We start from the raw sequence: 72,089 nt of genomic DNA, 5'->3' as shown, positions 1-72,089 counted from the left end.
GAGGGCTGTACAAGCAATGATCACACGCACGGCACAGCGGACACACCAGGAACCGCGGTGTTGGCCGTCGAATGGCGCCAGCTGCGCAACAGTTGTGCACCGCCGCCGTCAGTGTCAGCCAGTTTGCCGTGGCATACGGAGCTCCATCGCAGTCTTTAACACTGGTAGCATGCCGCGACAGCGTGGACGTGAACCATATGTGCAGTTGACGGACTTTGAGCGAGGGCGTATAGTGGGCATGCGGGAGGCCGGGTGGACGTACCGCCGAATTGCTCAACACGTGGGGCGTGAGGTCTCCACAGTACATCGATGTTGTCGCCAGTGGTCGGCGGAAGGTGCACGTGCCCGTCGACCTGGGACCGGACCGCAGTGACGCACGGATGCACGCCAAGACCGTAGGATCCTACACAGTGCCGTAGGGGACCGCACCGCCACTTCCCAGCAAATTAGGGACACTGTTGCTCCTGGGGTATCGGCGAGGACCATTCGCAACCGTCTCCATGAAGCTGGGCTACGGTCCCGCACACCGTTAGGCCGTCTTCCGCTCACGCCCCAGCATCGTGCAGCCCGCCTCCAGTGGTGTCGCGACAGGCGTGAATGGAGGGACGAATGGAGACGTGTCGTCTTCAGCGATGAGAGTCGCTTCTGCCTTGGTGCCAATGATGGTCGTATGCGTGTTTGGCGCCGTGCAGGTGAGCGCCACAATCAGGACTGCATACGACCGAGGCACACAGGGCCAACACCCGGCATCATGGTGTGGGGAGCGATCTCCTACACTGGCCATACACCTCTGGTGATCGTCGAGGGGACACTGAATAGTGCACGGTACATCCAAACCGTCATCGAACCCATCGTTCTACCATTCCTAGACCGGCAAGGGAACTTGCTGTTCCAACAGGACAATGCACGTCCGCATGTATCCCGTGCCACCCAACGTGCTCTAGAAGGTGTAAGTAGACTACCCTGGCCAGCAAGATCTCTGGATCTGTCCCCCATTGAGCATGTTTGGGACTGGATGAAGCATAGTCTCACGCGGTCTGCACGTCCAGCACGAACGCTGGTCCTACTGAGGCGCCAGGTGGAAATGGCATGGGAAGCCGTTCCACAGGACTGCGTCCGGCATCTCTACGATCGTCTCCATGAGAGAATAGCAGCCTGCATTGCTGCGAAAGGTGGATATACACTGTACTAGTGCCGACATTGTGCATGCTCTGTTGCCTGTGTCTATGTGCCTGTGGTTCTGTCAGTGTGATCATGTGATGTATCTGACCCCAGGAATGTATCAATAAAGTTTCCCCTTCCTGGGACAATGAATTAACGGTGTTCTTATTTCAATTTCCAGGAGTGTATATTTCGTGCCATTTCAGCATTTCTACGTCAATTATTGATCCACTGATTACAATAGTATATTTAGTTTTGCATTAAATTGTATTCGTTAAAAGTAATGAGTAACTGAACACATGTAAGGATAGATTTTGACTGACGTGAGGTAAACAGTCCTGTTGTACGTGTTCATCTACTAGTAGAAAGCTTAAGTTCCTGACTTTAGATTAACGTGTTCTAATTTTCCTGAAACAATGTATTTTAAAAGGTAATTGGTACTGAAGCTAGGAAACACCTAAAACTACTGTTGCCCTGTATGCTATTGCACTGTTACTTTCCTAAATTTGACACTACACTTTTGTAGCTCTACATTTTCTAGATTGAATTACACCATTCGCTAATTAATTAAGCCACTAATTGTGAATTTGCATAAATTAGCGTAAATTATTGTACATCTAAATATGGCAGCCGTACTTCTAATTAGGGAAATCACCGCGTAGACACACTAAATAGTTCCGTCATTTCATTTATTTAGTTAACTAATCTTTTATTATGCAATTAAAATTATAAATAAAAATTATATAGATTTACATAATAGCCATCGGCCTTGCCGCAGTGGTAACACTGGTTCTCGTCGAATCACCGAAGTTATGCGCTGTCGGGCTTGCCTAGCACTTGGATGGGTGACCGCTCAGGTCTCTCGAGCGTAGTTGGCAAACGGGGTACACTCATCCCTTGTGAAACCAATTGAGGAACTACTTGACTGAGAAGTAGAGGTTCCGGTCACGAAAGCTGAGAACGATTGGAAGAGCGGTGTGCTGACCACATAGCACTCTATAATCGCATCCGCTGATACCCTCGGCTGAGGATGTTCAAATGTTCAAATGTGTGTAAAATATTATGGGACTTAACTGCTAAGGTCATCAGTCCCTAAGCTTACACACTATTTAAGTTAAATTATCCTAAGGACAAACACACACACACACCCATGCCCGAGGGTGGACTCAAACCTAAGCCGGGACCAACCGCACAGTCCATGACTGCAGCGCCTAAGACCGCTCGGATAACCCCGCGCGGCGGTCTGAGGATGACACGTCAGCTGGTCGGCGAGGCTGGGCCTCCCGAGGTCTGTTCGGACGGAGTTTATTTCAGTTCTGTATTTATATAAATACAAATTACATAAACCAAATTACAAATATTATGTAAATCAAATTACAACTTTGGAGAATTAGTAAAATCTAGCCTATCAGCTTTTCAAACAATCATGTAGCTTCAGAAATACTCATACGCTCATATATCCCAAAATCCTCTGTATTGCACAAGGGAGCAATGAGCAAGAACCAAGCAACAAGTTTTCCGGCAGTGTTAATACTCCGAGGTCAGTAGATAATGCGGTAACACCAAGTCATCTTCTTTGCCGTATCATTCCAAATCACCATGGATAAAATTCTGTTCGAGCCACAACACTGATCACTCTCTACTTGAATGTGATTGCTTACTTCTTCTGTATTACGATAGACCTGTATATCCCAGGTTAGAACCCCAGGTTAGAACCCCACCACTGCTTAATTCTGCGTATAGAAATCATTGCCAGTGGCGCCGAAGACTCCCGGCAGAAGAAGTCGCCCTTTTTCTGCCAACAGCCATGTCAAAGTGGGCGGAGGAGTAAACTGAAGTTCAGGGCATTGGAAAGAAGACGCTGGAAACCGCTGCCTCGAATACGTATAACGCATATCCACAGGACATGTTGCCTGTAATTGAAAAAGTGTAAAGATTATCCCTTCCCCTCCCCCCCCCCCCCCCCATGAACCATGTACCTTGAACCATCTACCTTACCGTTGATGGGGAGACTTGCGTGCCTCAGCGATACAGATGGCCATACCATAGGTGCAACCACAATGAAGAGGTATCTGTTGACAGGCCAGGCAAACGTGTGATCCTGAAGATGGGCAGCAGCCTCTTCAGTAGTTGCAGAGGCAACAGTCTGGATGATTGACTGATCTGGCCTTGTAACAATAACCAAAACGGCCTTGCTGTGCTCGTACTGCGAACGGCTGAAAGCAAGGGGAAACTAAAGTGGTAATTTTTCCCGAGGGCATGCAGCTTTACCGTATGGTTAAATGATGATGGCGTCCTCTTGGGTAAAATATTCCGGAGGTAAAATAGTCCCCCATTCGGATCTCCAGGCGGGGACTTCTCAAGAGGACGGCGTTATCAGGAGAAAGAAAACTGGCTTTCTGCGGATCGGAGCGCGGAATGTCAGATATAAATCGGACAGGTAGGTTAGAAAACTTAAAAAGGGAAATGGATAGGTTAAAGTTAGATATAGTGGGAATAAGTGAAGTTCGGTGGCTGGAGGAACAAGACTTTTGGTCAGGTGAATACAGGGTTATAAATACAAAATCAAATAGCGGTAATGCAGGAACAAGACTTTTGGTCAGGCGAATACAGAGTTATAAATACAAAATCAAATAGCGGTAATGCAGGAGTAGGTTTAATAATTAATTAAAAAAATTGGAGTGCGGGTAAGCTACTACAAACAGCATAGTGAACGCATTATTGTGGCCACGATAGACACGAAGCCCACACTTACTACAGTAGTACAAGTTTATATGCCAATTAGCTCTGCAGATAATGAAGAAATTGATGAAATGTATGATAAGATAAAAGAAATTATTCAGGTAGTGAAGGGAGACGAAAATTTAATAGTCATAGGTGATTGGAATTGGAGAATAGGAAAAGGGTGAGAAGCAAACATAGTAGGTGAATATGGATTGGGGGAAAGAAATGAAAGAGGAATCCGCCTGGTAGAATTTTGCACAGAGCACAACTTAAACATAGCTAACACTTGGTTCAAGAATCATGAAAGGAGGTTGTACACATGGAAGAATCGTGGAACTACTAGAAGGTATCAGATAGATTATATAATGGTAAGACAGAGATTTAGGAACCAAGTATTTAGATTAAAACTGAAGAAACTGCAAAGAGGTGGGAATTTAATGAGATGGGACCTGGACAAACTGATAAAACCAGAGGTGGTACAGAGTTTCAGGGCGAGCATAAGGGAATAATTGACAGGAATGGGGGGAAAAATACAGTAAAAAAGGAATGGATAGCTTTGAGGGATGAAGTAGTGAAGGCAGCAGATGATCAAGCAGGTAAAAAGACGAGGGCTAGTATAAATCCTTGGATAACAGAAGAAATATTGAATTTAACTGACGAAAGGAGAAAATAAATAAAATGTAGTGAATGAAGCCGGCAAAAAATAATACAAACGTCTCAAAAATGAGATCGACAGGAAGTGCAAAATGGCTAAGCAGGGATGGATAGAGGACAAATGTAAGGATGTAAAGGCTTATCTCACTAGGGGTAAGATAGATACTGCCTAAAATTAAAGAGACCTTTGGAGAAAAGAGAACCACTTGTATGAACATCAAGAGCTCAGATAGACACCCAGTTCTAAGCAAATAAGGGAAAGCAGAAAAGTGGAAGGAGTATATAGAGGGTCTATACAAGGGCGACGTACGTGAAGACAATATTCTGGAAATGGAAGAGAATGTAGATGAAGACGAAATGGGAGATACAATACTGCATGAAGAGTTTGACAGAGCACTGAAACAAGGCCCCGTGAGTAGCCAACGTTCCTTTAGAACTACTGACGGCCTTGGGAGAAACAGTCCTGACAAAACGCTACCGTCTGGTAAGCAAGATGTATAAGACAGGCGAAATACCCTCAGACTTCAAGAAGAATATAGTAATTCCAATTCCAAAGAAAGCCGGTGTTGACAAATGTGAAAATTACCGAACTATCAGTTTAATAAGCCACAGCTGCAAAATACTAACGCGAATTCTTTACAGACGAATGGAAAAACTAGTAGAAGCCAACCTTGGGAAAGACCAGTTTGGATTCCGTAGAAATATTGGAACACGTGGAACAAGTGAGGCAATACTGACCCTACGACTTATCTTCGAAGAAAGATTAAGGAAAGGCAAACCTACATTTCTAGCGTTTGCAGACTTAGAGAAAGCTTTTGACAATGTTGACTGGAAAACTCTCTTTCAAATTCTTAAGGTGGCAGGGATAAAATACAGGGAGTGAAAGACTATTTGCCATTTGTACAGAAAACAGTTATAAGAGTCGAGGGACATGAAAGGGAAGCAGTGGTTGGGAAGGGGGTGAGACAGTGCTGTAGCCTCTTCACGATGTTATTCAATCTGTATATTGAGCAAGCAGTAAGGGAAACAAAAGAAAAAATCGGAGTATGTATTAAAATCCATGGAGAAGAAATAAAAACTTTGAGGTTCGCCGAAGGCATTGTAATTCTGTCAGAGGCAGCAAAATGACTTGGAAAAGCAGTTGAACGGAATGGACAGTGTCTTTAGAGGAGGATATAAGATGAACATCAACAAAAGCAAAACGAGGATAATGGAATGCAGTTGAATTAAGTGAGGTGCTGCTGAGGGAATTAGATTAGAAAATGAGACACTTAAAGTAGTAAAAGAGTTTTGCTATTTGGGGAGTAAAATAACTGATGATGGTCGAAGTAGAGAGAATATAAAATGTCGACTGGAAAGCGTTTCTGAAGAAGAGAAATTTAACAACGAGTATAGATTTAAGTGTCAGGAAGTCGTTTCTGAAAGTATTTATATGGAGTGTAGCCATGTAAGGAAGTGAAACATGGACGATAAATAGTTTGGACAAGAAGAGAACAGAAGCTTTCGAAATGTGGTGTTACTGAAGCATGCTGAAGATTAGAGGGGTAGATCACATAACTAATGAGGAGGTATTGAATAGTATTGGGGTGAAGAGGAGTTTGTGGCACAACTTGATTAGTAGAAGGGATCGGTTGGTAGGACATGTTCTGAGGCATCAAGGGATTACAAGTTTAGCATTGAAGGGCAGCGTGGAGGGTAAAAATCGTAGAGGGAGACCAAGAGATTAACACATTAAGCAGATTTAGAAGGATGTAGGTTGCAGTAAGTACTGGGAGATGAAGAAGCTTGGACAGGATAGAGTAGCATGGAGAGCTGCATCAAACCAGTCTCAGGACTGAAGACCACAACAACAAGGATTAACCCTCCATTGACAAAAGATTCCCGACTAGCTTCCATAAGGATTCCAGGTGTAGGCTTCTAATGAGATATAACCTTGAGAAAAAGACTGAATAACCAGGATAACGTTCTACGAGTTGGGGAGTGGAACGTCAGAAGTCTGAAAGTGGTAGGAAACCTATAAAATCTGCAAAGAGAAATGTTAAGGGACAATCTGGATATATACTGAGGCTGCGAAAGGTATGAGACAGCGATATTCGCTTATAAAGATGGTGGCAGTATCGCGTGCACAAGGTATAAAAGGGCAGTGCATTGGCGGAGCTGTGTTTCAAGTGAAAAGGTTTTCGACGTGATTATGGCCGCACGACGCCGATTAACAGACTTAGAACGCTGATTCGGCAGTTGGGGCTAGGCACATTGGACATTCCATTACGGAAATAGTTAGAGAATTCAGTATTCGAAGATTCGCAGTGTGCTGAGAACAGCAAATTTCAGGCATTACTCCTCACCACCGACTTCGCTGTAGCGGCGGCCTTCACTGAAGGACTGAGACCAGAAGCGTTTGCATAGAGTTGACAGTGCTAACACACAAACAACACTGCGTGAAATAACCTCAGCAATCAATGTTGGACGTACAACGATAGTATCCGTTAGGAGAGTGCGGTGACATTTGACATTAATGGTCTACGGTAGCAGACGACTGACACGAAAGCCTTTGCACTACACCGTCTGCAGCAACTCTCCTGGGCTCGTGACAATATTGGTTGTATCCTAACGACTGTACAACTTTGGCCCGGTCAAGTAAGTGCAATTTCGATAGGTAATGGCTGATGGTAGGGTTCGAGCATTGGGCAGAGCCCACGAAGCCATGGACCAAATTTCTCAACGAGGCTCTGTGAAAACTGATGGTGGCTCAGTACGGTGTGGGCTGTGTTTATATGGAATGGATTGGGGCCGCTGGTCCAACTGAACCAGCCATTGACTGGAAATTGCTATGTTCGGACGCTTAGAGACCATTTCCAGCCATTCATGGGCTTCACGTTCCCAAAAAACGATGGGATTTTTAAGGATGACAATGCTCCTTTCACGGGTCCACAGTTGTTCGCGATTGGTTTGAAGGCAGTTCGAGCAAATTATTTGGCCTCCCAGATCGCCAGACATGAATCCCATCGAACATTTGTGGGACGTAATCGAGAGGTTAGTTCGTAGACAAAATCCTAAACCGGAAACACATTCGTAAATATGGACGGCTATGTCGGCTGCAAGGTTCAATATTTCTGCAGGGGACTTCCAACGACTTGATAAGTTTACGCCACGCCGAGCTGCTGCACAGCGACGGACAAAAGGAGGTCTCACACTATATTAGCTAGTATTCCTTAACTTCTGTCACCACAATGTAGTGGATGTCACTAAAGTGGAATGAAAGGAAGAAAAGGATTTCTCGTCAGAAGGTATTTAAGGTTATATCAACAGCAGCTGAACATGGTATAACGGGGGTAGGATTCGTTATGAGTAGGAAGGCAGACAGAGACTGTGTTACTGTCAACAGTTCAGTGATGAGGTTTTCCCATCAGAATCGACATCAAACTAACATCATCAATTGTTCAGCTGTACATGCCGACGCCGCTAGCTGAAGATGAAGAGATAGAAAAAGTGTATGAAGATATGAGGAAATGAAAATGTAATAGTCATGGGGGATTGGAATGCTGTTGTAGGGGAAAGGGTAAAAGAATAGGTTACGGGGAAATATGGGCTTGGTAGTAGGAAATAGAAAGGAGAAAGACTAATTCAGTTGTACAATAAATTTGAAATGATAATAGCAAAAACTGAGTCCAATAATCAAAAGATGAGGTAGTATGCTAGGAAAAGGCTCGGAAATGAGGAAACATTTCAGTTAGAATATATTATCATCAGACAGAGAGTATAACCACTGTAGGTGAAGGAATCGGATACAGAAGTACTAAGACATGAAGAGATAGGCTTGAAGTTTTCTGAGGCTATGTCTACTGCGATAAGAAATAGCTCAGTAGGCAGTTCAGTTGAAGAGGAATGAACATCTCTAAGAAGGGCAACCACAGAAATTGGAGAGAGAAACGTCAGTACAAAGAAGGTAACGGCGAACGTGGATAACAGAAGAAGTATTTCAGTTGATCGACAAAAGAAGGAAGTATAATAATGTTCAGGGAATCCAGGAATACAGAAGTACAAGTCACTTAGGAATGAAATAAACTGGAATTGCAGGGTAGGTAAGGCGAAATGGCTACAAGAAATATGTGAAGAAATCGATAAAGAAATTATTTTAGCAAGGACTGACTCAGCATATCGAAAAGACGAAGTAACCTTCGGTAAAATTAAAAGCAAGGGCCGTAGCATTAAGAGTTCAATAGGAATTCACACTGTTAAATGCAGCTGAGAGAGTGGATAGGTGGCATGATACATTAAAGGCCTATGTGAGGAGGACTAATTATTTGATGACATGGTAGAAGAAGAAACAAGAGTCAAAAGGGACGATATAGGGCATGCCATCGGGATTTCTAAAATCACTGAGGGAAGTAGCAACAAAATGATTATTCACGTTGATGCGCAGAATGTGAGAGACTGGCGATATACCATCAGACATTCGAAAAAACGTCATCCACACAATTCTGAGGACTTCAAGAGCCGACATTTGCAGGAATTATCGGACAAGCAGCACAACAGTTAATGCATCAAAGTTGCTGAGAAGATGAATTTTCAGAAGCATGAAAAAGAAAATTGAGGACTTGTTGAATGTCTATCACTTTGCCTTTAGGACGGGCAAAGATGCCAGAGAAACAATTGTGATGGTGTAAGATTTTCGAAATCCTGAGTAAGATAGGGGTGAGCTATAGGAAAAGACTGGTAATATACAAAATGAACAAGAAACAAGGGGAAAAAATAAGAGCGCAAGATGTAGAACGAAGTGTTTGGATTAAAATGGGTATAGGACAGGGATGTAGTCTTCCGCTCCTGCTATTCAATTTACACGTCAAAAAAGCTTTGACGGAAAAAAAAGAAAGATTCAAGACTAGGATCAAAATTCGAGGTTAAAGGATATCAACGGTAAGATTCGCTGATGGCGTTGCTGTCCTCAGTGAAAGTGAAGAAGAATTACAGAATCCTTCGGATGGAATGGACAGTCTAATGACTACACAATATGGGCTGAGAGTAAATCGAAGAAAGACGTAAGTAATGAGAAATAGGAGAAATGAGAAGAGCAACAAACGTAGCAACATAAGTGGTGATGGGAAGCGAATGAAGTTAAGGAATTCTGCTACCTAGGCAACAAAATAATCCATGATGGACGGGACAAGGAGGACAAAAAAAGCAGAGTTCACTGACAAAACGGGTATTCCTGGCCGGGAGAAATCTATGGCATAAAACAGAGATCTTAATTTGAGGAAGATATTCTCTGAATGGGTGTTTGGAGCGGTGTTTTGTATGGCAGAGAGACAAATACTGTGGGAAAAGCAGAATAGAAGAGAACAGGAGCATTTGAGATGTGGTGCTACAGAAGAACATTGAAAGTTAGGTGGAATGAGGAAAGGAATATATTTAAAACACTGACAAGAAGAAGGGACAGGATGATAGGACACCTGTCAGGAAGTCAGAAAGTGGAATATATCAAGAAAATAATTGACGACAATGCTAGGAATTCTTGGCGAGTCGCGTCAAACTAGTCAGAAGGCTGATGACTGAAACAAGAAAACAAGATGTGGTGTTAATTGTTCAGTGCCAACTATATTCATTTCTGCGCATTATTACCAGTCGTCGTGAAATTTTCTCTGTCCATTAAGTGTACAATTTAATTTGAACACTGAAATGTTCAGCTGTTAGACTTCACTTTTGATAGCGCGTTGTATTTGCCACTGTAACTTGATTAGTAAGATATTGAAAATACCTGGCTGTGGAAAACGTCACAGGTGAAAGCTGAAAGTGTTCAAGTAGGGTCAGTAGTGAAAATAAATGTGGAGCAAGTTACGTTAACTCCAAGTTGTATAGGGTGAATTATTGGATCATTTTCCATAAGGCCAGTATTACAAGAATGTTATGAAATTTTTTCTGTGAGATATGGAGATCGGAATAGAATCCCCAGGTAGGTACTCATTGACACTGACATTTCCCACTTTTCCTGTCACAGTCATGAAAGGTGCGCAGGAAGAACGATTACCGGTGAGCCTCCAAATCTCTTCTCAATTTGCCTTCACTACCTTTCCACGATACATACGTAGAATGACGCAATATACTGGTGCACTCTTCTAGGAAGTATGCACTCGGACCCCACGTTATGCAGGATACTTCTCTTGCAGTATTGCCACTGGAGCTGACTGAGCATCTCCGCGTCGCTTTCAGGCTTCCTGAATAAACCTGAAACGAAACGCGCTAATCTTCTTTGGATCTGCTCTGTTTTTTCTACCAATACTATCTGGTACGGATCCTGAACTGATGAACGATCTTCAGTTACTGCCCGAACGAGGATTTTGTAGGCTGCCTCCTTTGTGAGTTTACTACATTTGTTACGGATCCTTCTATTGAGTCCCAGTTTGACTTCTGTCTTCACTTTTATGCAGTCGTTTCACTTTAAATCGCTACGTACAAATATTCCCAGGTATTTCACGGATGTGACTGCTTCCAGTGATTATGCTTCAGTCATGTAATCATACAATAATGGGTCTCTCTACTGCGACGACCTCTCGGCTTTTCCTATTATTTTAGCTAATAGAACTTCATTTATTGCAAATTATTACTAGCCGAGAGTACGGTGTTCTTTCCATTTAGATCGAGTAATCTGCTATAGGCCGCATTAGGAACATACTAGGGATGTTACGGACCGTATCGATTAAGTAATAGTATTGTGTCCGCAAGTTATCATCTGTACTACATATTAACAATAGAAGACTATTTCTAAATCCAAAAACCTGTCCTACAGAGAAAAAAGCTTATTAGTGATCAAATAGAACTCTGCAATAAAGCGTTATTGATCACCCTAAGGGAACTATCAAACAGTTCACAAGAAAACTCCCAAAACACACACACAAAATGAAACGAAATCGGGACAAACTAAAAATTCATGGCTACTTATCAATAATGAAGTGAATAATGTGCCATAGAAACATAGTAACATCGTGAATTCACCCATCAGAAGTAGAGAACCTGACTAAACGCTGTTAAAAATCTGCAACCAAACAATATTAATTTTTAAAAACAAACCTCACGAAATTTTAGCTCATTTTAAACATAATACCATAACATTTTGCTAGCATTTAACCCAGTACAGCTCAAGGCAGGTCAACAACACAAATTGCAGGCACAATAAAACAGGCTTACGCTGTAGACGAACCGAAATATATATCTTAAAGCTTATATTCTGAAGATAAATTCAGTTCAAACGTTGCCCTAACATCTTTGAATTGCAGACGACATGCCGTAATAATTAGGCTTATGGCTGATCTCTGTTGGCACCCTCAGCGCACACATAATGTAACAAAGGGTAAAGTACATATGTAATCTAAACAGCTACAAAATATGACACAAGAGTATTCCGGACAAACATAAAATTTTCGTGTATATATTTCAGAAAGATAAAAGGAAAAAGAACCCACCAAAGATGTCACAACTGTGGTTAAACATATTTATGTATTAAACAAAACAAGTTTTCCTGCAGGAAGGAGGAAAGTCTTTAATTGCCTACAATAGTGTGGGACTGGAGGGCAGCGTCGGTTCATTGCCACGTGGTGGACTCCGGATAAAGCTGAAGAGCAGACAACTCTGGTTGCCTGACAATCTACGCATCTTTTGGCTAAAGCACATGATAGCACACCTCACGACAGTAAATGATGTCGCTATTGTTTGCAGAGAATGATACCTTGTTAAAAATAAACCATTCTCCAAATGGTACAGTAGCATTTCCTCTCCCGGAACTACATGATGTACATTGAAATGCATTGCTATTCTTTGGCCAATTTCTACCGCGGTTGTCATGCATGTAAGAAGAAAAAGAGAGGGAATTTGTTGTGTGAACAAGATACACACCACAAATTTCCAGAGGGGATCCGCTAATCTTGTCCGACCCCACATTATGACAAGAAAAATTTCCCGTAGTTCCGGTGTACCGAGTCAGGCTCTGTCGAGGCGAGGATACGCACTGCGAAATTGCGGTCTGTACTGGTTTTTTTTACGGAGCTGCTTGGGTTGATATTTAACGCTGGCTGAATACTGTGTTTCCCCAGCTTCATTGAAATGTTCATTCTCTCTCCATAAGGTACGGCAGCAGCGGGAAGTAGAGGGGAAGTAGGGGAAGAGGACAACCAGCGGCCTCCGGATGGCCGTCGCGCGCCCCAGAGGCTGCGGGCTTACGTAATGGCAGCGGCGGCGGTGTCTGCGAGCCTACAAATAGAGGCGTGGGTGCCGGCAGCGTCCAGCCGACATGCATCCGCGGACCCTCGCCCTGCTGGCGTCTCTCGCCATCGCTGCTGTCTGCGGGGGCGGCGTCGGTGTCGTCGCACAGCCAGGTGAGTCGTCGCCGCACATCCGGGGGCAACTAGTAGCTATGGCAGAGCTTGTGCCACAAGCATGTGTGGTGTCGATACTTGTCTGATGTGCAACGCAGCCTACCGTGATGCATAATTTGTGTACATCCACTGTTGTAGTTCTAACAATCTCACTAGAGAGCCTACCAATCTCACTAGAGACAATCTGGTGTAAGTGTGCCAGATTTCCAGGAAGTTTGGCGCAGCAAGTGCAATAGCATCTGCTTGGAGCAATGTACACTCAGGGGACAAAAGTCATCTGATACCACCTAACATCGTGTAGAGCCTCCTTTTGCCCGGTGTCTGCAGCAGCTCGGCGTGGCATTGACTCAACAAGTTCATTAGAAGTCCCTGCAGAAATATTAAGCCATGTTGCCTCTGTAGCCGGCCATAAATGAGAAAGTGTTGAAGGTGCAGGTTTTTGTGCACAAACTGAACTCGTGATCCCAAAAATGTTCGACGGGTAACCAAACCATTCGCTCGAATTGTCCAGAGTGTTCTTCAGACCAATCGCGAACAGTAGTAGCACGGCGGCATGGCGCAATGTCATCCATCAAAATTCCATCCTTGTATGGGAACATGAAGTCCATGGATGGCTGCAAATGATCTCCAAGTAGCCAAAAATACTCATTTCCAGTAAATGGCCGTTCCAGCTGGACCAGAGGACCCAGTATATTCCATTTGAACACAGCCCACACCATTATGGCGCCGACATTAGCTTCCACAGTGTCTTGTTGACAACTTGCGTCCATAGCTTATTGGGCTCTGGGTCACATTCGAACACTACGATCAGCACGTACTCACTTGAATATGGACTCGTTTGACCAGGGCACGATTTTCCAGTTACCTAGGGTCCAAGCGATATTGTCAAGTGCCTAGGAGAGGCGCTGCAGGAGACATAGTGCTGTCACGGTACTCGTGTCGGTTATCTGTCGCCTTTGATGATTGTTTCGTCGGTTACCTTAACAGTTGTTAAGGTACCTCCACATGAAAGATGCTACCACGTATCTCCCAGCTTACAACGCAAGCGAAAATGATTCTGGTGAAATCGTTTAAAAATCAAATAAGTGAACCGTACTCTATTGTCATCGATCTGATACATTATAGTAGACTATTTCTTTTATTTTAACTTATTTATTTATTTAACTTCATCTGATTAGGACCTTCAGGCCCTCTCTTACATTGGATCATGGTTTTACTCATGCAGTGCCTTCTTACATCATAGTTAGCTAAGAAATTATAGTTTTAATGTGATACATAGTATCAAAATGCTTTGACTGTCCTCAGACACAACGTGATTAAATTATACTGACTAAAACTAACAAAGGTAGTACAGCCGTAGTTCTACCAATGATACCGCTACGACTAATAGTAGTGATAACAACAATAATAAAAGCAATAATATATAGATAGTGGTGGATGTAGAAAGACTTTTTAGGTGTGCAAAACAGATGTTTGCAGATATAACGTGATTTGGGAAAAGAAATTTAAGGTGTTTGCACCAGCTAAGAGTACTGGGAAGTGAGGAAGTCTTGGTGCAAAGAAGGACGTACAGGGGTAACGAGTGGCTACAGGGACGGTGTTTTCCATTATTGTAGCTTCAGTAGATGTCTCATTAACTGTCTTCTGAACTTGGGGATACACTGAACAGCCAAAGAAACTGGTACACCTGCCTAATATCGTGTAGGAATCCCGCGAGCATGCAGAAATGCCCCAACACGACTAATGTCTGACGTAGTGCTAGAGAGACTTGACATCATGAATCCTGCAGGGCTGTCCATAAATCCGTAAGAGTACGAGGCGGTAGAGATCTCTTCTGAACAGCACGTCGCAAGGCATCACAAATATGCTCAGTAATGTTCATTTCTGGGGAGTGTATTGGCCAGCGGAAGTGCTTGAACTCAGAAGAGTGTTCTTGAAGGAACTCTGCGTAGTCTGGACTTGTAGGGTGTGGCATTGTCCTGCTAGAATTGCCCACGTCCGTCGGAATGCACAATGGACATTAATGGATGCAGGAGATCAAATAGGATGCTTACGTACGTGTCATCTGCCAGAGTCGTATCTAGACGTATCAGTGGTTCCACATCAATCCAACTGCACACGCCCCACACTATTACAGAACCTTACCAGCGCGAACAGTCCCCCACTGACTTGCAATGTCCACGGATTCATGAGGTTGTCTCCATATCCGTACACTTCCATCCACTAGATACAACTTGAAACAAGACTCGTTCAACCAGGCAACATGCTTCCAGTCATCAACAGTCCAATGTTGGTGTTGATGGGCCCAGGTGAGGTGTAAAACTTTGTCTTGTGCAGTCATCAAAGGTACACGAGTGGGCCTTCAGCTCCGAAAGCCCATATCGATGGAGTTTAGTTGAATGATTCACACGCTGAAACTTGCTGATGGCGCAGCACTAATATCTGCTGCAGTTTGCAGAAGGGGTTCACTTCTGTCAAGTTGAACGGTTCTCTTCAATCGTCGTTGGCCCCGTTCTTGCAGGATCTTTTCCCGGTCGCCGTGATGTCGGAAATTTGATCTTTCTCCGGATTCTTGTTATTCACGGTACACTCGTGCGCCGAGTATAATACAACTTTCATACTCACTCACATCTTGATAACCTACGATTGTAGCAGCAGTAATAGAGCAACAACTGCACCAGACACTTGTCTTGTATAGGCGTTGCCACCGCAGCGCCGTGTTTTGCCTGTTTACATATCTCTGTATTTGAATACGCATCCTTACACCAGTTTCTTTGGCACTTCATTTTTCTAATATAATGCGAGTGGTTATTCCAGAGTCGGGTTCCTGCTACTGAAAAGGACTTAGAGAAACTGCCTGAACGTTGGAATGAGTCAGAAAGGATTTTGCTCTGATGGAACGGGTGTTTCAAAAAATGGTTCAAATGGCTCTGAGCACCATGGGACTTAACATCTGAGGTCATCAGTCCCCTAGACTCAGAACTTCTTGAACCTAACTAACCTAAGGACATCACACACATCCATGCCCGAGGCAGGATTCGAACCTGCGACCGTAGCAGCAGCGAGGTTCCGGCTGCATTGTCATTCAGACAAGAGTGTTAAGGTCCAGGAGAGATACGAGGGACAATGTACCTCAATATGACAGTAGAGAAGACAGAGGGCATGAAAACCTCTGCGCCTGAGTGCATGCAGGCAGGATAGCTGTGCATATAGTGGTGAAACCTGATCAAAGATTTGAAGATCATAAATAAATCGTACGAAGGCATTCATAACTAGTTCCTGGCGCCGTGAGCCTTCGTGAGAAAGACCTTGCAGGATAACATCGCTATCAGCAATATCTGGAAGTATAACTCCCTTCAGACCTAGAGCGAAGAACCTTTATTTTTTTTTTTTTTTTTTTTTTAGGGCGTGGAGAGATACTGATGCTTTCTTGCACATTGCAGTTAAGTTCAAAAATGTTCAAATGTGTGTGACATCTTATGAGACTTAACTACTAAGGTCATCAGTGCCTAAGCTTACACACTACTTAACCTAAATTAATTTAAGGAGAAACACACACACCCATGCCCGAAGGAGGACTCGAACCTCCTCCTCGATCAGCCGCACAGTCCATGACTGCAGCGCCCTACACCGCTCGGCTAATCCCGCGCGGCTGCAGTTAAGTGCTCAATCCAATTTAGGGTTTCATTATTACTTCTAGACTCTTTGCTGAGGGCGAGAAGTTGATATTTGTCCAATTTAGGATTAAAGATGGTAGAGACTCCCGATATTTCGGGCTAATGAGCCTGGAATGATCATCCAGTGCCGTTTGGGTTTTGGATGAATTGAGCGCTAACCCTATATTCTGCGGCCATTTTGATAGGACGCACAGATCAATACTGAGATTCTCGATAGCTGTCTTCAGCTTTATTGGTTCTGGACTGAGAGACAACAGGAGGTCCTCAGCCCTCCTATGGTATTTGCAGCAGAACAAATTGATGACATATCACTGACATACAATGGAAAGTATAGGACCCAATACCCAATCCTGGGCACACATAATACTACTTGCCTCCATTGTGACCTTATGATGCCAGACTTGCCACATTTCTGGCGAGACGTCAAGTAGGAGCGAAACCATTGCACAGCGCTTGGAAAGAAACATAGGCTGCTAGGTTTTGCAGCTAAAATGTCGAAGTGGACGGCGTCAGAGACTTTGCTGATATCTAAGTCGCCCCTTGTGCATCCATGACAAATTCCAGGTTATCTGTTACCTTTATGTTGTGCTGCGATGTTTAAGGAAACCTGAGTTGTATTCTTCTAGTAGACTGTTTATGGTTAGGTTGTTTGTTAGCTGGTCGTAGTCTATGTAATCCAAGGCCTTGGTCAGTGCGGGAAGAATGCAAGTAGGTCGCTAACCAGAGGATGCTGTGGGAACGTCCATTTTAGGAAATTGCATAAATATCCCTGTTACCAGGCCTCAGGGAAAATACTTGTGGTTAAGCAGTGGTTGAGTATAACTGTTTTATAACTGTTTTAGTGGGCACTAGTGGATCAACAGTAAGCTTCATGATTTGGACTGCGTTGCTATCGTGTCCAATAGATGTTGATCTGATACGCGTGATGCCTTTATTGACGATATTGCAAGTAACATGCTGTAGATACAACTATTCGGGATTATAGTTGTTTACCACTAATGAATAAGACTCTATTTTGCTTCTGTTTTAACTGTGGTCGTAGGTAATGTGAAGTACCGGTTCACTTCTTCGGCTGGGACAATGGGATCAGCTGTAACTTCACTTTGCCTACCTCACACCCATGCACATATTTCCATAGGACAGCTGGTCTATTTCTGATGTTAGTTTATGTATAGTAATGTCCAAGTTTAGCATTTCTCACAGCTTGGCTTACTCTGCTCTGCTTCTGCTTGTAAGCAATATGATTTTCAGTCATAGGACGTGGTTTTGTAAGCTCGATGTGTCTGGTATCTGGGATTCGTGAGCTGTTGTTCCTCTTAGCACAGTCGTTTGAATTTAAAAAATTCGCGCTTCTGACAGGGTTCCAGTTCCTTCTATTCATCTTTAAGAATTACCTCTTTTCATGTTGTTGTTGTTGTTGTTGTGGTCTTCGGTCCTGAGACTGGTTTGATGCAGCTCTTCATGATAATCTATCCTGTCCAAGCTTCTTCATCTCCCAGTACTTATTGCAACCTACATGATTCTGAATCTGTGTAGTGTATTCATCTCTTGGTCTCCCTCTACGATTTTTACCCTCCGTGCTGCCCTCCAATACTAAATTGGACATCCCTTTATGCCTCAGAATATGTCCTACCAACCGATCCCTTTTTATAGTCAAATTGTGCCACAAATTACTCTTCTCCCCAATTCTATTCAATACCTCCTCATTAGTTATGTGATCAACCCATCTAATCTTCAGCATCCTTCTGTAGCACTACATTTCGAAAGCTTCTATTCTTTTTTGTCTAAATTATTTATCGTCCACGTTTCACGTCCTTACATGACTACACTCCATACAAATAGTTTCAAATTTATTTTCATAACTGTTCCAAAACAACTTGTTGTAAAGCTCTCCTCGACCCGAAGGCCGGTTTAAACCCCACGGTGCTCTTGTGGGTGTGGCCCTGATGCAGATAGGTTGTACGTGCCTACTTGCAAGCTTCTGGCTGATTTACGCAGCCAGTTACAGGGGGTCCTACAATATAAATTGGACTTCGCACTACGGTGCAGTTTAGTACTAGTCGTTTAAAAATAGCTTAACTCGAAGAACCCTAAATTTGTTTCCAGAACTATGGAATTATTCGTACGCTTACAATGAATGTAAGATGCATTTAGTACTGTTGTCTCCTTACTTGAAGAGCAATTATTGCTTATTGCATTTTTTATGACGAAAATCCCTTGTTAAGGTACTGTTTGCTGAGCAAATATATCATGAACCGGTATCTCTTGGAATGCAACTTGTTCGCTTCGCTTTTTCGCCCCTACTTACGTGAACCCAAACCAAAATAGTTACTTTCGAGTATCTGTTCTATTAAGAGCTCACATAGTGCAAAGCTTTTACAACAAATAATGTTCCATAATTTGGACGATGGTGCTTAGGTGTTGCATCATGGTATACGCAGAAACGCAAATCTCAAAAATTACGAATATGGGTGTACCATCTACCGGACTACAAAATCAATTAGGACATGTGAAGCAGATATATGCAGCTCCATAAAAGGAATGCTAGGCGTATCTGCAACGCAGGTTCACACGAGAGAAACATAAAATAGAATCAAATTGTTTTTACTTTGCCACTTCAAAGGACGGCAGTGTCCTACCAAAAGGCTGATTGATTGACATATACCATAGTCTAAAACCGTTCGTTATACGTCACAACTGGGTTATCCTCATGGAGAGTGCTAACGTAAGACATACATCTACATCTACATCTACATCCATACTCCGCAAGCCACCTGACGGTGTCGGCGGAGGGTACCCTGAGTGCCTCTATCGGTTCTCCCTTCTATTCCAGTCTCGTATTGTACGTAGAAAGAAGGATTGTCGGTATGCTTCTGTGTGGGCTCTAATCTCTCTGATTTTATCCTCATGGTCTCTTTGCGAGATATACGTAGGAGGGAGCAATATACTGCTTGACTCTTCGGTGAAGGTATGTTCTCGAAACTTTAACAAAAGCCCGTACCGAGCTACTATGCGTCTCTCCTGCAGAGTCTTCCACTGGAGTTTATCTATCATCTCCGTAACGCTTTCACGATTACTAAATGATCCTGTAACGAAGCGCGCTGCTCTCCGTTGGATCTTCTCTATCTCTATCTGGTACGGATCCCACACTGTTGAGCAGCATTCAAGCAGTGGGCGAACAAGCGTACTGTAACCTACTTCCTTTGTTGTCGGATTGCATTTCCTTAGGATTCTTCCAATTAATGTCAGTCTGGCAACTGCTTTACCGACGATCAACTTTATATGATCATTCCATTTTAAATCACTCCTAATGCGTACTCCCAGATAATTTATGGAATTAACTGCTTCCAGTTGCTGACCTGCTATTTTGTAGCTAAATGATAAGGGACCTATCTTTCTATGTATTCGCATCACATTACACTTGTCTACATTGAGATTCAATTGCCATTCCGTGCACCATGCGTCAATTCGCTGCAGATCCTCCTGCATTTCAGTACAATTTTCCATTGTTACCACCTCTCGATACACCACAGCATCATCTGCAAAAAGCCTCAGTGAACTTCCGATGTCATCCACCAGGTCATTTATGTATATTGTGAATAGCAACGGTCCTATGACACTCCCCTGCGGCACACCTGAAATCACTCTTACTTCGGAATACTTCTCTCCATTGAGAATGACATGCTGCGTTCTGTTATCTAGGAACTCCTCAATCCAATCACACAGTTGATCTGATAGTCCGTATGCTCTTACTTTGTTCATGGTCCGTCTCTAATGACATCACGTCGATGGGATGTCAGCATTAATCTTCCTTCTTTCCTTCCTTCTTTTCCTAATACGTGCAGACTCTCACTGCTAAATGTTGCTGGACTTCGCCAATCTTCAAGTATTCACGGGAGATGATCGTATCACAGCCCGTTACGTCTTGGAAATAAGAGTTGCTAAACGGTGTAGGGTCATTGGTAGTCATCTACAGTCCATAAGTAACTGCACCATGACTCCATAAAGAAAATTATACATTTTAATCTCACTTCCTCCGTGATAAGGAAAACATATCCAACGATGCAATTGTTCATCTGATAAAGTTGAAAGGGAAAGCGTGACTGCGCCCCACGATCACTAAAACCATTCTGGGAGCTCCAGAATGGGCATTACAAGCGCCACAGAATGAGATATTTCCTCACAAATTAGTTAGTAGGCTGATATTTCTCGTTAACGGATAGATATTCACTGAATGTACAGCTTCTATTAGGAAAAGAAGGAAGGAAAGAAGGAAGATTAATGTTGACATCCCATCGACGTGAGGTCATTACAGACGGAGCATGAAGTCAGCTTGAGCGACTGCAGGGGAGGAAAACAGCATCGTCTCTTCCAAGGGAACCACCCCCGAATTTGCCTAAAACGATTTATGGAAAGTACAGAAATAAGACTCTCGTACGGTCAGACGGGGAACTAAGCCCCAATCGTACAAAATTCCAGTGCTTCACAAATGTGCCATTCCAATCGATCATTCCTGATAGTGCTGTTGTTTCTTCGTATATACGTATAGTTACCCGTCTACAGTGTGTTACAATGGTGGCATATCAACAGCATATAAAGATGACTGCTGTACTACTGACGAAAGATTTGTCGTAGCAGTAAGTGCGCGTCTGCCATTCGACCTTCAGCTGTATCTTTTCAGTGTGACAAGTTTCATCAACATCGACCTGTTTACTGCAAATGTGTTCTTACGCTCCGTAGTAGATACATCTCCAGCGTCAGTCTCATTGCTGTCCTGTCACACAGCATACGAGACTTTTTCACAAGTGCACGCACTTGTGCTCACGGAACGTCTCTTCCTCTGCCAGAAGTTGATGTAACCTATCACATTGTAAGGATACAGATCAACATCGGAACAGTTTCTTATTGATGCGAGAAAACTCATTTATCTTATAACAGGGTGCTATATAAATAGCTGTATAACAAGTGTATACGTATTCGTATAACTTGGACTTAATTTCCTATCTCATCTTCAGTGATCCCTAGAGTTCTGGTTTTCAGAGTCTGTATTCATCTCTTAATAACTGGACGCTGGGAAATGATTCTTTTTACGCTTCTTAATTCTTTATGACCACTTCAGCATAGCTTCATAATTACAAAACATATTACAACATTAAGTGAATAACAATTAAAAATAATGGATAATAACAATAAGACGTTTGCATGAGATGTCCATTACAATTGGAAATTAACTAGGTATTAGCCAGTAGTGATTTGCGGAAACAATGGGGAATGCAAAAAAGTGAGACATGTGTATAATGGGTTTCAATTATCCTTTCCTGAGAGAGTATATTTTATTTCCCTTTCACCTTTAGTTAAAATAGTCGTTAGTTACTACCGGTAAATATTCAAAAATAATAGTGGGATTCTGATGTATATGCCTGTGCCATACATCTCTTTATTTCCGTTGAAGGAAGGCGAATATGCGTTTGAGAACACGATATGAAATTCTACTAATTATAGCACAAGCTTAAGAACAGGCGCTAAATAGGTGAGCACTCCATTCATGATTTAGTACTCTCGATCAGCTGTATCACATGTACGTATAAGTAATAGCTGAACAGCTTTAGGGATCGAAAACTCTTACACCTATCACTGCAAAGAGTATTCAGAATAAATAACAGTTACGTATATCGCAACACGTCAGTTCGCTCTGTAAACCACCGCAAATTCAAAACCTGTGGTTCGGTCACACGTTCCGAAGTGATGGTACGATCTAATTGTGACCTCTCGCACACGAAACTATACATCTTGGTTTTCAGGTAAAGCACTGTCCATTATGTGCTGCATGCCCACCCCTGGTAGCTGAGTGGCCAGCGGGACGGAATGTCAAACCTAACGGCCCAGGTTCGATTCTAGGCTGGGTCGCAGATTTTCTCCGCTCAGAGGCTGCCTGTTGTGTTGTCCTTATCACCATCATTTCCTCCTCATCGAGACGCAAGTCGTCGAAGTGACGTCAACTTGTAAGACTTGCACCAGGCGAACGGTCTACCCGACGGGAAGCCCTAGCCACACGGCATTTCCATTTCCATGTGGTGTATGTTTCGTGCTTATCCTGTTCAGCTCAACTAATATTATTCGTCGTTGAAGACTACTTGAAACCTACTTCTGTAGCTTCCTATTTGTCTTTTCAGAGCGATGAGTTATTCCACCACACAATACGTATCCTTAGGAGGTGAATTAGGTTTGGATGCGATTCGGTAAGCATGTTTGACGATTTTAAGTAATGGTCCATACACTATTAAATCCTTGGTAGTTTCAGTCTGGACATGTGGGACATCTGGTGTAGTTGTTCTGTCAAATATATCGTGGTACTGACATTTTTCCGTACAGGTATGCTGACATACATCCTCTATGGGCGATACGTGAATAAGAGGGCATGTCAGTTGTGATATCCAGCATGCAATGTCTGCGTAGTTTCACTGTGGTGGGAATGGAATCCTAATGTCGCTCCGGAGCTCCGTTTAGCCATCATAGTACAGCAACTCTATGTGGCTTAGATTCAACAGTTCGTTGGAATCCCCTACAGAAATATTTAGCCACGCTGCTTCTATAGCCGTCCATAATTGTGAAAGTGTTGAAGGTACAGGTTTTTGAGGACTAACTGACCTCTCGAACCCATAAATGTTCGATGGGTGGCTGAACAATTCACTCGAATTGTCCAGAATGTTCTTCAGACCAGTCGCGAACAATCGTGGCACGGTGACATGGCGTATTGTCATGCATAAAAATGCCATCGTTGTATGGGGACATGAAGTCCCTGAATGACTGAAAATGGTCTCCAAGTAGCCGAAAATAACCATTTCCAGTCAATGGTCATTACAGCTGGAGCAGAGGACCCAGTCCACTCCATTTAAACACAGCCTACGCCATCATAGAACACCACCAGCTTGCATAGTGCCTTGTTGTGAATTTGCGTCCAAGGCTTCTTGGGACCTGTCTCACACTCGAACCCTACCAGCAACTCTTACTCGTTGAAATCGGGGCTCATCTGACCAAGCCACGGTTTTCCCAGTCGTCTAAGGTCCAAACGGTATGGTCACAACCCCAGAAGACGTTCTGCAGGAAGCGATGTCGTGTTGCTAACAAAGCGTCGGTCGTCTGCAGCCATAGCTCATTAACACCAAATTTCGCAGAAATGTCCCAACCGATACGTTCGTCGTACGTCGTACACTGTTTTTTGCAGTAATTGTTGTTTGTCTGTTAGCACCGCAAATTCTTCGCAAACGCCGGTGCTCTCGGCCGTTACGTGAAAGCCGTCGTACACTGCGTTGTCCATGGTGAGAGGTAATGGCAGAAATTTGGTATTTTCGGCACACTCTTGTCACTGTGCATCTCGGAATATTGAGTTCCCTAACGATTTCCGAAATGGAATGTCCTATGCGTCTAGGTCCAGCTACCTCTCCGCGTTCAAAGTCCCGTCGTGGAGCCATTATCACGTCGGAAACCTGTCCTCTTGAATCATCTACGTACAAGTGACAGCTCAGGGAATTCACTGCCCTTTTATAATCTGTGTCGGCGATACTACCGCCTTCTGTATATTTGCACATCGCTATACCACGACTGCCGGCCGGTGTGGCCGAGCGGTTCTAGGCGCTTCAGTCTGGAACCGCGCGACCGCTACGGTCGCAGGTTAAAATCCTGCCACGGGCATGGATGTGTGTAATGTCCTTAGGTTGGTTAGGTTAGGTTTAAGTAGTTCTAAGTTCTAAGGGACTGATGACCTCAGAAGCTAAGTCTCATAGTGCTCAGAACCATTTGAACCATTTTTATTCCATGACTTCCTGTCATCTCAATGTATATTGCCAGACAAAGTGATGGATGGGAAGCGTACGCTCGTCGTACGTGGTAACTCAAGGTGGGAAATCGCCTACACCCATACTTACCAGAGGATGTTGCTAAATGACTACATATTTTCCTTCTAAACGTGCTTGATTCTTGCAGACGTATATTCAAGGGGTGCACTGAATACTAAGGTGTTAGTAATACGCAATTCTAAATCCAGAACGTCTTGCATAGCAAGTTCTGCCTCCTTCCTTGTTTGTTGCACATAATCCGCAGATGGGGACGCAAAAGAGAAGGAGCAGCACTACAGAAAAAGACACAACCGCTCCAGTGTAACAACAAAACGTCACAATATGACGTGGAACGGGTTGCACGCACGTGCGCTCACATAGGTCTCGTCGGGTTCAAGGCAGGTAGGAAATCTCCCAGCACACGTTCGCTTTATGGCGGCAGATGCTACGTGCAGACGACGGCGTCAGAAACGTTTCGCAACTCCTTGCGCGAACCTATCATTTCCCATTAAGCAACGACGACACTAAACGAAGTGCACCTGGTATTAGCCATGACGCCATATTCTGTTTTAGCATGATAGGTGAGTCATTTTAAAACCCCCAGGTGTTTCCATGAATCGTCCTGCAAATAGTATACGTACACCATTCACTCTGGTGTGATCGCTTTGATCCTCGCACCGTGTATCAGGAAGAAGTAATACCTTCTTAAAATCCACTGTGAAGATAACCCCTTCGAATTATAAAACTAACGGTACTTGATATGCATGAAACTCTAAACTGAAATTAGTATTTCTCTCTATGCTGACGTGCAGACCATTTAGACACGTTATCAAATAATCAGTGTGTTTGAGTTCCCTCAATCTGACATTCTTCATGTGTTTCTCAGACATACGGGCACAATTAGGTGCCGGCCGGGGTGGCCGTGCGGTTCTCGGCGCTGCAGTCTGGAACCGAGCGACCGCTACGGTCTCAGGTTCGAATCCTGCCTCGGGCATGGATGTGTGTGATGTCCTTAGATTAGTTAGGTTTAATTAGTTCTAAGTTCTAGGCGACTAATGACCTCAGAAGTTGAGTCGCCTAGTGCTCAGAGCCATTTATACCATTTGAACCAATAACTCTTTGAAAAACGCATTAAAAATTTATTCTCTTGCTTTCTTTCTAATGGGATTTATTATAGTTCTATACTTCCAACAGATAATAGCAATTCTGATTCAGGATTGTTAAGTGAAAAGTCATTCACGTATTCGTATATAAAGAACAGGGGTTTAGCAAAAATTGTACCATGCTTTCTTTCCAGTCTCTAAAATTTTATCTCCCTTCAGCATTGTCTGACTTATTCAGTACATTTCTGCCAACATTGTTTGAATTATTCAGCACAACATTTTTCATTCTGTTTGTTAAGTAATATTCTAACAACTACATTAATTCAGCGAAACTTAAGTTTTTGTAAGAGAATAACATGAAATGCACAGTCAATTTAACATGGCAGGTTATTTCCAAACTGTCCCATACCCTGATTTATAATATAAATTGCAGATCAAAACTGTAAGAAAAGTCAAATCTTTAATCCAATATGCACACTGCAGGCAACAATAACAACTGCCAATGATTGCATTTCTGATTATTTCTACATCTCTTTTCCTCTTGGTATGATGACAGAGAGCTGGAATAACATCAGCCTTGGAGCTTTTAATTGGCTACCGAAAGGGAAGATTTACTGAAGGGAACATATGTTTCTATTGAAAGCCAGATCTGGGCAACTAAAGTGCAAGGGAGGGCAGTCTACTAGCCCACCCCAGCAGTGGCATGGAGTGAGGATGGTCATTGTGCAAGAAAATGAAAGGAATGCTTTTTCATAGCGATAAAAATCTGAAATGCAGGAGATGATACGACACTACTTAAATTGGGAGCAGCTTCTAAGTAAACAGAAAGCCTTCTGGAAAATTTGTTCACATTTTAATATCTGGTCCTTCACCGGTTGGCTCTTAGTAATTATTTTGGTAGTAGCAGGGGAGAGTTCCCACATTTCTCTAATGGATGTTTTCACACTGGCCATTAGCTGAAAGCTGGTACACACTTAGGGAAATTTTCTGACTTCTTCACTGCACCACAGGAAAAATATAACCCACTGCTCAGATAAAATCTGATAAACATGAAATTGTTAAGCTTTTTTATTAAATTATCATTGGCCATCAGTCACAAGCTCTGCTCCCATTGGCCGTCGAGATTCCAACGCTAGCAGAATCAGCCAGATTTGGGAGAGGAAAGTTATAGAGTACTTCACAGCGCATCATAGAACATTTCCTGGACTGACATCATAGAAGGTAGTTGCTCCAGGCCATTGTCGAGAGCTGAGGGGAGAGACATCTCTGTCTTAGATCAGAACACAGAGGCCATACAGAACTTAGAATTATTAGCCATCTTCTGCCCTTCTGCATCTGTAGAGTAGTAAGCTTCGGCCATCTTTGCATAGGCTCAGATGAGGCAAGTGCGAAGTCAGATAACTAAAATCAGGGTCTAGTTTTGCTGATCTAAATTTCACAGACAGCTAATTGCACCCACCATGCACTTAGGTGAGAGAGCTGTTGTTCATTCATATTTATCTGAGACCTTTCTGCTCTTAACCTTTTCCAAAATCATTGATCATATTTGCTACACATCTTTATATCGTTCGGAATCCCTTGCCCACTTATTAATTTTCTGTATTCTTGATTCAGTGGTATTAATATTTTAGCAGTAAACCAGATTGTTATAGTGACCATTTTCTCCCTTTCGTAGTCTGACCCCCTTCCCCCCTCCCGTGAACCATGGACCTAGCTGTCGGTACCTCAGCGATACAGAAAGCTGTGCCGTAGGTGCAACCACAACAGAAGGGTATCCAGACCAACATGTTGCTCTTGAAGAGGGGCAGCAGCCTTTTCAGTGGTTGCAGGGGCAACAGTCTGGATGATTCACTGGTCTGGCCTTGTAACATTACCCAAAACGGCCTTGCTAAGCTGGAACTACGAATGGCTGAAAGCAAGGGGGAACTAAAGCCGTAATATTTTTTGAGGGCATGCAGATTTACTGTATGGTTAATTGATAATTGCGTCATCTTCAGTAAAATATTCCGGAGGTAAAGTAGTCCCCCATTCAGATCTTCGCGACTACTCAGGAAGACGTCGTTATCAGGGGAAAGAAAACTGGCGTTCTACTGATCGGAGCGTGGAATGTCAGATCTCTTAATCGGGCAGGTAGGTTAGAAAATTTAAGAAGGGTAATGGATAGGTTAATGTTAAATATAATGAAAATTAGTAAAGTTCGGTGGCAGGAGGACCAAGACTTGTGGTCAGGAGAATACAGCGGTGTAAATACAAAATCAAATAGGGGTAATACAGGAGTAGGTTTAATAATGAATAATGAAATAAGAATGCGAGTAAGCTACTACGAACAGCATAGTGAACGCATTATTGTAGCCAAGATAGACATGAAGCCAATGCCTACCATAGTAGTACAAGATTATACGCCAACTAGCTCCGCAGATGGCGAAGAGATTGATGAAATGTATGATGAGACAAAAGAAATTATTCAGATAGTGAAGGGAGCCGAAATTTTAATAGTCATGTGGGACTGGAATTCGATAGTAGGAGAAGGAAGAGAAGGAAAAGTAGTAGGTGAATATGGAATGGGCGTAAGGAATGAAAGAGGAAACCGCCTGGTAGAATTTTGCACAGAGAATAACTTAATCATGGCTAATACTTGGTTCAAGAATCATGAAAGAAGATTGTATACGTGGAAGAGGCCTAGGGACACTGCAAGGTTTCAGACAGATTACATAACGGTAAGACAGAGATTTAGGAAACAGCTTTTAAATTGTAATACATTTCCAGGGGCAGCCATGTACTCTGACCACAATCTATTGGTTATGAACTGTAGATTAAAACTGAAGAAACAGCAAAAAGGTTGGAATTTAAGGAGATGTGACCTGGATGAACTGAAAGAACCAGAGGTTGTACAGACTTTCAAAGAGAGCATTAGGGAACGCTTGACAAGAAATGGGGAAAGAAATACAGTAGAAGAAGAATGAGTAGCTTTGAGAGATGATGGGAGGATAAAGTAGGTAGAAAGACGAAGGCTAGTAGAAATCCTTGGGTAACAGAAATAATACTGACTTTAATTGATGAAAGGAGAAAATAAAAAAATGCAGTAAAACGATTACAAACGTCTCAAAAATGAGATCCACGGGAAGTGCAAAATGGCTAAGCAGGGTTGGGTAGAGGACAAATGTAAGGATGTAGAGGCATGTATCGCTAGGGGTAAGATAGATACTGCCTACAGGAAGATTAAAGAGACCTTTGGAGAAAAGAGAGCCACTTGTATGAATTTCAAGAGTTCAGATGGAAAACCAGTTCTAAGCAAAGAAGGGATACCAGAAAGGTGGTAGGAGTATATAGCAGCGGTTTATACAAGGGTGATGTACTTGAAGACAATATTATAGAAATGGGAGAGAACACAGATGAAGATGAAATCGGTGATATGATACTGTATGAAGAGTTTGACAGAGCACTGCAAACCCTAAGTCGAAACAAGACCCCAGGAGTAGGTAACATTCCATTAGAACTACTAAGAGCCTCAAGAGAACAAGCCCTGAAAAAGCTCTACCGTCTTGTGAGTAAGTTGTATGAGACAGACGAAATACCTTTCAAGAAGAATATAATAATTCCAATTCCCAAGAAGGCAGTTGTTGACAGCTGTGAAAATTAGCAAACTATCAGACCTAGAGAAAGTATTTGACAATATTGACTGAAATACAAACTTCCAAATTCTGAAGGTGGCAGGGGTTGGAGAAAGGAGAGCCACTAGTTCTAATCAAAGAACGGGAAGCCTATTTACAATTTGTACAGAAATCAGATGGCATTTATAAGAGTTGAGGGGCTTGAAAGGGAAGCAGTGGGTGGGGTAGGGAGTGCGATAGGGTTGTAGCCAATCCCCGATGTTTTTCAGTCAGTATATTGAGCAAACAGTAAAGAAAACAAAATAAAAATTCAAGAGGCCGCTATTATGTCAGTGATGAAGGGCTTCTTCCTTCATTCCCGCTGTAGTTCCGCGAGTATGACGAATCTGAGAACTTTCGCGCTGTGTTCACTTCATACCCGTATACTCGTTCTCTGGCACTGAAGAATGCCGGAATGTAAGGCTAGTCGTGGCGTATTGGTAGCACTGAAGATGACTGCAAAATCTTGCTACTGCAAGTAGCATAGGCAAAGGAAAAGATCGATTGCCAGGCAGGGCTTAAATGAATCTGTGTTTTGTGAGACTGTGGAGGCTGTAAGGCCAAAGTTAACTGATGTGAAGTACACAACAGCAAATGTTTTCCTTTGAAGGAGGAATGATATCGGGAATAAGTTTCACGCTATAATCCACGCTTCATACGAAAAGCGTACAAACCATGTCGAGTCCAAACGAAATCTTTCTTTTTCTGTTTATTCTTCCTCCACCGTGTGTGCTGCGTCAAACGAAAACTGAATACAGAGCAACGTCAATGGTACATGCCTGTGACAAAAAAGCATGTTATTTCTGCACTCATTTGGTCATGTCTTTTTCCATATGTGGGCTAACAGCAAGATGTGGAGCATGTAATTCATTTCTCTAATTTATTTTAATAATTAATCGCCATTTACAGGCTGTAATTCATCCTTGTATCATATTTCCTGATAGTGTTGTTACAGACTCGGTAGCGCCTCGAAAGGGCGTATGTGTCAACGTAGAAGTTATACATTTTCTGAGCAGATATTAAAAATTAGAATAAATTGAAAGCTATCTTAAAAAAGATTTATTTATGTAAATACATGTGGAAACAGAACAATATTCACTACAAAACCATGAGTCCTTGTAGTGTTATATAACTTGTCAGACATTTTGCGGTATTTGAAATTGTTCTTCAGAATGGCTACAAAGCCAAAATCAGAGCTGTGTGAAATAAATGAATAATAATTTAGAGTTTAATAGTGAAAATGTTTTTCAGAAATGTTGCATGTGTAGGAGGAATGCGGCGAGTCCACTGCTATTCTTGCGAACTCACGGGCACACGGGGTCGGAGAGTTCGGAGATGACATCACGGGACGCAATGGCGAGTTCAAAGCGGGTGTATAGAGTTAATTTCTGATCTCTTGTAAATACCAAGCCGATCACCACGTTTCGCCTCACATATACGATGGGCGATCGCTTTGAAAATCGGGGTCACATTTGGCAATGTGTTTACATTAGACGCCGACAGAAGGAGGGTATGGATTTCTACCTGGGCGGACGCTAGCAGCATTTTTAAAATACCTTAGCGAGTGGTAGCCCCAACACAGTAATAGCCCATATAAGGGTATGGTTGATTGTCTGCGAAACTGAGAAGTATCATTCCAATCCCGACCCGGCACGGTTTCGTAAAGGGCACTGGAAAAGAAGGAAACGATAAAAAAAATGAAGACTAGGGTTTATCGTCGCGTTAACATCGAGGTCATTAGAAACGGAACTCAAGCTAGGAAAGTTTCAGGAAAGCGAAAGGAAATAGGCCGCGCCATTAAAAGAAATCATACTGGCATTTGCCTGAAGTGATTTAGGAAGTTCATGGAAAAACCTATATCTGCATGGCTAGATATGTATTTGAACCGTCTTCTTCCCGAATGTGAGTCAATTGTTCTAACCAGTGCGCCACCTCACGCAGTGAAACGACAAAAAGATCCAAACACCCCTTTTCACGTAGAATATTCTAAATAACCTATATCAGTTTAGAATATGATGAAAGAATGAACATAATGAATCTTTAAAATGAACATAAACAGTGCCGGCCTCAAGAAACCTTTATTTTAATATATTCATTTTTTATTCTGAATTTCTGTGGCTCCATTGTGGACGCGGGACAGCGGGTGGTCAAATATTTACAAAGAAAAATCGTCAAAGAGCCGTATCCTTTTGAAAAGCTATTTTATTTTAACAACCAATTTCAGCGTTTCAGCATACACATGAAAAGCATTGGGGCCTGAGGATGGTATATTTAAATGCCAAAACTGCTTGTTAAAATAAAATAAAATAACTTATCAAAACGTACGGCTGTTTGCCGATTTTTCTAGGAAAAAAAGTCCATTATAAGTTATAAGACCTTTCTTTTAAATCGACGGAGATCACATAAATAAGTTCACACAACATTAATCAAAAATTATGTGATCTCATTTGCTCAGAAAGATCCCTCATTGAACGATCACACAAAACTATGCGCACAGCTGTTCGTTGCGCCTGGTTGACAGGTAACACATCATACGTTAGTGTGCTGCTGGTAGCGGCATTAGCAGAGTCGAATGTGTGCCACCAGTGGTACATGCCGCTAGGTGGGAGGTTCCAGCGAGTGCCACCAGCGGTAAAGACTGGCGTCAACGTATTAAGCAGTAAAGAAAGAGAAACTCACAGATATATACCCTTTCTGGGGTTTCATTACCAGTAGAATTGTTTCCTAAACAAGGAAATCTCAAATGCTTCTCGCAGGGAAATGATTGCTCTCTGCGGTATGAAGAATCAGTTGAAAACCTTCGACTAAACTCTCAGCTCCATCAGTGCACACGTATTCATCAACCTATGAGAGCATATTACATGTGTGCCAAACGAATAAAGAGGAACATAAGAAATATGTTACCACAAACCAAGAGGGCATTCCTGACCAGAACAAGTGAGCTAGTATCAAACATTGGCATTGATTTGACGAAGACATTTCTAATCATGTACATCTGGATAGCAATGTATGCAGATGGATGCTGGACTGTGAAAGAAACCGAAAATTTGAGGACCTAAGCTCTCGAGACGTTATGCTGTTGAAGGATATTGAAAATTACGTGAACTAATAAGAAATTGGGGGATTCTCTGAACTGACGAGGAGCGGAATAATTGGAAGAAGTTGACAAAATGAAGAGACAGGATGTTAGGAGACGTATTAAGACATCAAGGTATAACTTACATGATACTAGAGTGAGCTGTAGACAGTAAAACCAGCTTGGGAAGACAGATACTGGAATATGTCCTTCAAATAGCTGAGGACGTTTCATTGTATGGGACTGACGAAATATGATTGGTGTAATGTAAACAGTAATGGCTTCGTAGCCGCGAAACATCATGATATCAGTTTGCGTGTTTCAGCAACGCATATATGGAAGAATTACGACGGTTGATCCATCGGTCGCACCGACATGCGTTCTGTGAGTGGTATTTGCACTATCTGTCATTTTTCTCCTTTTAAAAGACAAAAGTGTTATTATTAAAGCTTAGAGCTACAAAAATCACGAAAGGATTCAATTACGTCTAAGCTATAGGTGATATGAATAAGAAACAGATCACTGCATTTCTGCATATGCCATACAGTTCTCTGAGAAGAAAAGTTACATTTTGTTTGCAACCAAAATATATTTGTCATATCAACTTTATTCTCCTTACCTTGTTACAGTCTCTCCCAATCATAAATGTCTCCAAATTTTTTTTATGAATATTTGTTTTGGGTGTTGAAAGAAGCCAAAATCCATATCAAATCTCATCTCTAGCTCCTCTTGGCGTATTTATGCGTTCGGACACAATAATGCTCTTTCTTCTTTTGATTAACTTGCAATAGTGATAGTATATCGTAATAAATAGGCTTAGAATAAAAATAAATTCATCATAAACAACGTGGTGTTTTTCAGGTGAAAATGATGCTGAAGTAATTAGTCAGCAGCCACCAGAACCTCAGAGAGGAACCGTCGCCGATTTCATTAAGTCTCGGGCTGTCGCCGTTGCTCGTAAGTATATTTCTATATGGAAATGAGTTGCATTAAGGAAGCACCTTCTTGAAACTATCCTATAGGTAAATACACTGTATCGACGTAATCAAACAAGTGAATTCAAATACAACAGCGTAGGTGACGTACTTTTGCTAACGTGGTGGTACCAGTGAGCTTCTAGCAAAAACCATAATACTATAAACACAATTTACAAACTGTCAAATAAGTATTTACCTTTGATGCCAATAACTGCAGTGCTGTCTAGTATTACATTAATCAGGGAATTAGTGAGAAATTTTGACACTTTTAAAATAATAATAATAATATTTTCAATACGTGTAGCCGTTGCGACGAGGGTAGTTGTGGGAAGGAAGAGAAAACATCTTTACAGATGAACTGACGACGTGAAATAATCCTCATGAAGTTATGATACACCCCTTTATACACATTCCTGTGTGTGTGAAAATGTGTTTTGCATTCTCAAGCCGGCCGGAGTGACCTTGCGGTTCTAGGCGCTACAGTCTGGAACCGAGCGACCGCTACGGTCGCAGGTTCGAGTCCTGCCTCGGGCATGGATGTGTGTGATGTCCTTAGGTTAGTTATGTTTAATTAGTTCTAACTTCTAGGCGACTGATGAAGTTAAGTCGCACTGTGCTCAGAGCCATTTTTTTGCATTCTGAATGTTTATGGCGGCTTGTACAACGGGCAGAGATAATGGACTACTGCAGTGGTCATGGTTATTATTTGTTTTTAATCTTTCATAGAAATTAACTAGTTAATAATTACTTCTAAACAAACAAAACAGTATTTTTAATAAAATAGCTTCGTACAATATAGGTATGAAGCTGACAGTTAAAAGCCTCTTTTATGTTAGTAAGTTCCAGCGCAAAATCAGTATTCAGTGTCAGAAGAGGGTTAAAAAGCCGTTCTAATGATACCTCATTCAGTCCTGCACGATTAATATATATTGAGAAAAAAGGGTGTTGATTTGAGAAGTTGTTGTTGTTGTTGTTGTTGTGGTCTTCAGTCCTGAGACTGGTTTGATGCAGCTCTCCATGCTAATCTATCCTGTACAAGCTCCTTCATCTCCCAGTACCTACTGCAACCTACATCTTTCTGAATCTGCAAAGTGTATTCATCTCTTGGTCTCCCTCTATGATTTTTACCCTCCACGCTGCCCTCCAATGCTAAATTGGTGATCCTTTTATGCCTCAGGACATGTCCTACAAACCGATCCCTTCTCCTAGTCAAGTTGTGCCACAAACTTCTCTTCTCCCCAATTCTGTTCAATACATCCTCATTAGTTACGTGACCTACCCATTTAATCTTCAGCATTCTTCTATAGTACCCCAATTTGAAAGCTTCTATTCTCTTCTTGTCCAAACTAGTAATCGTCCATCTTTCACATCCATACATGGCTACGCTCCATACAAATACTTTCAGAAACGACTTCCTGACACTTAAATCTATACTCCATGTTAACAAATTTCTCTTCTTGAGAAACGCTTTCCTTGCCATTGCCAGTCTACATTTTGTATCCTCTCTACTTCGACCATCATCAGTTATTTAGCTCCCCAAATAGCAAAACTCATTTACTACTCTCAGAGTCTCATTTTCTAATCTAATTCCCTCAGCATCACCCCACTTAATTCGACAACATTCCATTATCCTCGTTTTGCTTTTGTTGATGTTCATCTTATATCCTCCTTCCAAGACACTGCCCATTCCGTTCAACTGCTCTTCCAAGCCCTTTGCTGACTGTGACTGAATTACAATGTCATCGGTGAACCTCAAAGTTTTTATTTCTTCTCCATGGATTTTAATACCTTCCCCAAATTTTTCTTTTGTTTCCTTTGCTGCTTGCTCAATATACAGATTGAATAACATCGGGGAGAGACTACAACCCTGTCTCACTCCCTTCCCAACCACTGCTTCCCTTTCATGCCCCTCGACTCTAATAACTGCCATCTGGTTTCTGTACAAATTGTAATTAGCCTTTCTCTCCCTGTTTTTTACCCCTGCCACCTTTAGAATTTGAAAGAGAGTATTCCAGGCAACATTGTCAATAGCTTTCTCTAAGTCTACAAATGCTAGAAACTTAGGTTTGCCTTTCCTTAATCGTTCTTCTAAGATAAGTCGTAAGGTCAGTATTGCCTCACGTGTGTCAACATTTCTACGGAATCCAAACTGATCTTCCCCGAGGTCACCTTCTACCAGTTTTTCCATTCGTCTGTAAAGAATTCGCGTTAGTATTTTGCAGCTGTGACTTATTAAACTGATAGTTCGGTAATTTTTACATCTGTCAACACCTGCTTACTTTGGGATTGGAATTATTATATTCTTCTTGAAGTCTGAGGGTATTTCGCCTGTCTCGTACATCTTGCTCACCAGATTGTAGAGTTCTACATCTACATGACTACTCTGCAATTCACATTTAAGTGCTTGGCAGAGGGTTCATCGAACCACATACTATCTCTCTACTATTCCACTCCCGAACAGCGAGCGGGAAAAACGAACACCTAAACCTTTCTGTTCGAGCTCTGATTTCTCTTATTTCCAGTCGCACAACTGAGACGATACCCCATAGCTCCGCAGCTTGATTAGAAGTCGCTTGTGAGGAACGGTGTCAAAAGCTTTCCGGCAATCTAGAAATACGGAATCAACTTGAGATCCCCTGTCGATAGCGGCCATTACTTCGTGCGAATAAAGAGCTAGCTGCGTTGCACAAGAGCGATGTTTTCTGATTACGTGTCAATAGATCGTTCCCTTCGAGGTGATTCATAATGTCTGAATACAGCATATGCTCCAAAACCCTACTGCAAACCGACGTCAATGATATAGGTCTGTAGTTAAATGGATTACTCCTACTACCCTTCTTGAACACTGGTGCGACCTGCGCAATTTTCCAATCCGTAGGTACAGATCTATCGGTGAGCGAGCGGTTGTATATGAGTGCTAAGTAGGGAGCTATAGTATCAGCGTAATCTGAAAGGAACCTAATCGGTATACAATCTGGACCTGAAGACTTGCCCGTATCAAGCGATTTGAGTTGCTTCGCAACCCCTAAGGTATCTACTTCTAAGAAACTCATGCTAGCAGATGTTCGTGTTTCAAATTCTGGAATATTCGATTAGTCTTCCCTGGTGAAGGAATTTCGGAAAACTACGTTCAATAACTCGGCTTTAGCGGCACAGTCGTCGATAACAGTACCATCGGCAGTGCACAGCGAAGGTATTGACTGCGTCTTGCCGCTTGTGTACTTTACATACGACCAGAATTTCTTCGGATTTTCTACCAAATTTCGAGACAATGTTTCGTTGTGGAACCTATTAAAGGCATCTCGCATCGAAGTACGTGCCAAATTTCGCGCGTTTGTAAATTTTAGCCCATCTTCGGGATTTCGCGTTCTTCTGAACTTCGCATGCTTTTTCCGTTGCCTCTCCAAGAGCGTTCGGACCTTTTTTGTGTACCACGGGGGATCCGTTCCATCTCTTACCAATTTATGAAGTATGAATATCTCAATTGCTGTTGCTACTATATCTTTGAATTTGAGCCACATCTCGTCTACATTCGCATATTCAGTTCGGAAGGAATGGAAATTGTCTTTTAGGAAGGCTTCTAGTGACACTTTATCCGCTTTTTTAAATAAAATTATTTTGCGTTTGTTTCTCATGGATTTGGAAGAAATGGTATTGAGCCTAGCTACAACGACCTTGTGATCACTAATCCCTGTATCAGTCTTGATGCTCTCTATCAGCTCTGGATTGTTTGTGGCTAAGAGGTCAAGTGTGTTTTCGCAACCATTTATAATTCGGGTGGGTTCGTGGATTAACTGCTCGAAATAATTTTCGGAGAAAGCATTTAGGACAATCTCGCAAGACGTTTTCTGCCTAGTTTTGTCAGGACTGGCTCTCCCAAGGCCGTCATTAGTTCTAAAGGAATGTTGTCTACTCCCGGGGCCTTTTTTCGACTCAGGTCTTTCAGTGCTCTGTCAAACTCTTCACGCAGTATCATATCTCCCATTTCATCTTCATCTACATCCTCTTCCATTTCCATAATATTGTCCTCAAGTACATCGCTCTCGTATAGACGCTCTATATACTCCTTCCACCTTTCTGCTTTCCCTTCTTTGCTTAGAACTGGGTTTCCATCTGAGCTCTTGATATTCATACAAGTGGCTCTCTTTTCTCCAAAGGTCTCTTTAATTTTCCTGTAGGCAGTATCCCTCTTATCCCTAACGATACATGCCTCTACATCCTTACATTTGTCCTCTAGCCATCCCTGATTAGCCATTTTGCACTTCCTGTCGATCTCATTTTTGAGACGTTTGTATTCCTTTTTGCCTGCTTCATTTACTGAGTTTTTATATTTTCTCCTTTCATTAATTAAGTTCAGTATTTCTTCTGTTACCCAAGGATTTCTACTAGCCCTCGTCTTTTTACCTACTTGATCCTCTGCTGCCTTCACTACTTCACCCCTCAGAACTACCCATTCTTCTTCTACTGTATTTCTTTCCCTCATCCCTGTCAATTGTTCCCTGATGCTGTCCCTGAAACTCTGTACAACCTCTGGTTGAGTAAGTTTATCCAGGTCCCATCTCTTTAAATTCCCACGTTTTTGCAATTTCTTCAGTTTTAGTCTACAGTTCATAACCAATAGATTGTCGTCAGAGTCCACATCTGCCCCTGGAAATGTCCTACAATTTAAAACCTGCTTCCTTAATCTCTGTCTTACCATTATATAATCTATCTGATACCTTTTAGTATCTCCAGGATTCTTCCATGTATACAACCTTCTTTTATGATTGTTGAACCAAGTGTTAGCTATGATTAAGTTATGCTCTGTGAAAAATTCTATCAGACGGCTTCCTCTTTCATTTGAGAAGTAATACATATATATGACAGTTCTGCTTCTTCACCTGCTATAAGCTCCTTAGAGATTTCTGTGACTAGCAGTAGGCATTGCGTACTTAGTGTAACCTTTCATGTATGTTTTAAAACTAATTGCACATGGAGCCTCTGAGTCTGTGAGGTTATCATGTCATTAAATATAGCGTGCACCATTACAACTTAATAATCATGTCTCGTAATCCCTCTTAGTTCCACTCTTTTTGCTCAAACCCTACCGCGCATAGTTGGTCCCAAACAGAATTACAAGAGTGATGTCGATTTAATGATGCGCAGTACAAAAATATAGAGCATATTTCATGGAATAGTCACCTCTGAGAATTCTAAGGCAGATGTCATCTTCGCTTTGGTTTTCCTTCTTGGGAATGACACTGCATAACGGCTCTACGCAGTTGTGACTACCTACACCCCTTTCTCAACATCATTTACACTCCAATCCACACTCACACCCACCTCGCAAAACTCCTGCTTAATATATACACGACCACTTCGTCCAGAGTGGTATATCTGTCGTAGTCACAGATATACGGATCAGTACCGAAACGGACGGAACAGAGGTTAAGAAACTGCTCTCGCGCTTGGTAAGAGTGACATTTATATAATAGCCTACCTATCGAGTCTTAGGTTTTTCGTGTTTACTTTAAATCACTAACGATGAAATTGGATTTAGTTTCTTTCGAGACAGCGTGGCAATATCCTTCGCTGTCCTTGTCCAATTCGATATTAAATTCCATCTCTAACGGTCCCATTCTCGACTCTGTGATAATTAAAACCTGATCCTAATACTTTCATCTAAGTCAGTACCAAGTTATCTAGCCCTCAGAAACTCACTGATATTCCTCACCCAGCATTCTTCCTTCAGAACACGTTCGTCCGACGCTGTATCCAGTCACATTCCAATCAAATCTATCGATATCATCCACCCCAACATCTATATTCATCATCTGACATTCTTGTAAACTGCATAATTACTTCTTTGCCACAGGTGACTCGCCACTCAAAGTGCCACACCAAGAAAACAATGACACATAAATTTCTGCACCGCAGGAAAACGTTGAAACTAGCGTGAAAATTGCACCATACAAATTGCCTGACACAGTGTACATAAGCTCTTTTAAGCACAAGGAACCATGCCACTGCGTTCCAGTGCATATTCTCTTATTCCCTCTGTGTACTAACTGTCAACCTCAACAAAGCGAACTTCGATACTTTCTTATTTCCGAATGATTCAGTCTTTGACTTTAGATCTAAAAACTGAATAAGTACTATAAAAATTAATAAAAATAAGAATTAAAAAGAAATGCATCAGATCGTTCCTTGACCACAATTATTGCAAACTGGAGCCTTCTTAGTAACACATGACTTTCCTCTAAACACGAACGTCTGTGAAGTTTATTTTGCTAAACCGTGTAAAGCTTCTAGAATCCAGATTTTTCTGTATCTCACAAAACCATGTATCCCCGTGTTAATCATATGTGTATTCACGCAACAACTGTGTTGATCAGGAATTCCTCCGCCCCACCAATCTTCTGTTACAACAGTTTTGCGTTTGTTGACTTTAAAGAAGCCTACAAGTATTTGTGGCATGTCAGTCTCCGTCTAAAGCTCCAGACTTAGGCACTTAGTAGCCATGTCCGTCTTTTCCAATTCCTTTTTCCAGTCCCCATCGTGGGTCAGAATTAAGAGTACCATCGGAACTGTACCGTCGAAACTCAGGTCCGATAACATACCCAAAACGTCCCTTCCATCTGTCTTCTCCTGTTCAGTTAGGACGTCACATTGCTAATCATCTTCTGCACAATTTCCAGTAATCACTCCTGCTACACCACAACTGTTTCATGTCTTGCTGCAACCAGTCCTTCTTTAAATCAAAATTTTGCAATTCTAGTCGTTCCAGAGACACTACTTAATTTTTTACAACCACCTGTTCAACTACTACATTGAGAACTTGGAGTAAAACTCGATTAGGAGCTAGTTTGCAGCCTCCTCTCCACCCCCGTGACCTACTAAGCATTAAACATTAACAGGCTACAGCCAATGAAGCTGGCGATTGCACCCCTAAAATGTTATCTACTTTTTTCAGACACCTTCCCTATTGTTCGTATTTCTGCATACCTAAAATTTCATCACTCTTGGCATCATCTTGTGCTCCATGTGGTTAACATGGCTTTGAGCACCTTAAATCTTCCTTACCAGTACATCAAATTTACTCCCTTCCCACTCATACTGTACATTTACAAATCTAAGATTTAAACCAGATGTCCCACTTTTTCATTTCTAATTCTCACCCAGCTCTGCTCAGTGGCAACCTGTACCTTACTCAATTCACATCGTATCCCAACACAGCTCGACAAATAACATCTTTTTTGACCCGAACTAAATCGTGATACCTATACTGACTATAAAATCTCGTTTTCCATCGCTCATTTAACCTCCTTCCTTTCCTTCTCCTCCTCCTTTTCTTAAAATATAAAAGGACTGTGTCCTTAACTTTACTATTATTGACCCTGTAACTGCTAGCTACGACCTAACATACCAGCACACAGACGTGCCTCCCGTAATATGTACATTCAGTGTAATTCAGTTGCCCCAGCCCCTGGGTTTTATGTAACCTGCAATGCCGTCAAAAACCGCATTTGAGGTTTTCATATTCTCTCGCTCACTACGTGCAAATTAACAGGGTCTTCTTGCAGGAAATTTAATGAAGTTAAATGTTGTACCAGCGTGTTTTTTGACTGGAGGCCACGGTTTTTTAGTCATAAAAAAACGCGTTTTAAGGTCACCTTTGTACATTTTTCTCGAATAATTCTAAAACTACAGCCTCTGTCACCTGATGTGTACAATCACCAGCTTCATCGGCTGTTACCTATTAATCCTGAATGGTTAGTGGGTTGTGGGGGTGGATTAATTCATAATCTAGGTTCAGTCCAAGTGTATCACTGTTTTAGTTAGGTGGTAGCGAAAAATTAAGTAGTGTCTCTAGGACGACCATAATTATAGCCTAGATTTTAGAAAAGTTTGGTTTTTTTAAAAAAAAACAGTAGTTGCAACAAGAATTTTTTTACTAATAATTTGTACATAGCGTACGAGAGAATAAGAAGTTCTTGGCAGTGGTATCTGAAGGTGTTGCGGGTTGTACAAAACCCGTGGGCAGGGGCAGCTGAATCACGCAGTATATGAAACGGGAGCTGAGAGTACCAGGAGTACTAACGTTGGATATATCCGTTCCGAGGTTTTCAAAATAAGCGTAATAACACGTCATTACTTACAGTGCACTGTGCAGTTCCTTGATGTGGCTCAGATTCGCAAAAGTGGCGGTTTGTCGTCCTCGTGGCTTGCTTAGCATTGTTTCATTGTATTTGAAAATGTGTATATCCATGCTGTCCGACGAATAAAGAGAAGATATCCTCATCGGAAATGGTAGTGAGAATGACTTTTCTGATCCTTCGTCTCAAATTGAGAATACTCTGCCTCATGTTTCTCATCTTTGAAATCTCTGGGACGGGAAATTCTTGCATACGTTCCTCTTCCAGAAGTAAAACTGACAGAAGTAATGAAGATAAAGATAATGTTCCAGCATTGTGAGCTGAATTACAAGTTTATGGATGCATTGGAAGAATGCGACGCGCTACTTTACTCAATGGAATGCGTTGGCAAAACACTAAAATGATACAAATAGCTCTATTTTCACTGCTTAGACATGTCTGTGCTAAATTCCCACGTTGTTCACAAGATGATACGGGAAAGAATACTTCAATCCCCGAATTACGTGTCAGCTTCATTGTGAGATTTTAAAAAGAGACCACCGAGAAATTAAAGCATACGGAGTTCGTCGATTAGACATGGAAAATCCACTGCTGCTTCGAGAAAGGAACTTCCTAAGCGTTACTGAATCGTCAGTAAAACACAAAACGGATAAGAATATGCATCGAGTGCACCGAGAAGGAGATAGGAAAGGAATCTGTGCGACTGCTATAACCACTGTGAAGGGGAGCTGTGTGTTTGGCCTTGTTTCGAAATACACTGACGCAAAAAAGTCGCAACACCAAAACATTATTAATGGGGGCTATTGAAATTTCGGAAATAAATGTGTCTAGGGAATACAGTTACGTGATTTATATCGCAACATCATAGGTTAATGTAAGCCCGAGATAAGCCACTGTAAATGTGAACTTCTGATAAGTAATAACCGTTATAACAGTCAGAATGTTGAATGCAAGCATATAAAAGTTCATGCATTGAGCTGTACAGGTGTCGAATGTCATTTCGCAGAATGGAGATCCATGGTGTTGCACTTGGTCGCTCAATACAAGGACTGTTAATGCAGTTTATGGATGACAATGGTGACGCACCATGAGGTCCCTTATGCGCTGTATTGGACACCAGTCTCGTGATGGAGTACGACAGGGCTTCCCAACATTTCCAGCTGGAGAACCCCTTCTTCAGTCGAAAATCCATGGCGGACCCCTAGTCAGTCAAGAGTACAGTAACTTTAAATTTCAGAACGGAACCCATGGGAACTGAAAGCTTCTTAATGCAAGCGCCATGTTCCGAATGATCCCCCCCCCCCCTCCCTCCCGAAGAATCAATAGTCTTTGGTTTAGAGATGAATGATAACAACTTGAAATTAACGATCCAATTATGAGATTTTCTGCAATGGTATGAGCTTTGCTTGTTTTTGCCACTCGATAACTATCCAAGAAAGAAGCTTTTAATGAATTTTCATTAATTGTTTTTGCAAGAGTTTTCATGCAATGCTGAGAATCAGCTAGTTCAGCACTCTTCCTTTTAAATAAATCGATGCCTTTAGCCTGGAAGCCCGGGTGAGTACCTTCAAAATGACGGCGCAATTTAACTGGAACCATTGAACTGTTCGGAAGGACAGGCGCACAAATTACACACTGAATTTTACCCCCCTTTGTCTCCATAAAGCCCATTTCTAAATAGCTTTCGTGGTACTTACGCTCCTTGGTTATCCCACTTCCATAGGATATTGCAACCTATGGAGTACTTCCAGCGTTTTCACATAATAAATCCGGCTGTGGAGCTTCTTGTGATTGTTCTTCCTTTCGTGGTCCTCCCTCCTCATTCATTTCAACTGGAAACTCCTTGTTGTGAAGGCGATGGAGAAACTACACCCTTATACAACGATCCTGACTTCAGCCACTGATCCATGTTACAAGTAAAGAAACTGGTGTCCGCCCCCGGAAGCTGAGTGGTATTCTCGCTTCGCGCGTCGGGCGACTAGGTCGTGCTCTTAGTTCCGCCTCTACCGTAGCGCAGCGTGTTTTCCTCCTGTCAGTTTAGTGCCGTGTGGTCTCCGTGCGCGTCGCATCGCTGGTTGTCGGCTGGTGTTTGGTGTTCGTGCGGCCCTTCCTGTCGCGGCGTCGTCTCTCGCCGTGATGTCCACCATGGTTCCCACGAAAGTTCCGCGTACAGGTACAGTCAGTTTTACCTTTGACAAATCCACGCGTCACGTCCAGCCCGGTTCTTTGGAGATACATGACTGGTTAGTCGATACAGTTAAGGTCACTACTGATCAGGTGCATACCGCATATTTCGACAGCGAATTATATGTGTTTTTTGTTAAGTTTCTTGACCCGCTCCAGGTTGATAGGCTACTTTCTCGTCATGGTTCTCAGGTACCCTTTACGCACCGTGATGGTTCCACTAGTATGGTTCTCTTGGCAAATGCAGAAGTGATATATAAGAATGTTCGGGTATTTAACCTTCCGCCCGAGGTTGACGACTCTTTTCTGAAGTCCGTTTTGCTTCCTTATGGGGACGTACGCCATATTCGAAAGGAACGCTGGTCTGCTCAGCACCGCTTACAGGTATATAGTGGTATTCGGTCGGTGGAAATGGTGGTTAAAAAACCTATTCCTTCTCACCTACAGGTATGTGTTTATAGGGTCCATATCACGTACAGTGGCCAGGAAGGAACATGTTATTATTGTAATGAAACTGGTCATTTCCGTACTAATTGTCCGCGGCGTGTGGTGGTATTAAAACCTACATACGAACAGCGTAAAAAATTGACTTTAGCTGATCTTCTCCCGCAAGGATCTCGGACTGAATCGCTCACTGTTACTGAGGGACGCAGTGATCCGTTGCCCGACAACGGCCGTGATTTTCCCCCGTTGTCCTTGAGTAGGGATGTTGCTGCCCTAAATTCCGATGTTCCCGCGCTGATTTCTCACAACAAGCGTCGGCGAACACAGGATGATGCGGCTGATGAATCTTCCTTATTGGCTCGCCCTTCCGATGGGCCTCCGGTAAAGGACTCTCTTTCTCAGTCGGAAATCGTTGATGAGGAAGCCACAGGTGCTATCACGCCTTTGCAGAAGCTCCCTGACACCTTATCTGACGTTGTTCCTGCTACCGCGAAAGCCTCTTCGGAGACGCCCGTGACGGAACCTGCTTCTGGTTGCCACGTGTCTTCTCCGGTGCTCTCTGACACTTCTCCTATTGACTCTGTTTCGCATCCCCCTTCTGGAATTTCTGTCGCCCCCTCTGGGTCACAGCCTCCTCCCATCAAACAACTGGTTGATTCTCCAGAGCCAGTGGATCCCGTTGTTATTCACCAACTGTCCCACCGTGAACCCATGTCTGCGGACGAGTGGGATGTAGAGGCCTCTCTCTCGCAATCTGACACGGAATGTCTACATGATGCTCCTACGCAGCCGAACGCTGCAGCGTCGGCACCGCGGAGCCGCAGTCGAATCCGTAAACAGCCACGGAGAGCCGCGTCACGGCCGAAGAAAAAGCAGTGGGAAGGTGAGGGTTCTGTTTCGTAGTTTTTCTCTCTGTGGTTCAGCGCTTGTTTCTGGTATGATTACTTGTATGCTGCTCCGTCAGCTGACGGCTCTCTACCGATCTTTCTTTTTCTTTCTAGGTTGAAGTTCCATGCAAGCATATACATTTCTTACTCTGAATATTAACAGAATATGTTCTGAGCTTCGGCTCGCCGCTTTGCGACAGTTTATCTATCAGTCTGGGGCAGATGTTGTTTTTTTACAGGAAGTCCTATTCGACCAGTTTTCCATTCCTGGGTTCTCGACGTTTTTTAATGTCGCTTCCGAACTTTCTACGGGCACTGCCTTGTTTTATAGAGAAGGCATTCCGTTGATGAATTTCGAAGTACTCGACAGTGGAAGGGGGATCGGGTGCACGTTTTATGATCTCAGTTTACTCCTTCTTTATGCCCCTTCTGGTTCGGGTTGTACTACCGCACGCTCGAGTTTCTATAAAGAAGAAGTCATTTACCTGCTTCGTAAATCCCCGACAAAGATAATTTTAGGTGGGGACTTCAATTGTGTTCTACGGCCGGTAGATCAGTCTCCTAATTTTAATTTCAGTAAAGAACTCGACGACCTTGTGCGCTCCTTGCACCTGCGTGACGTGTGGGTTTCTCGCTATCCTACACTTGTGCGACATACCTACTTTACTCCCACGTCTAGCAGTCGCCTCGATCGCTTTTACCTTTCTAACTCCTTGTGTGGGCAACTTCTGGCTGTTGATGTGATACCAGCCTGTTTTACTGATCATTGCGCTGTAGCCGTTACGTTTAATTACGAGCGACAACCGGTAAAATTGTTTCGTCCTCCTTGGATGCTCAATATCGCGTATTTGCAAGATACCTCCCTTGGTATCGTCCTGGAGGACATTTGGACTCGTTGTTCTCGTACTATGGACCGGTACCCGTCTATCGTGGCATGGTGGACACTGTATGCAAAACCACACATCCGTAGGGCTCTCATGCGTTTTGGGGCTGCGAAGGTGGCAGAAGATCGACGAACGCAAGAATTTTACTATTCTGTCTTACGTCAACTGTACGATAGTGCTACGCATGCTCCCCTACGGGTTACTGATATACAGCGCATCAAAGCCAAATTGCTGCAGCTCAAACGCATTCAAATGGAGGGCCTGCGGACGAGGTCTCAACCACGTTCCCTTCTACAAGAGGAACTGACGTCACTCTACCATCTAGTCCGTTTACGGTCGCGCCGGAAACGTGGGTGCCTTGCCTCCCTCACAACCGCTGACGGCCGCGTGTTCACCTCTCACCGTGACATTTCTGACTTCGTTTACACCTATTTTACTGATCTGTACGATACTCATGTCCCGGCGGAAACCTCTCTTGACGACTTTACCTCCTTGCTGCCTCGCGTCGTCACTCCTCAATTAAACGACGCCTTTCTGCGTCCCTTTCAGAAGGATGACATATATGATGTTGTTGCAGGATCGCAGTCCCGCAAGTCGCCTGGATTAGATGGTATTCCTAAGGAGTTCTATGTTCAATTTTGGCCGCTCATTGGTGACACCTTAACGTCAATGGTAAATGAAGTGATTCGGGGAGTCTCACTTCCTGCTCCTTTTCAGGAAGGCAGAATGGTCCTCCTCCCGAAATCCACAGGTCGACCTGCAATTGATTCCCTCCGTCCTATTACTCTCCTTAACTTTGATTATAAACTTGTCGCTCGAGCAATTAATATCCGTCTCTCTAAGCTGCTCGATACCATTATTGCCGCCCACCAAAGCTGTGTGCCTGGACGCACGATACTGACTTCCGTTCTCGAATGTCGCGATGTAATCTCGGTGGCGGCTGCCGCTAATATCCCAGGGGCTTTGCTTTTTCTTGATTTCCAAAAAGCGTTCGATCGCGTCAGCCATGATTTTTTATCGAGAGTGCTCACCGCTGTCGGCTTTAATAATGATGCTCGACAAGTCTTAACTAATCTTTTTACCGGTATCAGTGTCTCGGTGATTGTGAACGGTCACCCCACCCCCCGGATATCGATCAGACGGGGGTTACCCCAGGGAAGCCCCTTATCCATGTCACTTTTTGTTCTATCCTTAGAGCCCTTACTTCGCCATCTCACCATGCACTTACGTGGCTGGAATATATTGGGGGAAATTTTTGCAGTCCGTGCATACGCCGATGACGTCATGGTTTTAGTACGACATGCCGAGGATATACCGCGGCTTAAGGATACCTTGGATTCATTTTGTGGTCTTGCTGGTGCTCGCATTAATGATCGCAAATGCACGTTCCTGCCGTTGAGAGGCTTTGATCATGTCGTCATTCCTTGGGCGACGGCTGTCGATCGCCATAAGACCTTGGGGATCATAGTGGATCGTAATCCGATCAAAATGGCGGCACTAAATTGGCGTGAGGTTACGAGTCGTGTTCACGGGGCGATCCTTGAACATGACCGCCGTTCCCTTAGCCTCCTTCACAAGGCACGGGTTTTAGAGATCTATGTCTTCAGTAAAATATACTACGTTGCGCAGGTCTTCCCGCTTCCCGCGATGATGGCCTGCAGGCTGAAACAGCTGTCTAGTCGATTTCTGTGGCGCCGCCATGTCTTCCGTGTCCGGTATGAAGTTGTGGCCAGGCCTCGGAAGCTTGGAGGATTGGGTCTTTCAGATATCAAAATGAAGACGTCCATCTTATTTGCCCGCCGCAATGTTTTAACCTGTACGCGGGCTCCGCATTCAGTCACCTCTCGTTTACTTTCCCGCCTCCGGCCGGCCAGTCTGACCCCTCCTGTTGATGTTGGACGGATTAATCCTAAATTGCGGCACATTCGTGAATACTTTGTACTTGTCGGTATTCTGGGTGCTGATATACTTTCTATGACGCATATTACTACCAACATGTTACAAATCCGTTGGGGTACAGCATGTTTCCCTTCTTCTGTTGAACTTGCTTCCCCGTCAACGTCATGGAAAACGGTCTGGTCTCATCTTAGTCTTCCCATTTTACCGATGGAGATTGTTTCAACGTGGTATAAGGTCATGTACCATCTGATACCTACTGGTGATCGTCTTTTTCGTATTGGCCTTCGTCCGACTGATCAGTGTGAGGAATGTCATCAAACTGACACCTTACTTCACAGGCTAGTTGCTTGCGGACGGGATCATTGGCTCTGGGTCCGCCGTCAATTAGCTTTTCTTACTAGAGGGCCTGAAACCGCATTCCCAGACGACATCTTCTTACATCCGGACATCTCTTATTTTCCTCAGACGAAAACGAACACGATTGTCTGGCTCTTGGGTTACTATGTCCATTACGTCATTGAAGGCGGTAATGACCCAGATCCCCGCGTTTTTCACCATTATTTGTCAACTGCGCATTGGAAATGGCAGCGGTTACCACAATACCGAACGCTTTTTGCGAATATGCTTTTTCTTGTGTTTAACCGTCAAGGGGTTGGTTAAGTTCCCCTGTGATTCCTGTTTCTTCCCTGAGCTCGAGTCCCCTCCCTTGTTGTATTTTTTCGTAATTTTTTTTTCTCTCTCTTTTGCATGTATATATATACACCCAAAATTCATACGGGTGGGGTAACGGGTTGGTCTTCCCCTTCAGAAGAAATGTTTTATTTGTGTTTCACCTAATTTGTTGATTTTCTTTTTGCAGCTAATATTACATGATGATTTGACTATGGTTGTCTGAATTCTCGTGAAATATACCAAGTCAATCTGATAATAAAAATAAAAAAAAAAGTGGTGAGCGCGACAGACTGTCAATCCAAAGGGCCCGGGTTCGATTCCGGGCTGGGTCGGAGATTTTCTCCGCTCAGGGACTGGGTGTTGTGTTGTCCTAATCCTTATCATTTCATCCCCATCGACGCGCAAGTCACCGAAGTGACGTCAAATCGAAAGACTAGCACCAGGCGAGCGGTCTACCCGACGGGAGGCCCTCATCACATGCTATTATTATTATTAACTAGTCAAAAATCGACTTACGAAATAGGTAGTGTACTGACAAAGCAAGTTTAACATTTAATGATTCCTGGGGCCGCATACGTGCAAGCGAGCGCTGTGATTGGTCGACAAAGCTCGCTCCGCGCATGGGTAAAAGGTTTCAGTGCATCTAGCGCTGTGAGCCGGCGCACAAACGACGCCCGTATTCTTGCGAAACAGTAGATCAGAGAAGGCGCATTCTTCGGCACTAAACTGTGTATGCGTTCTCACTTAGGAACCGCAGAGGCGACTTGGGAATACGACCTGAAGTAAAAGTACACATGTTTTTCACACGAAAAAAATAGTGATGAATTTGATTTTCACATTTTTATTCAATAATTTTACTCATTATTTTACACGATTTCGTGAAAGATGGCCGCGGACCACCTGGTTTAGGTTCACTACGTCTAGTACGCAGACAGTTTGGTTACAGGCACCCGATTCTCCTCTTTCTAACCAAGACATGGCCATCACGTGCACCGAGGCAGAGCCAGCTTTCAGCAGAAATCACAACATGCCTTCACCCGGTCCTCAAATTAGCTCTGTAATGACACCACTGAAGTAGCAAATGGCGGTGGCTTGGGGTCAGTGGAATGCACGCTACACGGCGCCTGGCTCGGAGCAGGCATTGAAATAGCCGATTTGTAACAGTTCGTTGTGTCACATTGCTGCTGTAGGTGCAGTGCAACGTACCAGAGCCATACGCCACACACGATGGTCTGCTCCCTCAGTTGTGCCCCATGGGTGCCCGGAGCCCGGTGTTCTTGCGATCGTATGCTCTCGTGACCACCGCTGGCAGAAATCATGTACAGTGGCTGCATTCTTGTCAAGTGGTTCTGCAGTGCCGTAGAAGGAACATCCAGCTTCTTGGAGCACTATTACACGATCTCGTTCAAACTCAATGAAGTGCTGATACCGGCGTCTCTGTAGCCAAAAAGGCATTCTTGAGTAACATCAACTCATCACGGCCAATCTCTGAGGTAACTAACGCTCACGACAGCTACAACGTGTATTTAAAGCAAACCAGATTTGCAGCCTCATGGTAGCGCTTCTAGTGCCACCCTTAGTCCACTGGCGCGAAATTTGAATAGACGTCATCTTTCAGATGTAGAACACACCTGCCAACTTTCGTCTGTGTCACACAGCTGCTTCTTGGTGCTGCGATTTTTTACCGTCGGTGTATATCACACAAGCATAAAATTTCCGATTTGTGCTTCTTTGTAATGTTATCTAGTTTCAGAAAATTCCAAAATGAAGAATATCCAAACCACACTTTATTTTAAAAACAAATAGGTGAGAATGAATGCTGAGGAGTCTGTGATGGTAACTCAGCGCAGCAGACACCGCAGTACTCAGCGCATATTGTACCCACAACGGCACGGAGCGGCTCAACGACACACGAATGTGTGCAGTGAAGCACACTGTTACAGCGCAATCATCTCTGAAAGGGTTAATCCATCCCTAAGAATCGTCTTCATTCACTCATTTTCAATCGCAGGGAGCTCATAAGCATAATAGCTTACCTCTGGTAACCTATGTTCTCAGTATGTCGAACATTCCTTCCTTCCATGCCCCTACTATACTTATCACATACCAATGCATTTTGCAGTTTTTTCACCAGATTTTTTCTTCCAACATCAACACCACCCACCATCCAAGAATGTTTCAAACCGATAGATCTCTTTCCAATAATCTTAAACTACTGGCCATTAACATTGCTACACCAAGAAGAAATGCAGATGATAAACGGGTATGCATTGGACAAATATATTATACTAGAACTGACAAGTGATTACATTTTCACGCAATTTGGGTGCATAGATATTGAGAAATCAGTACCCAGAATAACCACCACTGGCTGTAATAACGGCCTTTATACTCCTGGGCATTGAGTCAAACAGAGCTTGGATGGCATGCACAGGTACAGCTGCCCATGCAGCTTCAACACGATACCACAGTTCACCAAGAGTAGTGACTGGCTTATTGTGACGAGCCAGTTGCTCGGCCACCATTCACCAGACGTTTTTAACTGGTGAGAGATCTGGAGAATGTGCTGGCTAGGGCAGCACTCGAAAATTATCTCTATCCAGAAAGGCCCACACAGGACCTGCAACATGCGGTCGTGCATTATCCTGCAGAAATGTACGGATTCGCAGGGAAGAGTAGAGCCACTGGCCGTAACACATCTGAAATGTAACTTCCACTTTTCAAAGTGCCGTCAATGCGAACAAGAGGTGACCGAGACGTGTAATCAATGGCACGCCATACCACCACGCCGGCTGATATACCAGTATGGCGATGACGAATACACGCTTCCAATGTGCGTTCACCGCGGTTTCGGCAAACACGAATGCGACCATCATGATGCTGTAAACAGAACCTAGATTCTTCCGAAAAAATGACGTTTTGCACCCAGGTTCTTCGTTGAGTACACCATAGCAGGCGCTCCTGTCTGTGATGCAGCATCAAGGGTAACCGCAGCCATGGTCTCCGGGCTGCTAGTCAATGCTGCTGCAAACGTCGTCGAACTGTTCGTGCAGATGGTTGTTGTCTTGCAGACGTCCCCATCTGTTGACTCAGGGATCGAGATGTGGCTACACGATCCGTTATAGCCACGAGGATAAGATGCCTGTCATCTCGACTGCTAGTGATACAAGGCCGGTTGGATCCAGCACGGCGTTCCATATTACCCTCCTGAACCCACCGATTTCATATTCTGCTAACAGTCATTGGATCTCAGCCAACGCGAGCGGCAATGTCGCGACACGATAAACCGCAATCGCGGTAGGGTACAATCCGACCTTTATCAAAGTCGGAAACGTGATGGTACGCATTTCTCCTCCTCACACGAGGCATTACAACAACGTTTCACCAGGCAACGCCGGTCAAATGCTGTTTGTGTATGAGAAATCGGTTGGAAACTTTCCTCATGTCACCACGCTGTAGATGTCGCCACCGGCGCCAACCTTGTGTGAATGGTCTGAAAAGGTAATCATTTGCATATCACAGCATCTTCTTTCTGTCGGTTAAATTTTGCGTCTGTAGCACGTCATCTTCGTGATGTAGCAGTTTTAGTGGCCAGTAGTGTATTTTAAAACTTATATCGCCATTTTTCAAAATGCTTTGTCTTGCTGAGCAGAAGAGTATTTAAGACACATTAGATTTCTGGCGTGCATTAGCGCAAATTCCATTTATTCAACTGCTATTTTGATAACGTGTTCAATGCTGGATGTATTCTAAGAAATTTCATTCCTTTTCCTTCCAGCTACCAACAACCAAGAAGATACCGAAGCACAACCTGATCCTAGAAAGAGGAAGAAACGGACAGTTTGCCTCAAGTGTCTGTTGGGGAAGAAACTTGGTGGCTACGGCGGAGGAGGTGGCGGTTGCGGTGGTGGCGGCTGCGGAGGCGGCGGGGGTGGTTTTGTCCCGGTCCCTGTGGCCGTACCTGTTCCCGTTTATTCTGGGGGCGGCGGCGGCGGCTGCGGCCATCCAGGCTGCGGCGGCGGAGGCGGATATGTGCCCAGCGGAGGCGGCGGCTGTGGATACGGCGGCTGCGGGGGCGGCGGCGGCAATTACAAGCAGATCAGTCAGCCAGTGGAAGTGAAGGTCCCTGTCAAAATTACTGTCGTGCCAAGCGGCGGCGGCGGCGGCGGCGGCGGCTGCCCGACCGGAGGCTGTTATCAGCCGCCTCCTCCCCCTCCGTCCCCTCGCTACCCGCCCAGCGGGGGCGGTTGTCCGACGGGAGGCTGCTTCCAGCCTGCGCCGCCGCCAGTTCACTACCCGCCCTCTGGCTGCGGAGGTGGCGGCTGCAACCCGCAGCCCCAGGTCTGTTCCACCTGCGGAGGCGGCGGGGGCGGAGGAAGCCACTCGTACAGCCAGGCCTCCAGCCAAGCGTCCAGCTCCAGCTACAGCTCCGGCTGGTAAGTCGTCCATCTGTTACTGGCTTTTATCCACAGACCCTTCCCATTTACAACTATATTTTAATCTACAGTTTCCCACAAGAAATAAATGGTAGTTTCGCTACAGTCTTATAGAGCATGAAGAAACTTTCATTATAAGTTCAGAGCAAGCTAAGGAAAGTAGCCAGCCCAACTGCCCGAGCGGTTCTAGGCGCTACAGTCTGGAACAGCGCGACCGCTACGGTCGCAGGTTCCAATCCTGCCTCGGCCATGGATGTGTGTGATGTCCTTAGTTTAGTTAAGTTTAAGTAGTTCTAAGTTCTAGGGGACTGATGACCTCAGAGGTTAAGTCCCATAGTGCTCAGAGCCATTTGAACCATTAAGGGAAGTCGAATCGAGAAAAATTTTCCAGGCAACCATAGTTCTAAAATGCACCGACTTACAGTTCCGGACATAAAGTGACGGCCAATCAAGGACGAGGGCGTGGCAGTGCGTGCGAGTAAACTAACACGCCGCAGCTAGCATCTGATATGCTAAGGAGTGCAGTAAATAACTAAATAAGCCTAATAAAACGGTTCCTGCTAAACACTCAACTCTACGCAAACTTTAAATTCGTATCTGCGGTTACTTACGCTAGGGGAGAATATTCTGCAATGTTTGCTGGGTACAGCTTAACTGTCACACTAACTACGCTGAAAATACGGTTATGTACAGCATCCACAGCATACCACAGCAGCAGTTTAATCGGACAAACCTGTTGCCTTAGTAGACAAACTTCTGTTTGCTCATTGTTGATTAGTTGTTGTTTTATCGCTGAACACTTGGAAGCTGCAAGTGGTCTACCAAAAAAGAGACTGCCAACAGTCCTCTTCTGGAGTATTGCTGCCGGGTATGGGATTCTTACCAGATGGGACTGACCGACTACATACAAAATGTTCAATGAGCGGTACCTCGTTTTGTATTATTGCCTAATAGGGGAGAGGGTGCCAAGAACATGATACACGAGTTATGCTGGCATTCACTAAATGAAGGCGTTTTTCGTTGCGGATAGAGCTTTTCACGAAATTTCAATCATCTGCTTTCTCTTCCTAATACGAAATTATTTTGTTGATGTCCACATATGTTGGAAGAAACGATAACTGTGATAAAATAAGAGAATCAGAGCCCGCACGTAAAGATTTAAATGTTCGTTTTTCCCTCGTGTTACTGGAGAGTGAAACGGTACCGATATTGCTTCAAGGTGGTTCGATAAACCCTCTGACAAACACTTAAGTGTGAGTTGCAGAGCAGCGCGGGATTAGCCGAGCACTGTTGGGCGCTGCAGTCATGGATGTGCGGCTGGTACCGGCGGAGGTTCGAGTCCTCCCTCGGGCATGGGTGTGTGTGTTTATCCTTAGGATAATTTAGGTTAACTAGTGTGTAAGCTTAGGGACAGATGACCTTAGCAGTTAAGTCCCATAAGATTCCACACACATTTGATTTTTGAGTTGTAGAGCAGTCATGTAGGTCGTAGTTCCACAAAGATGCGTTGCAGTTGTTTGCAACATTTTACTCGATTCGACGTGCAGTCTGGTTTCCAGGCGTTATTATTGTTCTTCTCCATCTTGTGGACGAGACATTTACACCTAAGGCGCTTGATATACAAGCCACATACCACAATAATAAAAACTGTACATCATATCCCGTGAGCCACATGAGTTCATTTTCTCCACAGGTGAGAGTAATGGGAGCGGAAGTCAAGGGAACAGTAAAGACAATCTCCTGCCAAGGAGGACATAAGGCTGCGTTGCACCTTGACTGTTGAATTTCTAAGAAGCAGACAGAGAAGTGATAGAAAATATCCGGCCAGGAATACAAGTACAAAATGAGATTTTCACTCTGCAGCGGAGTGTGCGCTGATATGAAACTTCCTGGCAGATTAAAACTGTGTGCCCGACCGAGACTCGAACGCCGGACCTTTGCCTTTCACGGGCAAGTGCTCTACCATCTGAGCTACCGAAGCACGACTCACGGCCGGTACTCACAGCTTTACTTCTGCCAGTATCCGTCTCCAACCTTCCAAACTTTACAGAAGCTCTCCTGCGAAACATGCAGAACTAGCACTCCTGAAAGAAAGGATATTGCGGAGACATGGCTTAGCCACAGCCTGGGGGATGTTTCCAGAATGAGATTTTCACTCTGCAGCGGAGCGTGCGCTGATATGAAACTTCCTGGCAGATTAAAACTGTGTGCCCGACCGAGACTCGAACGCCGGACCTTTGCCTTTCACGGGCAAGTGCTCTACCATCTGAGCTACCGAAGCACGACTCACGCCCGGTACTCACAGCTTTACTTCTGCCAGTATCCGTCTCCTACCTTCCAAACTTTACAGAAGCTCTCCTGCGAAACATGCAGAACTAGCACTCCTGAAAGAAAGGATATTGCGGAGAGTAGCAATAAGAAGAGTTTGCTAAGAAGAAGGTTTACAAATAACGATGGCTCGGTAGAATGACAGAATTTTTCAATCGGGAAAGCAAAACCATGCAAGAACAGAGCAGTAATGGTGAGATCAAACGTAAGAATTTTTTAACGAACACTGACATTTAACGTCTGCTGTTACCAATCATAATTTAGAAAAAGTTTCCGAAATAGTAGGTATGGAGCACTTCATTGTGTTGAAATGCGGACTTTTCGGGGAGTGGAAAAGGGGAAGGTGAAGGTATGCTCTCTACTAGAAAGATCAGGAGGGAACAGCACATTTATGGACAGAGAACATATTACGTACAGATATTGTGAGACGGTTATCTTCGTGGCATGCTGTAGATATATCCAACGGAACGAAGTCATGAAAAGAGCTAATGAGAAAGGAAAGGTTTCGTACTGCAAGGCTGTCGATATGTGAGGCGAAGAGTTTCGAGAAGCTTTTAGGGATGGAATGTGGTACGTGTAAGAATATTGGATATGAGCACCACAATTTGTACCCCGTAATTATGTCTGACCTGTTAGACTTTTACATGATTAGTTGGCTTATGGATGAAGCTGCTTTCATCAGTCTGAATATAAGGACGCCAGTCCCCCATTAATATCTATGTCTTTCTTACAGGCTGATAATTATTGAACTATATTAAATAAAATAGTCGTAACTTCTGAACGATTTGCGTTAGGACGCTCAAACTTCACGGTTGGCATCAGAGCATGATGGGAATTAGTATGCGCGTGCATGATTTGGTTCAGCAACGAAGCCCACATTCATTAGGATGGCATCAAAAAATGGCTCTGAGGACTATGCGACTTAACTTCTGAGGTCATCAGTCGCCTAGAACTTAGAACTAATTAAACCTAACTAACCTATGGACATCACACACATCCATGCCCGAGGTTGGATGGGTTCGTCAATAAGCAAAACTGGATCATTTTGGGGACTAAGAATGCGCATTTCGCGATCGAGAAATCTCTTCGCCCTCAACAGGTGAATGTGTCGTGTGCAATCTCCAGTCACGGAATAATCGGTGCGATATTGCTTGATGGCACGGTGGCTACCGAACGGTACGTGAAAGTTTTGGAAGATGATTTCATCGCCATTATCCAAAGTGAGCATGATTTCGACAAGATGTGGTTCATGTAGGATGGAGCTCGACCCCATCGAAGCAGGAGAGTGTTTGATGTCCTAGAGGAGTACCTTGGGGACTGCGTTTTGGCTCTGGGGTAGCCAGAGGCCACTGGTATGGGCTCCTCTGCCCGCCATGTTCCCCGGATCTGAATAGAAGTTGTACAGCAGTAACCCCAAAACCACGCCTAAGCTGAAAACAGCCATTCAGGACATTATCGACAGTATCGATGTTCTAAGACTTCGGCGTGTCGTGCAGAATTTCGGTGTTCGTCTGCGCCACATCATCGGCAATGATGGCAGGCATATCGAACATGTCATAAGGTAGAACCGAATATCTGTACTGACGTTTACATGTTGAATATAATGTGTGGATGCCGTAGTTTGTAACTGCATTAAATTTTTTTTCATATAGTTCAATCTTTGTCACCCTGTATGTAGGTACATGCATACAGAAAATTGTCTCAGATGGATAACTCGGATCTCCGAGTGATGACTCTCATTCGAAAACGAAGTAAATGCCAACCATTGTCTACGTCATCATACCTTCTTGCTCTTCCTCTTTACAGCAGTAGTCTGCTCAGAGCTGTAACCGCAGCAATTCCTGCAGGTCGGTAAAAAAAGCGTCACCTGCCGCCAATTAAACTAAACGTATTATTAGCGATCGTCTTTCGTAACCTGTTGCTTCATCAGCCTCTTTGCGCCAGCATCCTTCTTGACTTATTCTCTGAAATCCATTTAGTGCTGTTGATCTTCACGGCTCGTCGCGTGTAGTCGAGTACACCTGCTTTGTAACTTACACATCCGCGTACTACCAGATTAACTTTCTGAATATGAAACTCCTGCCCGTCTCCGCTTTTTAGAAAGTGTTGGATTGCCAACAGTTTCGAATTAAGTAGTTAGATTTTTAAATCCCAACCTTTCAAAAATCGTATCCTAGACAATATTCTCTCGAAATATATCGTGACAAACACATACTTACATTCTGAGCTTCTTTACCGTTAATGCAGAACACATTAAAAATCACCTTGTTTTAGTGACGTTGCAAACTGCGTAAAATAATATTATAGCTATAAATTTATTTGTAAATAAATTAACAGAACAATCACATGATGAGTGTCCCCTTTACGAGTAGTTCCAAAAACTCGACTAACTGTAGAAAACGTAAGAAACGAACTGGAATCTGTTAGGAACAGGAATCTATCGTACCATAATTTTTGACCTAAACACATCTTTCACAAGCTGAGTTCCTAACAGCGGGACGTTATTATCAAGGAACAGTGGGGACTTTTGTAGAGATCTGGAACTCTTTGTCTTCTTAGGCAAGGCATTATTCTGCTGGAATAAGGAGCAGTTTCAAGCATCAAGCAACGGGTGAGATTTTCCAGAAGAGAATATATATATATATATATATATATATATATATATATATATATATATATATATATATATATAATTTAATATTAATTAATTTGTTCTATCTCACTTGCATGACATAAATGCTTGCTAAATTTGAAAAGTAAATTGAAGGAAATCGCCTTGTCGACACCATTAATAACAATATATTTATGAATATTTTATTGTATTTACACACTGTTAAGGCCAACGTATCACACCTAATACATACGGTTGCTAACAAGACAAAGCTACACTTGGAAAAGAGAATTATTATTAATTGTAGTTTATCAACGAAATACAAACACCTTTTCATGCTGTAAAGTGCACGTGATTGATTAATGTTGTCCTAGCATTGTTATTAATATAGACAAAAAAGTTAACACACATTCCAAAATGTGTTGTGGTCTTTTGATGCACCTCTTGACGCTAATCTGTCCTGTACAAGACTGTACATATCTACATAACTACTGCAACCTACATGGGTTTGCACCTGACTACTGTTTCTAAGCCTTGGTCTCCCTCTGCAATTCGTCCCACATTCCTGCTTGTAATAAAACGTGCCGAAAATGTTTTTGAGAAGTTTTGGATATGCATCATTCCTAAACACAAGAAAAACAATGTTCAATATACCACGTCTTATTGCGGATATTCTCCACCAAAAAAAAAATTATACGTATGTTGTGCAATCCAGGGTGCTGCTTCTTGATGCTGAGATATGATCGTTTTGATGTTGCTGAATCGCCACGTGAGATTTATGCAATGGATTCAAAAGTTTCAGTACTTCAAGTTCACCATACATTCTATTTCGCGCACTAGATATTCGGTGGCGAACTTACAAAGCCTGACAGCATGCTGTTCATGCAAAATTCGCTCGAAGACTGACTTAAGACTGGCTTCAGAGTGACCTAAAACTGACTTATGGCGGCGTACAAATCGCCTCTATTTATATGATTTCAAATGATTACTATCATTTTTACATACTCAGTTTAGCATATTAACAATTAAAATTGTTATATACATCTTCCCAAATTACATAGAAAATTACATGGAATAACAGTGAATAAATTCACACAAAGACAGGAGAGGATTTGTTTCTATTAAAACTATAAATTACGTGTTTTACCATTGCAAGAAAACCAATCGTTAATTTGCATATATTATTTTATTGACTTAAAGCAAAATCACTTTATTATTTTCAGGTGAATAGAGCGACTAGTTTTATTGAATGAAAAGCCTAGATTCAACTAATTAAATTTTTTCTATAAGCAAAATTTTACATTTCTATGCGGTTGTAATTACAGTTCTATTAACTAACACCAATGAGAACATAAACATATTTGGTTCTGACTGAAAAATCGTTGTGTCATATTTCTGTTAGGAGAATAAATAATTTCTGACATAAAAAATCATAAAAATAGCTGTCTCTCGATGACGTGAAGTGTCAGAAGTTTAATCGTTAATTACCCCCTTAATTATAATAGCAAATTTATTCCTACTATGTGCCTGTAGTTCTTATTGTGTGTAAATTACAATGGTACATTAGTATTTAATCCAATATTTTTCCTTCAAACTATATACTGGTGAGGTCCAATGTAAACAATGTCAAAACAACAGTTTAAATTAATGTCAATTACTAAGTTGCTGCATGAAGAATCTTCAGTGTATCTCAGTATTCGAATCCAGATAAGCAGAAAAGTGTCTCCTTCATTCCATATATCGGTGAGACTCAAGGTAGACAAAGTCAAAGCAATAGTTTAAATTGATGTAAGTTACTAATACTACATATATGCCCTCTTCGGGAGAGTGGAGATGAGACTGGAATGGGATACAGGATTCCAAAAGGGGTTGTGGTATTTTAAGGCCTTACTTCCACTACCAAACTGACGATCTCGATGCCTCAGGATGTATCCTGTCAATCGATTCTTCCTTTTTAGTCAGTTTGTGCCACATATTTTATTTTTCCTCGACTCGATTCAATGTCTCTCATTAGTTTCTTGATCTACCCATCTACTTTTCAACATTCTCCTCTAGCAACACATTTCAGACTCAGGACTCTTCCAGTGTGAACTTCTTAACGTCCTTTTTTCACTTCTATACGAGCGTACACCCCATGCAAGTACCTTCAAAAACCACTTTCTAACGTTTACGTTTGCATTAGGTGTCAACAAATTTCTTTACACCGGAATCGAATTTCGTGCTGTTGCTACTCTGCATTTTATAACTTCTGTACTTCGACAACCGTTAGAAAGAGCAAAAGTTACATAGTACATTTTACATTTCATTTCCAACCATAATTCTGTCAGCATCACCTGATTAAATCTATTTTTTAATTTTATTGGGTGTTTGGCTTACACTTCTATTGAAGATATTATCCATTTCGTTCAAGTGACCAGGCAAGTTCTTTGCTGTCTCTGATAGAAACTGAATCTAACTGGGAAACTGCAAAGTTCTGTTTTTCTCTCCGAAGCCTTGTTCCCATTTCAAACTTCAATGGGTTCTTCTGTACTTCTTGCTCAAAGTGCAGATTGAATAACATCGGCGAGAGGCTACAATCCTGTTTTACCCCCTTCTCCTCTTCCCTTTCATGGCCTTCGGCTCTTATACGAGTCTTCTTCTGTAGTGGTCAATCCAAGGATTGGTTTGCAACAGCTACAATGGCAGCTTGTCTCCATTCTGTGCGTCTTTCAGTTTTTCTCTTCATTTCTTTATAGGTGTTACACCCCACATCTTTCACGATTTGGTCCATGTACCTCAGCCGTGGCATAACCCTTGGTCTTTTTCCCTCAACATGTCCCTCTGTGATTGTGTTCAGGAGTCCTTTATGTCTTAATAGATGGCCTGTAAATTGCACTCTTCTTTTAACAATGAAACTCCAGAAGCTTCTCTTCTCATCTGCTCTTTCCAGAACCACTTCGTTTGTGACCTTGTCGACACATTTATTTTGAGCATGCGTCTATAGCACCACATTTCGAAAGAATTTAGCTTGTGGTCTTCCTCTGTCCCGAGCGTTTATGTTTCACACCCATAGCATGCCACACTCCATACATATGATTTCAAAAATCTTTTCCTGATTTAAAGGCTGATGCTCTTAGATGTTAAGATGTTTTTCTTCTTGTTAAAAGCAGCCTTTGCTTGAGCAGTTCTACTTCTCACTTCTGCCTTGCTCCTTCCATAACTGGTAATATCACGGCCCAGATAAGTAAGTTTATCAACTTGTTCAAACAGTTCATTGCCTACATGAAGTTGGACTTTCACTTGATATTTTCTGTCGCATGCCATTACTTTTGTTTTTGCTTCATTAATTCTCACATTATATTCCTCCCCCACAAGTTTATCCATTCTATTCAGTAGGACTACAAGATCTTCTACACTTTCAACTAGGACAGCTATATCATCGGCATATCTTATCACATCTATTCGTTGGCCATGAATTACTACACCTGTCTGTGAATTTTCCCTTACTTTTTTCAGCGCCTCTTGAATGTTTAGGTTAAAGATAACAGGGGTAATGCGCAACCTTGTCTGACATCTTTCCGTATCTGCACCTCTTCTTGTTTTGTCCGTCCACGGATAACTGCTGTCTCGTTTTTGTAAGGGTTCCATATAATTTTTCTGTCTCTATAGTCTATTCCTACTTTTTTGAGTACCTCAAACATCTTATTCCATTTAACATTATCTAGATTTTACGAGAACACGGGCTGAAAAAACTAATACTCCCTTTTTAAATTTTCCAATTAATTCAAGATCTATTGTTGCAACAGTGTACATGAGTACATGAAATGATTACATTTATAGATCAATAGTACAAGCGGTTCTGAGCTACCACGTATCGAACCATGCTGAAACACCCATGTTAGAATACAGGATGCCAAATCAAGCACCTTTCAGCCGTCCAGTTACCAAACATATTTTATTTGCGTACCAGTTTCGGCGATTTACTACGCCATCTTCAGGCCTCTGACCGACGTGCAGGAAAATTCCACCTTGGTACTGTTGAACACAGGAAATACGGCGTAGCCTCGTACACATGGCGAACACTGTCGTAGGATACGTTATGCGATGCCTTCTCGACCTGTTAACCTATTTTATAAGAGTTGTTGGTTGTCGAGTCGCACGAGTCAGTTCTCGTCCCATCATATCAAATGGTTCCAATGGTCATGAACACTATGGGACTCAACAGCTGAGGTCTTCAGTCCCCTAGAACTTAGAACTACTTAAACCTAACCTAAGGACGTCACACACATCCATGCCCGAGGCAGGATTCGAACCTGCGAGCGTAGTGGTCGCGCGGCCTATCATATCCCACACGCGCTTGATTGGAGAAAATTCTGAACACCCTACCGGCCAGGGACGTTGCTGCGCGTGTTGCAGAGCACGTTGAGTTTCATGGGCAGTGGGAGGGGCGTCCCTTCCAAAACACCAAAGGGGAACGAGAGTTGTAGCTTATCGTACCCCAGACCTTAACGCCTGGGTTGCGGCCAGTGTGTCTAGGACGAATGTACGACACAGCGCTCACCAGGTCTACGTCGTGAGCCCAAACGATCATCACTTGAGTGCAGGCAGAATCTGCTTTCATCGCTGAAGAGGTCGGTGCGCCATTTCAACTTCCAAGTGATCCTCTGATGGTACAGTCGGGCCGTGCACGTCGATGCCGTGACGTGAGTTTAAGACGGGCCAGAGACGTGCCTGCCGGTAGTCCCACTGCTAATAACTGACTCGCAACAGTTCGTGTTGACACATCTGGTCTCAGAAGCCCTCTTATCTGTACTGTGGTAGCTGTACGATCTACCACTATTTCCCTTACTATACAACGATCCTGGAGGGCATATGTGCTGCGTGGACGTCCAGAACCTCAACTATAGTTGTGATAATATTCATGTGACCCTGATAGGATAATCGTTGCACAACTGACGCACCACGTCCAACATGTCCATCCTGCCATTCGGGAGGCCACAATTTGACCTCTTTCAAACATGCTGCATGAGACACGAGTGCATCTCTGTGGTATGGTTGCCTGCTAATTTCACACGTTTGCACCACATTGGGCCTTCTGGCTGTGAGCATTCCTTAATAGAGGGTAGATACAGACGGTGCTCTGATAGCTACACCACTATGCTATATGTTGACCGGCAACGCTGAAACCATTATCAGTACATCTACTGTTCCCCAGGTCGCATATTCCATCATCGGATATAATCGTCGTCGTCTTTCGGGGTGTACTAATTCTTTTTCCGTCTGTGTAACTGCAGTCCAGTTTGTGTACAAGTCATAGGTACTATTGCTAGGTACAGAATTTCAAAGAATGTGTACCATTCGATGTTATCAAAAACTTTCTCTAAAAATAAGAAGAAATGACATTACAAATTTACAATAAATATTAAAATAGTGATATGTCGTTATGTAGGATACCTATTAAAACATTTTTTGCTGAAGTAAAGCAAATGAACACGTCGTATTCAGTACACAGTACATATGCCATATTTGACCAATTCTCCCTCCTCTGGATGTTGATATGTTCTTTTTGAGTAACCAGTGTTGACACTTGCAAAGCACATTCAATTAATTTTCTCTTGCTTTTAATCCCGTCCTTCATCATTTCTGTCTTCCTCAGTGTCTGGTTTTCCTATAATGGTGTGTCCTTTTCAGCCTTACTGTGCATCAGATTTCCGGCAATATCCAACCTGGATAAATATCAATATATGTGTTCGTTATCATTCTCTTCAATTGCAACGTTATTTTAGTTAATGCATTATTCAGCGAAGTAAGAAAAATAAAATGAAAAGAGAAACATGTAGTAACCCTATTTACAACACACCCTTAACTTATGAAAACTAATACATGATATGACAATTATTAAGTAAACATACAAGTCCTAAGAACTAATAAAGTATAGTTGAAACTAAAGTAGACTAAAATGGTATCGAATGTCCGCAGCTCATACATGCACAAAATATCACCAAAGACACTCAACATATAAAACATTATACAACTAAGAAAACATGATTTTGAGAAACTAAAATCTTTTTTCACTTGTTTTGCTCTGATAGAAATTGAATGAGAGATCTACAAACCACTTTATAGCCTCACTTCAGCAAAAAATAAAGATAAATAAACTTCTTTATCCTTAATGAAGCCATGATCATTTGTTCGGAAACCATTTTCTGATAGTTGCTCTTGACACATAGCGGTCATTCTGAGAACAACAAATAATTGACCTAATCGCTTTGCAGATTATATCGAATAAGATACAATTGGAGTTCATGTGAAATATAGCGCAATATGCGAACAAAGAATGGTATCTCCTACAACAGAAATTCTTGCTAAAATATTTGAAGCGTTGTTACCCAAGACCTGACGACGATATTTTCATAAGCAATTTTCTTGTTTGTTTCAGGAGAAAGAAGTAATATTCTGCAGCTGGAGAGCTTCACCATGGACGATGCTTCATATCCGGAAGACTCTAAGAAGCACTGCCTGTTTTCCGAGCAGATACTACTGAACTTAGAGAATCGTTCCAGAAGACTGGAAGTGGACACTGCCAAATTGTTAGTTGATGTAATTCCTCGACAGACCTCCTAACATACACATCAAAAAGTGTTCTCAGAAGAAACCATTCAGCCATTATACAGCATTCGATTAGCAGTGACACTATATTTGATAAATAATAAAATATTTTCTGTGTGAATGACAGGGAGCCAGAGACTAAGGCTTTAGCCGCACTATCAGTGTTGCTTGCGTCTGAGACCTTAACTATGAATTTGTTAATAATCCAATGTAAGATGAAAATTCCATTCTGCTGAGAAAAATGTAAAACGTATCACGTAGCGCACTGCGTACTTTGGAGGCGAATTAGTATAAGAACTGAATAAAAATATTAAAAATGTGTAACAAGTAGTATGATTTCGTTAAAAGTCGATAATGTACTAAATTTCCTATCTACTGCACAGAGCCTTCAAAAGGCGCTTAACATCCGTGAAACGGCTCGTATCTTTGCTTCTTGCATAACTTTATATATAGTCCAGCTCAGCTGATTGGAAAATGGTGAGCAGGTTATGTTGTTTAGAAACCAGAGAATTCAGTGAATACTGTGCCTCTGCATAAGCTCGCACTATGCCATAATATTGTAAACATAATAACCTGCAAAAAAGTGGAGTTAAGTGCTGTAGCTGCGGCTAAGCAAAAAATACAAAAGTTTTCAAAAGTAAAAAGAAATGAGAGCCAGAGGTGTAGTACTATTTTGCTTTTTTTTTGGTAATTACCTCAATTATCAGCATCAAATTAGAAATAGCAAAAAAGAAAAGTTTGTTTCGAAATCAGAATTAGGCCATTCTTTCCTATGTATAGTACTCTGCCAAATAGATGATTCTGGAATGAAAATACCTCTTCTGGCACGTTTAAAGTCGCATCGGCGCTCGAGTTATCAAAGTTAGTGGTGTGCTCTTTGATGGTAGTGACTAACATCTCATCCGGAGGGCGTGCCTACAATGTTAAATTGCGGAGTAACGCGGAAAACAGTAAAAAAGAGCTCGGGCTGGAGCAGAATCATTCAAATATCTACCAACAGCTTGAAGTTGTGAAGCAAAGGATCCGACTAAGTTTCCGAAATACGTGTAGAATTAGCACAAGTCGCCCATGTGACCCTGCATGGGTGACAAAAAATTTGTGAATGAAGTGGTGTGCGCGCACCACTCGGTTATATAGAATCAGTGGAGCAAGAAAAGTCGAGATTTATACGTGACAGAATGGCAGAAAATGGCTATCGTGTTTGGACGTGCCCATGACTACATGGGGAATAAGGCTGCCCGTTTTGGACATATGAATGTGTGTTTTCTAATGTTTCTACATGGAATGCTGCACCCTTCGGAGACATTTAACACGGAGTAGGAACAGTGCTCAAAAAATATTCTAACTGACAGGGACCCGATGGCACCCAGTCAATGACAATCGGTTTGAAATACGACAGGAATTGCTACTGTCAGTGACTGTAGAATGACATCAGCCAGTTTCCGAGAACTGGCTGCAGAAACATTAAGATTCGGATACCTTGCAAACCACCATCACTCACAGCGACACAAGAAGTTGCACATTTTTAGTGGACCAAAGAAAACAGAACCTTCATAGTAGCTTTTTGGAGGCGTGGTCTCAGAAACGAACGATTTTGCTTACTTCCAAATGATTCCAATCGTTTAGTGAAGCGACAACTCAATGAGGAGTTTAACCAGCAGTTCAGATTACCATAAACATGGACCAGGATCTTTATTTCAAGATTTTCGGTAACCATCTTTTGACCTATCTTTTACGAGTACATTTTCATGACGAATCTTCTGCGCACATTCCTCCATTTGAAATGACAATAGCCGTGTTCGCAGGGGTGCAACGCATACATATTCCTCTCAAAAAACGTTTGATCCCTCTTCCTCGCCGGTGTAGGCCACAAACCAGCGCTAGAGCTGGTATTACACGATAATAGCATGACGTCTGTGCAGGTGATTGACTTCTTGTCCAGTGCGCATTTTTTTTCCGAAAGAACTTATTCGAAATTTAATGAGCGATATTCTGTCTCATCTGAAATCCTCGTTATTAGCGTGGTTAATCTGTGATGACTTCTTTGCGTCTCTAGACTAGTTATTGTTCGTGGAAGCATGGTGTATGATTCCACTCCCCACAAGGAGACTGTCAGGCGGTCGATGTGCAAACCTGAGAAGACACTTTTCGTCAGCATTAATTACATTGTGTACATCAGTCAATCCAACCTCCTGCGCTCCTATTCTGTGTAGAGTTTCATCAGGAGGGTCTATGAGAACATTCTCGTAATGTTTATCCGTCCTGATATACTTTTTTTTACAGACTGAAGCAATGGAGCAAATTATTATTTACTTGACCCGTAGACCCCCAAGGAACTTTAATGCGTTGATACCTAGACACACCTGAGGACAGAAGAGAGATGAGAATTTACTGTAAGACAAACAGGATTCTTGCAGGTGGAATTTTATGGAGCTTCTGAAATCATTACCACTTGGTGTATGATTATGATTTGATGTCACGTGGCTTGTGCGTAGGCATCTTCCAGCTATGGTGCTGGTGACCAGGTTGAACTCGACCAGGCGTCTACTAGCAATGAGTCTTGTTCACAGTCTTGACTGATACTCATAGTTAATGTCGAGAGAGTTTTCACTAGAACTCGTCATACATTAGACCTAGAGGCAACCGTGCCACACGTCTACGAAACATTCCCTGAACGTGTCCTTGCATCTGGACTCTTTTTCTGCCGAATCAGATTATTTACTAGAAATTTTCGTTGTTGTCGCGTAACGCCCATGCTGAAACACACTCACCTTCCCAAATTTTTCGTGTCTAAAAGCGTTCATTTTTTTGACTATTGCCTAATAAATGTAAATCTGCGAACTCCAAGCCCTGTTGCGATATAAATCCTTCCAGGTTCCGTCGACTGCCGGTTCTACTGTTTTGTTTCCGGCTGTATTCATGGACAAGAGCCTTCGAGTTGAGTCTTCATCGTCTTTTTAGCCATTATAATAACAAACACGTCACTTGAAGAATTACTGTCTGGGGAAATATTTCTGTCCCTATATACATGCCAGAGTTGAGGTCCTTCCATCTCTCACATCTGAATTTATAGCTAGTCTCACCGCACAAATAGTGAATTTGGTAGGGCGTGTGGTGGATTTTGGTCAGATAGTCTATGTAAGCAAGTTTCATTTCGTTTCTTTTGAATGAGTGCCATTGTTAAACTTTGTATTATACATACAAATTTATTACAGAAAGTAAAACGAGTAACCAGTTACTGTTGAGTGTTCCATTTACTAAAAAAGATAACGCACTTACTTGATTCGAACCGAAAGGTTCTCTTCATGGGGCTGGTCAAGTTTATGTCATATTTCCACATGTTTTGACTGAGATGTCTGTTTCCAGCGGAGCTGATATTTATTTGCTTGGTGGTGCTCTACAGCAAGGATCTGTATTTAAAAGAAATATTAATTACGTTTTATTATTAACAGGCTTAGTGACAAAACAGAATAACCAGTTTCATTTGTGATATTTTTGTTGTTAACATTGTTATGTTTTCGTGGGGATAATGCCTTCTGATATAATCCTCCATATTACGCATAACAGTAAATTAGCAAGTGAAATAAGCTGAAGCTAATCTTGTTTGCACACCAGTCCACAGCGTCACATATTCTTCAAAAAAAGAAAAATTATTGTCTGTTACGGGCTGTACGTTTTTCAGTTCATTTGCTATTGGCCAATTTCGACTATGAATTCATTACGGAGCAATATACAAATTATCACTACGCAACATGCCACAACGGATGTGACATATCAGTAACTCATCAGTCCACCTGTGGAAGCACACATAAAAATTAATAAGATCCGTATCGAATATGAACGGAAAGTTTATAATAAAGCAGTGATCACTGCTCCTTCAAGGAATCTAACTCTTATACATAAAACAACTTATTACTTTACAAATTTGTTAATGTGTTAAATTCATGCCTTTAAGCATGCAAGCAACAAAAAGTTTAAGAAAGGCTTCAAACTATTCTAGAAATTTGTTGGAAGTCACTAAGTGCTCTCATTATGAAAAACTAGATGAATATATTTCTTAAATTTGCGCGTCCATTTTAAGCAATAACTAGTTTCGCACGCCTGACAACATTTACGTCGTCATATCTCCTGAACTATGAGTCATACAGTGGTAAAATTTGGCAGGTACGTTGAGTGATATATTTAGACATTGCATTCAAAATGTGTTGAGAATAGAATCAGTAATAAAGAAGTAATTAATTCTACATATACATCTATATCTAAATCTACATGGATTTCTGATTCTGAAGTTTTACTGCACGCCATTTCAAACATAATGAACCACCTCGAAGGGAACGATCTATTGACACGTTATCAGCATGGCTTCAGAAAACATCGCTCTTGTGCAACGCAGTTAGCTCTTTATTCGCACGAAGTAATGGCCGCTATCGACAGGGGATCTCAAGTTGATTCCGTATTTCTAGATTTCCGGAAAGCTTTTGACACCGTTCCTCACAAGCGACTTCTAATCAAGTTACGGAGCTATGGGGTATCGTCTCAGTTGTGCGACTGGATTCGTGATTTCCTGTCAGGAAGGTCGCAGTTCGTAGTAATAGACGGCAAATCATCGAGTAAAACTGAAGTGATATCAGGTGTTCCCCAGGGAAGCGTCCTGGGACCTCTACTGTTCCTGATCTATATAAATGACCTGGGTGACAATCTGAGTAGTTCTCTTAGGTTGTTCGCAGATGATGCTGTAATTTACCGTCTAGTAAGGTCATCCGAAGACCAGTATCAGCTGCAAAGCGATTTAGAAAAGATTGCTGTATGGTGTGTCAGGTGGCAGTTGACGCTAAATAACGAAAAGTGTGAGATGATCCACATGAGTTCCAAAAGAACTCCGTTGGAATTCGATTACTCGATAAATAGTACTATTCTCAAGGCTGTCAATTCAACTAAGTACCTGGGTGTTAAAATTACGAACAACTTCAGTTGGAAGGACCACATAAATAATATTGTCGGGAAGGCGAGCCAAAGGTTGCGTTTCATTGGCAGGACACTTAGCAGATGCAACAAGTCCACTAAAGAGACAGCTTACACTACACTCGTTCGTCCTCTGTTAGAATATTGCTGCGCGGTGTGGGATCCTTACCAGGTGGGATTGACGGAGGACATCGAAAGGGTGCAAAAAAGGGCAGCTCGTTCTGTATTATCGCGTTATAGGGGAGAGAGTGTGGCAGATATGATACACGAGTTGGGATGGAAGTCATTACAGCATAGACGTTTTTCGTCGCGGCGCGAGCTTTTTACGAAATTTCAGTCACCAACTTTCTCTTCCGAATGCGAAAATATTTTGTTGAGCCCAACCTACATAGGTAGGAATGATCATCAAAATAAAATAAGAGAAATCAGAGCTCGAACAGAAAGGTTTAGGTTTTCGTTTTTCCCGCTCGCTGTTCGGGAGTGGAATAGTAGAGAGACAGTATGATTGTGGTTCGATGAACCCTCTGCCAAGCACTTAAATGTGAATTGCAGAGTAGTCATGTAGATGTAGATGTAGATAAGCTAGTTTTTCACGCATATAAATGTTTATGACGACGTATCTCCTGAACTACACTACTGGCCATTAAAATTGCTACACAACGAAGATGACGTGCTACAGACGCCAATATTTAACCGACAGTAAGAAGATGCTGTGATATGCAAATGATTTGCTTTTCAGGGCATTCACACAAGGTTGGCGCCGGTGGCGACAGCTACAGTGTGCTGACATGAGGAAAGTTTCCAACCAATTTCTCATACACAAACAGCAGCTGACTGGGGTTGCCTGGTGAAACGTTGTTGTGATGCCTCGTGTAAGGAGAGATACGTACCATCACGTTTTCGACTTTGATAAAGGTCGGATTGTAGCCAATCGCGATTGAGGTTTACCGTATCGCAACATTGCTGCTCGCGTTGGTCGAGATGCAATGACTGTTAGCAGAATATGGAATCGGTGGCTTCAGGAGGGTAATACGGAACGCCGTGCTGAATCCCAATGGCCTCGTATCACTAGCAGTCGAGATCACAGACATCTTATCAGCATGGCTGTAACGGATCGCGCAGCCACGTCTCGATGCCTGAGTCAACAGATGGGGACGTTTGCAAGACAACAACAAGCTGCACGAACAGTTCGACGACGTTTGCAGCAGCATGGATTATCATCTCGGAGACCATGGCTGCGGTTACCCTTGACGCTGCATCACAGACATGCGATGGTGTAATCAACGACGAACCTGGGTGCACGAATGGCAAAACGTCATTTTTTTCCGATGAATCCATGTTCTGTTTACAGCATCATGATGATCGCATCTGTGTTTGGTGCCATCGCGGTGAACGCACATTGGAAGCGTGTATTCATCATCGCCAGATTAGCGTAATACCGGGCGTGATGGTATGGGATGCCACTGGTTACACGTCTCGGTCTCCTCTTGTTCACATTCACGTCACTTTGAATAGTGGACGTTACATTTCAGATATGTTACGACCCGTGGCTCTACCCTTCATTCTATCTCTGCGAAACCGTACATTTCAGCACGATATTGCTCGACCGCATTGCAGGTTCTGTACCTCCCTTTCTGAATACAGAAAATGTTCGACTGCTGCCCTGGCCACCACATTCTCCAGATCTGTCATTGAAAACGTCTGATCAATGGTGGCCGAACAACTGACTCTTCACAATACGCCACTCACTACTCTTGATGAACTATGGCAACGTGTTGAAGCTACATGGGCAGCTGTACCTGTACACCCCATCCAAGCTCTGTTTGACTCAATGCCCAGGCGTATCAAGACCGTTATTACAGCCTGAGGTGGTTGTTCTGGTTACTGACTATTCAGGATCATGCACCCAAATTGCGTGAAAATGTAATCACATGTCAGTTCTAGTATGATATATTTGTCCAATGAATACCCGTTTATCATTTGGATTTCTTCTTGGTGTAGCAATTTTAATGGCCAGTAGTGAACGTGTCGCAAAGTAATATAATTTTGCAGTTATGTTCAGTGGTATATGCGGGTAGTCTAAAAGCTGCGCCCTGAATAGGGTTAGTAGTGAAGAATTAATAAATTAATGCCGAAGTTTCACTGCATGAACAGTGAAAATGTAGTAAGCGATAACTCGTTTCACCTTCACCATTCTGTGAGAGGTTTCAGAGAGAAAAAATTTCATAACGGTTGAAAATTATGTGTAAAGTTTGTTGGTAGTCGCTAAGAGCTCTCATTCTGTAATACTGCAAATTGGCGCGCCGTTAATTACGCTGCCTCATTAAAAACACATACTGTTTCTAACTCTAAGTCTTGTTTATTGTGTTAAGATCTTAACATGACATTATACCTCTTAATGAGTAGACTATGTCAGCATTTTACATTTTTAAGTTCGGTCAATAATTACGCAAAATGTTTACAATCGAATTTTTATTGTGCCTATGCAGCAACTGGTACCGGGTCGTGGGATAGTGTTTCAGTAATACAGATGAGGGATAACAAAGCACAACACATCTTAAGCATGGCGAATAGTATTTCCAAACTGTGAATCCTATTGTACACCTGCTATACTATTTACTTGCAACATATAAATATCTGTACTGTGCCGGTAGTCGAACCCAGATCTCCCGCTTCACGCGAGTGGTCACCTTAAATACATTGATTATCACTGCACGACTTACAGCCAGAATAAAATGTCCATATGTCCTACGGTCAACGTCCCATAGCGCTCGCATGCAAATCGTATAATTCCCGCACCGGACGAGATATCGTTTTTGCTCGCCAAATTGCTTGT

The 72,089-nt window shown here is 42.7% G+C and overlaps 1 protein-coding gene across 1 annotated transcript; it reads left to right on the top strand.

The window, feature by feature from the left end:
* Positions 1–12,621: 12,621 nt before the first annotated feature.
* On the top strand, positions 12,622–64,945 carry LOC126280378 (loricrin-like). The gene is made up of 4 exons (XM_049979761.1): positions 12,622–12,905; positions 33,108–33,203; positions 52,107–52,764; positions 64,122–64,945. The coding sequence occupies exons 1-4, from the start codon at positions 12,821–12,823 to the stop codon at positions 64,132–64,134; spliced, it is 852 nt and encodes a 283-aa protein (XP_049835718.1). The 5' UTR covers positions 12,622–12,820; the 3' UTR covers positions 64,135–64,945.
* Positions 64,946–72,089: the final 7,144 nt, after the last annotated feature.

This window comes from Schistocerca gregaria, chromosome 1, assembly GCF_023897955.1.
Source record: "Schistocerca gregaria isolate iqSchGreg1 chromosome 1, iqSchGreg1.2, whole genome shotgun sequence".
In the NCBI taxonomy this organism is placed as follows: Eukaryota; Metazoa; Arthropoda; class Insecta; order Orthoptera; family Acrididae; genus Schistocerca; species Schistocerca gregaria.
Note: the sequence above shows the minus strand (reverse complement) of the source record. Positions and strands in the feature narration are given on the sequence as shown.

What these genes read in the sequence shown, in the direction of transcription:
- LOC126280378 (XM_049979761.1), top strand. Translation starts at nt 12,821, where the DNA reads ATGCATCCGCGGACCCTCGCCCTGCTGGCGTCTCTCGCCATCGCTGCT. An exon ending in CGGTGTCGTCGCACAGCCAG is followed by an intron (nt 12,906 to 33,107) that starts GTGAGTCGTCGC and finishes GGTGTTTTTCAG; the next exon opens with GTGAAAATGATGCTGAAGTA. An exon ending in TCGGGCTGTCGCCGTTGCTC is followed by an intron (nt 33,204 to 52,106) that starts GTAAGTATATTT and finishes TTTTCCTTCCAG; the next exon opens with CTACCAACAACCAAGAAGAT.